Below are 72,089 nucleotides of genomic sequence, written 5' to 3' on the forward strand. Positions count from 1 at the left end.
AGTTTATAATTTTCCGTTTTTGTTTCCTGTGCAAGATGTGGTCAATAAGAACTTGATTGTAGCCATTGGCTGTGGCAATAAATTTTATTGTACCTAACTCTGCTTTAAAATCTTCTCTGGACATGGGGATGGATATGAGACGTTGTACCATTGAGTGGAAAGCTGCATGTTTGTGAGCTATGGGGTGTTGTGAGAAAGAAGGTATTACTGTGTGTATAGTTGCTGTTTTTCTGTAAATTTTGAAACAATGTGTGTATGTACTGATGTCAATGGTAAGATCTAAGAAGTTTATGGTTTTCTTGCCAATTTCCATAGTGAATTGGATATTTTTATGTTGACTGTTTTGGTTTTTTAAGAATTTGTTGTGTTATCTTGTAGTACCAGTCCACAAACACAGGACATCATCTACATATCTAAACCAGTATTTGATGTTTGCACTCAAACGTTCTGTTTTTAGAATATTTTGTTATAAAGTTAATGATTTCCTGAATACCACAGGCTGACAAGTCCTTCCTAAGGACCCTACTAAATTGTTCAAAGACGATGTTAAATATGCAATCACTTCATGCAAAAGCATATTCTCTGAATTTGAAGCAAGACTGTTAACTAATATGAACCCAGTGCCCCCTACAATGATTGGGCTTCCTAAACTGCATTAACAAGATGTTCCTATTCGTCCAGTTGTATCATCGTTCACTGCTCCATCTTACAAACTAGCCACTAAACTGGATGTCCTAAATAAGAGCACGAATAAATTCAAACCGAAGCATGGTATTTCAAACTCTCTGGACCCAGTAAACAAGTTAAAAGGTATATCTGTCTCACACAGTGATAAATTAGTATTCTTTGATGTCAGCAATTTGTTTTCTACCATACCAGTAGTACAATGCATTGATATTGTGACAGAGCTGATCCACTGCCTAAATTTTTATAAATAATAAGATTTGGCGGCCGAAAGGCTTCCGGCATAAGAAGTCAGCTTCATTCTGCCAACGCCCTTGTCAAAGAGGGCGGAGGAGCGGATAGAGGTTCAGGGCACTCGCTTGTCCTAGGGGTGGGAAATTGCCCCTAAAGGTGGAAGAATCAGCAATGATCAACGACATGAGGACGCAGAAGGCAATGGAAACCACTGCATTAAAGACACGTAACGTGCATCCACAGGACATGTGGCCTGTAGTTGAAGAAGTGTCATTGGCAAAAGATTCCGGAATAGTCCCCCAATCGGATCTCCGGGAGGGGACTGCCAAAGGGGAGGTTACCATGAGAAAAAGATTGAATAATGAACGAAAGGATAATGTTCTACGAGTCGGGGCGTGGAATGTCAGAAGCTTAAACATGGTAGGGAAACTAGAAAATCTGAAAAGGGAAATGGAAAGGCTCAATCTAGATATAGTAGAGGTCAGTGAAGTGAAGCGGAAGGAAGACAAGGATTTCTCGTCAGATGAGTATCGGGTAATATCAACAGCAGCAGAAAATGGTATAACAGGTGTAGGAATCGTTATGAATAGGAAGATAGGGCAGAGGGTGTGTTACTGTGAACAGTTCAGTGACCGGGTTGTTCTAATCAGAATCGACAGCAGACCAACGCCGACAACGATAGTTCAGGTATACATGTCGACGTCGCAAGCTGAAGATGAACAGATAGAGAAAGTGTATGAGGATATTGAAAGGGTAATGTGTATCTAAAGGGGGACGAAAATCTAATAGTCATGGGCGACTGGAATGCAGTTGTAGTGGATGGAGTAAAAGAAAAGGTTACAGGAGAAATTGGGCTTGGGACAAGGAATGAAAGAGGAGAAAGACTAATTGAGTTCTGTAACAAGTTTCAGCTAGTAATAGCGAATATCCTGATCAAGAGTCACAAGAGAAGGAGGTATACTTGGAAAAGGCCGGGAGATACAGGAAGATTTCAATTAGATTACATAATGGTCAGACAGAGATTCCGAAATCAGATACTGGATTGTAAGGCGTACCCAGGAGCAGGTATAGACTCAAATCACAATATAGTAGTGATGAAGAGTAGGCTGAAGTTCAAGACATTAGTCAGGAAGAATCAATACGCAAAGAAGTGGGATATGGAAGTTCTAAGGAATGACGAGATACGTTTGAAGTTCTCTAACGCTATAGATACAGCAATAAGGAATAGCGCAGTAGGCAGCACAGTTGAAGAGGAATGGACATCTCTAAAAAGGACCATCACAGAAGTTGGGAAGGAAAACATAGGTACAAAGAAGGTAGCTGCGAAGAAACCATGGGTAACAGAAGAAATACATCAGTTGATTGATGAAAGGAGGAAATACAAACATGTTCCGGGAAAATCAAGCATACAGAAATACAAGTCGCTGAGGAATGAAATAAATAGGAAGTGCAGGGAAGCTAAGACAAAATGGCTGTAGGAAAAATGTGAAGACATCGAAAAAGATATGATTGTCGGAAGGACAGATTCAGCATAAAGGAAAGTCAAAACAACCTTTGGTGACATTAAAAGCAATGGTGGTAACATTAAGAGTGCAACGGGAATTCCACTGTTAAATGCAGAGGAGAGAGCAGATAGGTGGAAAGAATACATTGAAAGCCTCTATGAGGGTGAAGACTTGTCTGATGTGATAGAAGAAGAAACAGGAATCGAGTTCGAAGAGATAGGGGTCCAGTATTAGAATCGGAATTTAAAAGAGCTTTGGAGGACTTACGGTCAAATAAGGCAGAAGGGATAGATAACATTCCATCAGAATTTCTAAAATCATTAGGGAAAGTGACAAAAAACTACTATTCACGTTGGTGTTTAGAATATATGAGTCTGGCCACATACCATCTGACTTTCGGAAAAGCATCATCCAATTCTAAAGACGGCAAGAGCTGACAAGTGCGAGAATTATCGCACAATCGGCTTAACAGCTCATGCATCGAAGCTCCTTACAAGAATAACATACAGAAGAACGGAAAAGAAAATTGAGAATGCGCTAGGTGACGATCAGTTTGGCTTTAGGAAAAGTAAAGGCACGAGAGAGGCAATTCTGACGTTACGGCTAATAATGGAAGCAAGGCTAAAGAAAAATCAAGACAAGTTCATAGGATTTGTCGACCTGGAAAAAGCGTTCGACAACATAATATGGTGCAAGCTGTTCGAGATCCTTAAAAGTAGGGGTAAGTTATAGGAAGAGACGGGTCTTATACAATATGTACAACAGCCAAGAAGGAATAATAAGAGTGGACGATCAAGAACAAAGTGCTCGTATTAAGAAGGGTATGAGACAAGGCTGTAGCCTTTCAGCCCTACTCATCAATCTGTACATCGAGGAAGCAATGATGGAAATAAAAGAAAGGTTCAGGAGTGGAATTAAAATACAAGGTGAAAGGATATCAATGATACGATTCGCTGATTACATTGCTAACCTGAGTGAAAGTGAAGAAGAATGAAATGATCTGCTGAACGGAATGAACAGTCTAATGAGTACACAGTATGGTTTGAGAGTAAATCGGAGAAAGACGAAGGTAATGAGAAGTAGTAGAAATGAGAACAGCGAGAAACTTAACATCAGGATTGATGGTCACGAAGTCAATGAAGTTAAGGAATTCTGCTACCTAGGCAGTAAAATAACCAATGACGGACGGAGCAAGGAGGACATCAAAAGTAGACTCGCTATGGCAAAAAAGGCATTTCTGGCCAAGAGAAGTCTACTAATATCATATACCAGCCTTAATTTGAGGAAGAAATTTCTGAGGATGTACGTCTTGAGTACAGCATTGTATGGCAGTGCAACATGGACTGTGGGAAAACCGGAACAGAAGAGAATGTGGTGCTATAGACGAATGTTGAAAATTAGGTGGACTGATAAGGTAAGGAATGAGGAGGTTCTACGCAGAATCGGAGAGGAATGGAATATGTGGAAAACACTGATAAGCAGAAGGGACAGGATGATAGGACATCTGCTAAGACATGAGGGAATGACTTCCATGGCACCAGAGGGAGCTGTAGAGGGCAAAAACTGTAGAGGAACACAGAGATTGGATTACATCCGTCAAATAATTGAGGACGTAGGTTGCAAGTGCTACTCTGAGTTGAAGAGGTTAGCACAGGAAAGGAATTCGTGGCGGGCCGCATCAAACCAGTCAGTAGACTGATGACTAAAGAAAAAAGAAAGGCTGGCTGAACAGGAATGCACATGGAGGTTGCAAATTCTGATTCTGCATTTGCTGAGCATGTACTGAGTGAGGTCACAACTACCAGCAAGTGTCCCATGTTCTTCACTTAGCAACCAAAGGCCATAAACTCCACCTGTTGGAAGCCCTGGAATTTAACAAACATCTTGCACACAGTCCAGATCTCATCCTAAATGACCAGACACAGCTTAACACTTCCGCTCTACTAAACTTCGTATAATCATCTTTGTTGTTCATTACTTATCACACTCTCTCTTCCTACGTATTCCCATATTCAAAAAAATGGTTCAAATGGCTCTGAGCACTATGGGACTCAGCTGCTGTGGTCATTAGTCCCCTAGAACTTAGAACTACTTAAACCTAACTAACCCTATGACATCACACACATCCATGCCCGAGGCAGGATTCGAACCTGCGACCGTAGCAGTCGCTATTCCCATTTTCCAGTATGCATTAAGTTGTTTTGTTTGTTGAAGTTGTCTTTGTATTCCGCATAGACTGTTGTTTCAATAGTTAAGGCTTTCTTTTTACTGGTACTTGTATTACTGTCCAAGTTTAACATCCCTTGCTCCTAAAATACTGTTTACATTTTACTTTGCTCATTTATTTAATGAAAACTGGTACACAGCCAATGCTTTATTTATAATGTTAATGTTAAAATGCAGGACCACCACACTCTCAAAATGTAGGTTCCCTCAAACACCTCCATTTTTCTGCATTTATTAATTTCTGTTTATCTTATTGATATTGCTTAAGTTTCTTATGTACTCGGTATTTACATTGATAAAGCCTCTTCTTTTAATTGGTTTGTATCACTCTCCATTTTTTATACCTCCTGATGCAGCCTTGTATAGTACTAATTTTATTCTATTTTATTAGTTTTGTTTGTTAATAGAAACTGTTCCATAGGTCTGCAACTCCTATTTTGTGCTAAAGGTTTTCCTGTCTACTCCATTGTTATTTATTTACTGTTCAGTTTTTACTTTTTCATTGCAAAGCTGTTATGGTACGTTTCTACTTCAGTCTAGATGTGTTACTTCTCTTCCAATGTTGTCTGCTAACATTTAACTTCTTTGGTGATAATACTCAGTAAATGTCTGAAGATGGCCTTGTAAGCCGAAAACTGGTTAACAATAAAAGTAATATTGTAGAACAAAAGCAAACTGGTGCTTTTCATTTATTAAAAGTGCTATTACTCCTCACGAGTTTAGACTTCACAGGAATAGCTGCCTTTATTGTTACTAAAAGATTTCATTGATATAGGAATGGGACCTTTGTTTTAGAATAGATAATAACTATTCCCTGTAATTGTATTTATTGGAATCACATTTGCACGTGTTGAGTCATTACAATGTACAAGAGCAATCTCAGGTATCGCCTGTGCAGAAAAGTGATCCTGGTATTCAATTTCTCACATAACATAAAATATAAACTACCAATATCATAAAATGCTAAAATTCTCTGGTTGAAGACTGTCGTAATGTAGAGCTGATCAATGTTACTGGCTCTAACAAATTTTATTTTTTCCCAACAAATGTCAACCAAACGTGGTGTTAAAACTGGCTTGTGACACGACATTTACATTTAATGGCGTGATGCATTTTTTACCTTGTGTTACACCACATCGTCGACTTGGTTACTACCGTGTGTCGTCGGGTATCAATATCCTATACTGAGCCTGGCTGATTCTATATCAGCAAACCTGCCCTTCGTTTTCGTGAAGTGAGAAATTTAACTTCACCCTTCACCCTTTTAATGGATAAGCACGTCGCAAAGCTGGCTCGCCGTGTGTTACTCTGCCCTCGCTGCTCTCGCAACAATTTAACTAGTTCTCTTCGGTCTCCTCTCAGGAGATTTACGAAAGGAATTCAGCCAGCTCTTGACTGAATTTTGGAGCCGGGTGAACAAGGTGTTCACACCAATATATCTCATTTCTCCTGTCGTCACGTCAGAGAGGGACACCCTCTGACCACTCTCGACGACTTCTCAAGGTAAAGTGCCTGACACGTAGCGCAATTGCGGATCTCCTCACCCTAGCTTCCCTTCCCTTTACAGTTGGGTTGAACACTGGGTGGAACAGCCAATGACAGTCGCTCTTTCATTTCTAGCAGCCACGGCTGCCGAATTATCAAATGGTTTAATAAGTACAGTGTTGTATAAATGGCTGGCTTTCAAGTGAACAGGCACGTCTGTTACGCCCTTTATTAACACTTCACTGTCCACGATAGTGGTAAATTACGTCCTCACGCACCGCTCACGTGATATACTGTTCTACCCCGCCCCTCCCCCTCCCCCCAATTCTCTCTATGCCTTTCACCTGCGCTTGACCTTGACTTGGCTGGGGCTTTGAAGGCCATTGTGCCACAGCGTGGCTAACTAAAACATGCTTCCCTCCAGGTATGCTTTCACCTAACTTGAACATGAAAATTTACGTAAGGGAGTAATTCTCGTCACTCTCGATTCCACGTGTATTAAATCTCAAAGAAGTGAAACATACACACAAAAACCCACCACATTTTTCAAAACCAGTCGTTATAAACGACACCTAAAACTGGGGCACCCAACATGTAAGGGTCCAAAATCCCGATGACTTACACACGCTATTAAAAATATGGACACAATTTTCGACTCATCGATGTGTAATGCGTAGATTTATAGTGCGAAAAACTAAGTTTAGCGAGCTTCAAGTACATAAAATGATCGCTGAGTTGTACCAGTGGTGCTTCAACTCCCGAAGAGAGTTGCTGGAGCTCACAGAAATTATCTCTGGGGAAATATATTCTTCAACCTTGTAAGCGGTCTGGAACACCGCTGCCGACAATCATTAGTTCAGGTACATCACTATTTTGGAACCGGTTTTGGCGGTTTAGTTGTGGGCAGCAGATTCCGGACCGGTGGCCGGTCTTTTCGGACTATCGCTGACGCTATCCCCGGTCAGGGCACCTGATGGCCGAGAACTGGTGAAGACCATCTCCTGGTTCGCCGCTTTTCGTTACACCTAGGTTTACGCACGTCGATGTGCTGCTACGACAGAAGGGTGGACTACCCAGCTGGGGTAACAATGTGAGATACAACATTCACATGGTCTTTTTCGCACCTTGTAGAAGGCGATGTGAAAAAAGAAGCATCAATAGATTCAGCTTCATTGTTATTTTCCTTTCTTTCTGGTATCTTTTTTGATACTAAAGTCTCTCATCATAATCAAGACAATAAACAGCCGGAGTAATTTCACTAAAGTGCTAGAGAAGCGGGACAGTTGAAATTTGAACTCACTTAGCTGGCAGTGCAATTGAAAAGATAAAATTTCCGATTGATTTATACCACCTAGGAACATAGTTGATGCTGAATTCAGCGGCGGCTCATATGCACGCAGTTGCAGTTACCTGGCAAATGTTGACTAAAACGGTTTTTCCTCTATTATTTGTATACTTCTACTCGTGCCAAAAAAAAAAATTGTTCAAATGGCTCTGAGCACTATGGGAGTTAACATCTGTGGTCATAAGTCCCCTAGAACTTAGAACTACTTAAACCTAACTAACCTAAGGACATCACACACATCCATGCCCGAGGCAAGATTCGAACCTGCGACCGCAGCAGTCGCGAGGTTTCTGACTGAGCGCCTAGAACCGCTAGACCACCGTGGCCGGCTACTCGTGTCAGTTTTGCCACTAATTCTGATACATCCTGTATGCAAATTTTGCGCTTGGACTGCGCTAGCGCCCTTCCCAGCTCGGTGCTCCAAGTGTCAACGTGTGTCACTTGGGCCTTCACCTGGACCTGAGTAAACCAACAATCCTATGAAAGCCTAGCCACGAGAAACAGTACTAAGAAAGGTGTAAGAATACGCTAAAGTGTCGTGTGCTTCGCCTCTGTAGGAACAGAAAGATAAGATTAGAGAAATTACGCAGTGTAGATAGACGTTTCAACAGTCGTACCTCCTGTGCACCATACAGGAATGGAACAGGAAGAAATTCTCTTACAGTGGGTGGTAAAATGGGTTGTACCATGCGTCAAGGATTCACTATATTTATCAGAGATTGTGTGCGTTTGTAGAATGTTCACAGAAAATACTCATATAACACAACAAAAAGCCAAAACAGAATAAAATAGTAACACAGTTGTTCAAAAACTTATAGTTATTGTTGCAAAGTTTCGTCAGAAATTTACTATAATATTATATCAAGGTGTACAGTGACAGCAATAAATAAAAAGTAACAAGAAAATGAAGGAGAAATACGGACACTAATGTAAAATTCATCCACAGTTTATACCAGATATAAAGCGAGATGTGTATGAAAAATATGAGTAGCTGCATTTGTGAAATATTAATGGTGAACCGACCACAGAATGTATAGAAGTCAATATTTCACTGGACAGAATGGATTTGTTCCAGTGGAGGAATGAACAGTTGACACAACACTTGGGAAAAATTATGGAGTTAGTTGGAATTAGATTTTAATTCACTACAATTATTTGTTTCGAAAGATAGATACATACGTGAGTAATAGATGGCAGACAAGTTCGGCGACACGCATGTTAGTTTGATGGACGGCGTAGTGTGGTGCTGTGCACTATGGCGCTAGCACCGGCAGGCAAGCATAGGTCGCAATGAGATTGCGTGCAGAGCCCTGGGCCCGACTAGCAGGCTGCAGGCCAGGCTGTGCTGGCTGGTGGGAAGTCCGGCAACACGATGTCAGCTGGCTACCACATGGCAATTGGTCTTTGCAGAAACAACATGACTCCCCATTTTACTCAGAATGAGTTATTTACGTCCAGGCCTTCTTTAAGCGTAACCAAAGCGTTCTATATAGTAACGACGTAATTTATAACTCCATGTATGTTTTTTGTGTCTGGAAAATCTGTATTAGTTTTGGACACTCGGTAACTCCTGAAGTGCTGGTGTTTCTAATCTTAATGTGGCAGACTTGTTGATTCTGTTGGCAGTGCTATGTGCTCTTTTTATTCTAGTTGAAGTGGTGTTTGTCTGTTAGACAGAACACAGTACTCTTAGTGTTGGTTATTTTATGTGATTTCAAGGTGCAGATTGATAGCTGTTTCATTTCAAAGTTCTGTGATGATGAAAAACTCCATAAAACGGAAGTCGGGTATGAGAAACAAAGCTGAATACAAGAGTGAGGTAGTTAAAAGAACACGTTTTGAAGGAAGTGCATACACAAACTATGCAGAAAAAAACAATTCCGGAATAAAAAAAAGTGATAAATGAAATTGTAAGAATGCATAATTTTCTGGCGTTGATATACGAGGTTTGTCCAGAAAGTAAGTTCCGATCAGTCGAGAAATGGACAACACAGTGAAAACCCAATGAAGCTTTCCACAGATGTCTTGGATAGTGTCTCTAGTCTGAGCGTCGATCGCATCAAGACTCTCTTTTCAGTTGTGAGCGCATTGTCAGCGAGTAAAGGTGCCTAGAACAACGATGTCTCTCGCCAAGTAGGAGGGCCCGGTCAGAGATTTCGCCTTAATGAATGCAGCCCACCAAACACAACTGCCACGCACTTCCTTCTTCATGGCAATTCTGAACCGCACTCTGCAGGGGCAGTGAATACGCTCCTGCAGCCTTTTCGATGAGAAGTGTCTGACCACCTACAACACAGCCCTAATTGGCTTATCCTGAGTATCACCTCTGTTCACATGAAACACTGCATACGAAGACAACACTTGGGTGCAGGCTACTTGCTATAGACTGGTGTAGAGAATTATCGGAAAGCACAGGCGCCTGCCTTCTATCACGATGGTGTAGGAAATTTTGCATAACGCTCCGACAAATGTCGAAGTCTGAGCGTCGACTATGTAGAGAAGTATCTGGAAAGTGTGGCTAACTCTTGCAAACAAAATGTTTCGGATTTTCACTGTGGTTTCCATTTAGCGACCGATCGGAACTTACTTTCTGAACAACCCTCGTATTTCATCAGATATCTTTATTGGACATATTTAATAATTTCAACAGAAAAAACGAAAAGGATATATACTTACAAGGTATAATCCCCTGAAGCAATACACAAAGACATCGTCCATCTAAAAATCTGTCATCCATTAAGTACAATCACAGTTTTAACTACTTCACCATACTCAGTGACGAAAGCAAGGAGGTCTGCGAGAAAGCGATCATAGTTTTCTATGCTCTTAACGGTGACAGTAGACTCGTTCATTTAAGAGCCGGTAAGGCTATCTGCAGTTCTCTTAAATGAACGAGTCTACTGTCACCGTTAAGAACATAGATAAGTATGATTGCTTTCCCGCAGACCTCCTTGCTTTCGTTACTGAGTATGGTGAAGTACTTAAAATTTCCGTTGATTAAACAGAAAAAAAACCAAACCAAATTCCAAGCCTGCGGAAATTAAGACGCTTAATCGTCAACATATTGAGTCTTTTGAAAGAAAACAATATTTCTCCACAGAGACAAATTAACTTGATTCCAAGTTAAATGCGAAAATCATGTTTCAGATGTTTAAGAAAAAACATCCTGACCTACATATTAGATACCAGTAGTATGGTAGTACTTCAAAGATCACTTTAGCTCCGATTTGGGAAGTTATGGAACGCAAATTGAAGTCCCCATTCCTCACCCAGAAGGCACAGGTGGTTCCTGAAGCGGTATTAATGAACCACAAAAGATGAGCTAAAAGATTTTACAATACTCGTCATGATTCAACTAGTCTTTGCAGAGACTCGGAGGATCTAGCTATTATAACATTTGACTGCATACAGAATATTTTAGTAGCAAATAATCTGGTGCAAGAGCTGTTTTATATTTGACAATAACCCTCAAAATCTTTGAAATTCATTATGCAAAATCAGGAGATCATTTTTACCCCTTTGATGAAACCCAGGGTAACAAAGGACCAAATGACGCAGCTCCTATTTTCTGTATTACATATATGATTGCATTCCAAAGGCTGTGAAGGAACTGCATCTCTTTAGTGCTGGCTGTGGTGGTCAAAACTGAAACCATAGTATAGTAGAAACAGAGCGGACACTTTTTTATCCCCAATGAGGGCGATTTTCGTGTTGTGTAGAAGCTTTTATCAAAGCAGCATCGAATTTATCTTCCTAAAGAAGTATGCGAGATAACAGTAAAGTCATAACTCCCTGGGATGTTCATGGTTACAGTAGTAGGCGTTGAAGACGTAATTAAGTTCAAGAATTGGTAGCTTCCTCCATTTGAGAGGACTGTAAAGCGAATATCTTTCAACAGACCAGCGTACAGCTTTTCAGATATCAACATTAAGGCTTGGCTTTTGAAGCACTCGCATTGACATCGAGGGCAGTAGTTGCATCACCATTCATCAACATAGCAGTGGAAAATACATCCGTCTTTCGGAGTACTGGGTAGTGAAATGTGCATTTATTCGCAAACAAGGGCTCCCAACAGACAGGTGTCAGTCGCTGAAGCTAATCATGCTCGCCTGTTGAAGATCTTGTAATATATTCCGGAAGAATATCAGAAGTTTTAGCTCGAGATTTTGGAAAATCATTAATAATTTGAAATATTTGTTTCCAGTCTTGCATTTTCATTGAAAAGTCATGAGAGTGTATGATTTTATCGTCGCGTAGTTAAAGTAAAAATGCTAGGTACCTCAGATTAATGTTAATGTTATACGAAATGTATTACCTACGCCACACATTTGTGTACGCTTGGAATATAAATCCATTTTATATGTTTCATTGCTTCTGAAAGTAAAAATATTAATAATCCGACTATAGCAGCGACAAATTTTCGCAAACATTGAAGGCAATTTAAAAAAACAACAACAAAAAAACAAAAAAAACATTAACTGAAATCACTTATATCACTGTTTTCACTGGGTCTACTAGGAGCTGGAGATTTACACGTTATGTAAAGTTATTCACCTAACTATACTCTTCAAAAAGTATGAAGCAGCTTTTCATATGTGTTGAAATTTCTTTTAAATATAATTACTGATTCATGAGTAGCAGATAGCCTGAACTGTTACTGCTAGTGGTTTTGCCCGAGCGGTTGCTGCTGGCCTATGCCTGGTGTGAGGGAACTCCCCTGGCGCAAACTCGGAGGCCATAAACTATTTCACATCTGATAATGAATGAGATCCATATTAATAACGTACAGAATAGGCAATGACACCACATGAAGGAGAGAAGCGAGGCAAGGAAGCACATCTTAACTCCCACTACGTATATATGTTAGTACTTTAGGTATCTTCCATGAAATACGACATGAATCTAAGCTAGCCTATAGTAACCAAACATACTCTAACTCTAACGAATTTAAAAATTAATAACGTATAATCGTCTTAAGCAAACATATCGAACTGAGTGGAATAGTAGCCCTTGAATGACACTATCGGATTCAGAATTTCTCTTAAGCCAGAACTCTTTGAGTTATAACCCAGAATGTTGATCTGAGGGCTAAAAAACGTATTTTAGTTCAAAATAATTTGCAAACGAAAAGTATGTCGACAGTATTAGGAAACAGACTGTAGTACCTATGTGTCATTCTCATCAGGTTTGTTATAAGTAACTCATACATACTATGAAAATGTATGTATGTGTGTGTGTATGTATATATGTTCAGCATCTCCTTCTAAGCCACTGGATGATTTCAACCAAGCTGTACAGATATTCCTCACTTTCAGGCGACAATCGCTGCTGGAGGAACAACCAAATACCACAGAGTTCCGGAGATATGACGTCATAAACAATGAGAAGCGTGATAAACTGCAGCATCATGCAAGACGTTTAAGGTTATTACTTCTTTTCTATTAAATTAAATCACAACATATTCCAACTACAAAGCTGAGTGTTCCTATATATTGTTCCTATATATTGTTCAAGAAATATGAAGTCACAAAACACTGAAATGCGTGGAAAAATTCTGCACCCTGCATGATGTTTCAATACATTTATTCCTTACTCTTAAGAAACTTCTATAGTCGAATCAGCTGAAGGTAATTTCTGAAATCTGACAGTGTTTTTGACGACTTTCAAATGTGAAGCGCAAACGGCTGTAGGCGAAAGTGATAGCTGTCGATGGAACTAGGAAGAAGCATTGCCAAATAAACGTTCACAAAATCGCGTTCTAGATACGCGAAGCATCTACGCCAAGCGCACAGAAAGTGTCCGGGCTGACGTTTCTAAATTTTTTGGACACTCATACATTTGTACATCATGCATATTTTTTTGTACGACCGTTTCATAATTTCGAAGGTGTTTCACTAAATGAATTTTTTTTATACTTCACTACAAATACATCCCATTGTTGTATTTGTTTCCATTGTTATTTTTGTTTCTAAACGAGAATTGTCAAAATGAATGCCCACAAATGCCGAGCTTGTCAATCAGTAGTAAATAACGCTAGGTCTGACTATGTCACTGATTAAGATTAAATAACTAAAAACTAAGAAACTTAAACTACCCTGGTGGAGTTCTAGTCTTAATTCACGTGTAATACTGTTGGTAGCGGTAGGTGTAAAGTAATTTCCATTCGTTGTAAGGTTCATGTACAATTAGTGAAAGACATTGTGATGGATTTTCATTGAAAAGAGAACGAAGGTTATAATTTTAACAACTCACAGTAATGCGCGTGTACCGTTTAAATTGTTTGTATTTGTTGTTGATATCGTAATATGTAAAATCTACGTAATCCTTAAGATTTTGCAACGACAGGTCGAGCAATGCTAGTTGCAATGCTAGTTGCGGGTCGACAAGTATGGACGTGTTCTGATGAGCGCCGTGTCAGGAGGGATTAACACGTTTAAAACTTTTTAGGTGACAAGTTTAGGGACCCGTAAAATTCCTTCGTGAGTTCGGGGAGTTAGAGAAGTTCCTGAGAGTTGCGCTCACGAACTCTGAGCAGCAGAGCAGTTAAAAACACGTGAAATTTCTTCCTAGCTTCGTGGTCTTAAGCAGCAAACTGCAGCGTCATCTTTTAAAAATTTTTTACGTTACTGAATGCCTTTGTGTACTTTTAAAAGCTGTCCACAACCGAACTGCGAACATAAACTTTGAATAGATATGTTATTTGTAGAAGTTAATGCATTCTTCCTCGAGCTAGTGATTCAATCTGTCGTGGTATTCATGGTGTTAAGCAAGGAAGGAATAAACCATTTCATTACTAAACGTTACGCAGCGAGTGTTAATAATACGTATTCATTTGACCATCCATTAAACTTTCCCCATTTAGCCAAGATATAGGAAGTTAACAGAACAATAACATGGTAAAGTGACAGTGTGTGGCCACCTGTAGACAAATAATAAGTTAACTAACTTTAGAAATCGGTCATATATTTATCCAATCTCTTTTATACAGAGACGATACGATGAAATACCTTTAGTACGTCGTAAGATGATAAGAACGAATATAGGTTTAAAAGTTACGGAAATTCTTGATGACAAATAAGACTATGTTGGAACTAAATATGTCATAATATTTGTCAGAATGAATGATGCATGATTTATTAAAATATGTTACTGACCAGGAAATAAGTTTGTGAGTGGATGATTTCTTAATGGAGAGGGGATTTGTATTTTGGGTTCAAAGCATGATTTATTCTTAGCAGGGGAAGAGAATAATGTGCTGAATTAAACGATGTAGAAGTGAGTCCTGTCCAAAATGTTGGACGGGGATTCATATCTGTTGTGTCTGAAGGGTTGGGTTCTGCACACGGAGACTTGTGTAGGGGCGTTGAAAACTCATTTGTTAATGATATAATGAAGACTTGCATAAAAATTGAGAAATGGAAAGGATTGAGAATCTCCAGGCTAAAATTTCGACGAATGTAGAAAAATCTTTATATGCTAATTTTTTTTAAAAAAATAGTTAGCATTTGTGTGAAGACTGTAGTTTCGTGATGTCTTGTGTAGAATTAAAAATGGTTCAAATGGCTCTGAGCACTATGGGACTTAACATCTATGGTCATCAGTCCCCTAGAACTTGAAACTACTTAAACCTAACTAACGTAAGGACATCACACAACACCTAGTCATCACGAGGCAGAGAAAATCCCTGACCCCGCCGGGAATCGAACCCGGGAACCCGGGCGTGGGTTGTGTAGAATTATCAAAGTAAATTTCAGTGAATTTGAGAACAGTTTATAAATGCACAAGATTCAGTTGAAGGTACTGCCAACATAGATAACAGTAATATACTGGTCTGTGATTACGTTTATGGAAAGAGTAACATTTCATGGTACAGGAAAAGCATATGCTTATATTGATTATACGTATACTGAGGAAGCTGAAAATAATTGGCTAAACTAAAATAGTAATGGTAACTCAAGCGAAATACGGATAATCCTTCCATTCATACCATAGACAAGGAGTGGTAATATAAAGTAAATGCAATTTGAGATTGAAGGGAGTAAATTCTGTATAATTTGGTTCCAAAAGTTAACAAAGCTAAGATTAAGTTCTTAAAAGAAAGTAAACTAAGAATTTTTAGGGGATTAATAAACTGTAAATCGTGACAAAAAGTGGTGAAGCTGTAGTCGATAATTCAGTTCCCAAAGATGAAGAGACAATTCACGAAATTAATGTAATATGCGATGAGAAACCTGAAATGTGGTATTTTCTGACATTATTTGGCAACCTAATAGTTCATTAAATTCTGTACTGAGTCCATAAACTATACAAGATTCCGCTTCACAATGAGGTACAGTGAATTAGTCATTCCTGGATTACTGTTTACATAAGTAAAAATTTTACTTGTATTTCTTGTTTTCTATTATTTCGATTTGAATGTTCTAATAATTCGTTATTTTGGAATAGTATACAACCAGGTGTCATTGATTTTAACGTCAGGTGACGATGCATCCACCTCTCATTGATCTTCTGATTCCGCAAGACTTTAATGGTGCCATACTTTCTCCAATGTGACCATCAGTTCCACTGTTGGATCTCGACACACCAATTTTTCAAAAGGCAAAAGCTGCTAGGATGATGTCCATATCATTCGGCACGAATTTCTGGATAAAATATCTGTGGAATAAGAATACCACTGAACTGGAGTTCCTGCCACAGGTCCAGTTACTCTCATCACCGCAAGTAAACCGACTTCTCAGCCTGCTGTGAGTCTGTGTATTTATCAAAAGAAAGAAGCCTTTGATGTAAGTGAAAGAACCAAGTTTCTCATAGGTCTGCAAGATTTATCCATCTGATGATATATCTGCATCAGTATGTTTCATTGAATGATGTACATTCGAAACAAATACTAGTGCCTTGTGCTTTTTTGTTATATAATGATGAAATTCAGAGAAGAGTTTCAGTTTGGGATGCTTTAATGATTTGTAAATTGGACATATATCAGCATTCAAACGCCCCATTGGCACGTATTCCTATTCCATTTCGCTAGATTAAGAAAACGAGAAAATTCTCTAGACCTACTGGTAAGATTGTCTGCAAATATGATAACTCCTTCTCTGGCTCGACTTTCAGTTCCAAATTTTCCAATATACTAATGAAGTGTAATGGACGCTGTAACTCTTACTACCACATAATTGAGTATAGCTGTACTAGTAAAGTTCACTTGGTGTTTAGTTTCTCAGATAATGATAACAGATAGTGCTGAAGTTGAGTTTAAAGTTTTTTAAAAGTTTATGAAGCCAAAACCAAACAATAACTCATATTCATTGTTGTTTTCTGTCAGACAGACATACAGTGTCAAAATTTTTATGAAGCAGTAGTGAACTCCTCCTTCTGATTCTGAGGGCAGAAGGGATGTCGACCGACCACTGTGTCATCCTTTGCCACGAGGCATCACACGGATGCGGTAAGGTGAAGCATGTGGTCAAAAAAACCGCTGTCCCGCAAGTTTTGTAGGCTTTCCAGCCCTTGGAGCCGCTAACTGTCAATCAAATAGTTCCTCAGTTGACGTCACGAACCTTTCTGCACCGGTATCATTCCTCCCACCAAGGAAAAATCCTTGGCAGTACTGAAAATTGAACATTGGTGTTCCACATGGCAGCCATTTACGCTGACAACAAAGCTACAAAGTCGTAGTTTATGAAGTAACATCTAATCGTATCTCTTTTGTGGAGTCGAAGCTATAGATTTCTTTAAAAGTTTCCCACCAAATTCTCCCAAAATTATGTGTACTGGAACATTGCTCAGTATTAATGAAACTAGAGTGTTGAGACAATATATCATGACAACTGGCTTAATAGAATGTTAGGCGATCTTCACAATGCAATACACCAGAGATTCTGTGCAGAATGGATTCGACAAGTATAGCACGTTTCCGTAAATATTTGGCACGAAGTGCTCACTCACAGCTCATACAAACATCAAAAAATGTTTTGCATCGCAACGGTTCCCAGAAGTCCTGAAGATAGACGTTGACTGTGGATAATGTGTGACAGAAACAGTCCCTTTCATTAAACCCGCCAAAAGGTGTAAACAACTTCGTATCAAAAGCGCCTACTACACGGACGGGGTCCGACAGAAGGTCGGTTCCAGTCATTCCGCCAGGAATGAGATACACGGCTCGTGTTGCCTGTAGTTCTACCATGCCTAAACGGTCAATCCCGCGGTCCGATCGCGTCTGCATTGTCACTTTGTTTCAGGAAGGGCTCTGAAAAAGGGAAGTGTCCAAGTGATGTTGTTCGGACATGGAGGAGAGACAGAGAGACAGGATTGACATCACGTTCTCTTCAGCGATGAGTGTCGCATATGCCTAGAGCTATACAGTAGTCGGAGACGTATTTGGAGGCAATGCGGTCAGGTTGGACGTTTTAGACACACTGTCCACCGAGTACAGCAAGATGGAAGTTCCCTGATGTTTTGGGATGGCATTATGTGGGGCCGACGTACGCCGCTGGGGCTCATGGAACGCTCCATAACGGCTGTAAGATACGTGACTGCCATCCTCCGACCGACAGTGCAACCGTATCGGCAGTATATTGGCGAGGCATTTGTTTCCTCATCATGCGCATCTTGTGAATGACTTCCTTCAAGAAAACGTCATCGCTAGACTAGAGCGGAGAGCATATTCTCCACACATGAACCCTATCGACAATGCCTGGGATAGATTGAAAAGGGCTGTTTATGGGCGACAATACTCACCAACCACTCTGATCTATACAGCATGGCCGTTGAGGAATGGGGCAATCTTGACCAACAGTGCCTTGATGAGCTTGTGAATGGTATGCCACGACGAATACAGGCACGCATCAGTGTAAGAGAACGTGCTATTGTGTATTAGAGGTACCGAGGTACCGGTGTGTACAGCAGTCTGGACTACAATCTCTGAAGAACTCGCTGGATGGTGGTACAATATGCAGTGGGTCTCATGAGCATTAAAAGGAGCGGAAATAATGTCTATGTTGACCTCTATTCCAGTTTTCTTTACAGGCTCTAGAGCTCTGATATGTGTACAATTACCGTTAATCAGTGTTCGGTGGTCGGAGGGCATAGCACTGGCGCCCAGTAGCGACTGGGTTGAGAACAGGTAAATTTGATGGTCAAGACCTCAACGAGAGTGGACCATTATTTTAGGGAAACCATTGTACCACGGTCTTATGCTTGTGACATGGACAAGTATCAAGCCGCACGCCATCGCCATAGGGGAACATATTTCTCATCAAGAAAAGAAGGTGTGGACATCATGGTGACTTCAATTGGCACCGGGGCGAATGTCTTCCATCTCATAATAGAACCCTCACGGGCCAGCGTCCGTGTTCATCTTGATGATGGCATAGCTGTATACAACTATCGACCTGATGTAACAAGGCACATGACTCAGTCGATTAGATGACAAGATTAATTGATCCTGCCCTGACTGCAAACCGCTGGGTAAACAAGAGAATATGTAGAAGTCGTCCGTTGCGGTATCCTTATGTGCACTCAAGAGTGTATTCGAACACACTTCTGTCTGTAGCAGCGATGGATTCGCTCATCGTATCTGGAAATTGCCGCTTATCCTGATTTACTTCTACCCTCCACCTCCTTTAATAAAGAGGCTCTCCAGTACCTAGTCGCTTAATGGTAATTTCACCGTTCTTTAGTGTCATTGAAGTTCACGAGAGCACTAAGCGAATATCCGGCCCGCTTAATCGTTCCTGAGATGTTCGAAGTCGCATATGTCAACGGATTTCCCATTTGTGGCCCCTACTGTTACTTCCCAATCGTTTGTGATACATGTACTTCCCTACCTGCGTCACGTGGTCACAACGTTACTAGCCGGAAATCAATTTCGCGTTGGAAATGGTCATGATCTTTTGGTTTATTAATGTATACAAGGTGTTAAAGAAACGTACGGCTAAACTTTCAGGAAACATTCCTCACACACAAATATAGAAAAGATGTTATGTGGACATGTGACCGGAAAGGCTTAATTTCCATGTCAGAGCTCATTTTAGTTTCGTCAGTATGTTCTTCAACGTACGCTCAATGGAGAACGTTATCATGATTTCATACGGGATACTCTACCTGTGTTGCTAGAACATGTGCCTTTACAAGTACGACACAACATGTGGTTCATGCACGATGGAGCTCCTGCACATTTCAGTCGGAGTCTTCGTACGCTTCTCAATAACAGATTCGGTGACCGATGGATTGGTAGAGGCGGACCAATGCCATGGCCTCCACGCTCTCCTGACCTCAACCCTCTTGACTTTCATTTATGGGGGCATTTGAAAGCTCTTGTCTACGCAACCCCGGTACCAAAGGTAGAGATTCTTCGTGCTCGTATTGTGGACGGCTGTGATACAATATGCCATTCTCCAGGGCTGCATCAGCGCATCAGGGATTCCATGCCACGGAGGATGGATGCAGGTATCCTCGCTAACGGAGGACATTTTGAATATTTCCTGTAACAAAGTGTTTGAAGTCACGCTGGTACTTTCTGTTGCTGTGTGTTTCCATTCCATGATTAATATGATTTGAAGAGAAGTAATGAAATGAGCTCTAACATGGAAAGTAAGCGTCTCCGGACACATGTCCACATAACATATATTCTTTCTTTGTGTGAGGAATGTTTCCTGAAAGTTTGGTCGTACCTTTTTGTAACACCCTGTATAACGTAATTATTTCTAACTCTTAGCAACAATGGTACAACAGTGCAATGTTCTTTTATTATTCATTTTGATCCAATGTAGCTATAAACAAATTGCTACACTGTTGGTTTTAACGTTCTCATTTTTAGGTAGACGTCTGTGTAGTGAATTCTAAAACTGTGATTTTGTTTACATAATTTTTGTTTGAAAGGTTACTGAGGTGCCCGTGTCGTGAAGGAACAGGCTACAGTGACTACAACCATTATATAATACATAAAATGTTCACGTAATTGTAAATATTAACAACCACCAGCTGTATAAGGAAATGACAAAAGAAAGTCTGTGCTGGACCCGGTTCGACCCTGATTTTTCCCTAGCTGAGGACACTTCACGGCCAGAACCAAACTTCCAAATGTCATCAGTCATATGTTTACAATCTGCTTATGTTTATACTTGTAGAGGGGAGACATTTTAATATTGAAAGTCGCTTGCCAATTGTCAGCAAATAAATATGATTTTGCATTGTGTGTGTTGTTCAGAAAGTACGATGTAATATTCCTTCATTTCGGTATACAGCTGGTGGTTGTCTACATTCACAACTGGAAATACATTTCACTTTTTTATCCATAAAACTTACAAGTGGTTTTATACTATCATGAATGATCCACTTATTCACTTGAAAATATGTATTCAGTAGCTTCCCTTCATCCAACGTTCGCTGCGTCTTCGGCAGGTTATAAGTGAAACAGCGCCAAAGACGAACTGCAGATTTTTATGAAGAAAGTGTACTACGTAAAATTACGTATAAACAATAGTGGTCAAAATGATTCATGGACGCCGCCCGAGGGTGTTTAGTATGCGCAGAAGACTTTGATATTGGTTTGGCGGTAGTGATGATTTGGGTAGATCTTTGCATGGAGCCCTGCAGGAGCGTGGGCCATCTGAGTGCTCTGCAAGTGACTGCAGTGTGTGTCGAGACCGCAAATACGTATCGTATAACTTTTAGAAAGTTTCCGAAGATTATCAGTTCAATTACACAATTGAATGAACACTATTCCATGGCTTCGTGGATGTCACGCGCTTGGTAACGACCATACGCATGCCATAAGCTTGCACCCACTTGCACGCACGCTGTGAATTGACAGTGTGCGTGATACACTTTTCTTACCGTCGATGTTTGGCAGAGCTTATTAGAATAACGAATACATATAGAAATCATTACCTGTTATTTGTGAACAAAAAATGAAGATCCGCATATCGGATAGTATAACAGTCGTGGTAGAATGGAGAAAAGTATTGCAGATTAACAGTTTTTATTGGCTTCGTTCTCTTCTTTGGTTGCCTACGTGGGAGGATGGAGGTGGGGGGGGGGGCGGTGAGCACCTACTGGCAACTGCAGTTGAATTGGTCCTTGTCTGTCTACGAAGCATTTTTATGTTGCATTTTTTACGCTTTAATGCTGGTAAAGCTGTACCGAATTTGAAGGTTGCTCTGAACACTGGAGGGAATTTCTAGGTATCGTGTGTCAGTGCCTTGCAACCATCTCTGAACCGACGACTTACACAGCCAGTTAGAGGGTGACCTCGGTTCAGCCAGAAAGCGTGGCGCCAAGTGCACGCAGCAGAGCAGAGATTCTGCGAAACAGCAGGGTCTGTGCGGTCAGCGCACACTGTATATAGCAGAGGCGGAGCTGAGATACGGCAGGGCGGTAGGACTTCTGCAGTTCAGTGCATAATAAAAGTTCTGCGATTCCGTTCCAGACTTCTCGATGTAGTTACATTCAGATTTTGAGATTGATTCGGAACTCAAGGCTTACACAATGACGGGTAAAAACCGCAACATTATAAAATAATGTATAAAGAGGAACGAAATTTCTGGAATACATTTGTCTAGGTAATATATTTAGATGATTAACATATCAAGTTCACAGTTTAGTGTAAGCGCGAGTTAAGCTATTGCAAATATGAAATGCTCGTGCATTAATGAGCGGTTTAACTGCGAGAATGTGGAATGAAAGCTTTCAAACATGCATACATTCTGTTATGCTGGTACCAGTTGACAGTTTGTTGGATACGATTTCATGCCTTTTGCACTTGTTTGTTCAATACAGGGGCAGTTAATGCTGTTTGTGAACGACGCTGGAATTGTCTTACGATGATGTCCCATATACACTCGATTGGAGACATATCTTGTGATCGAGCAAGCCAAGGAAACATATCAACATTTTTTTAGTAACACGGATATGTAGACGAGCGTTATACTTTTGGAAATCACCTCTCGGTATGCTGTACGTGAATGGCAGCACGGCATGTCCAATCACAATCAGTCTGACATACAAATATGCAATCACGATGCATGAGATACCCAAGAAAACGCTCCTGCTGTCGTACGAAATCGTACCCAGACCTTGAATCCAGGTGTAGGTGCAGTGTGTTAAGCCAACACCGACTCAAAGGAAGGCCTCGGTGCTTGGTGACGTCACGTTAGCTAGGCACGGCGAACGCCAGGTCTGTTGCAGGCAGAAACGTCTGGGCGTGCATATCACTATAAATCACTTATTTTTGGACAAAACGTTTGGTATTGTTTAGGATTCTGCAGTTTTATTTAGATGAAAGATTTTCTTACTAACTTAAAGCTAGTAATGGAGATCATAGTTCTGTATTACTGAATCCTGTCGAAACAAATGTAGATCAATAGAGAAGATGCTTTGCCCCATTGCAAGCTTCGGAAATTTTACATTCAAGTAACTATATTTACTTGATCCATTTTGCTATCGAAACTTACCCCAACCCCCTAACAATTAACTCGTTTCTTTTATTTATTTATTTATTTTCGTTTGATATCGTCACTGGAAATGTGAGCTAATATACATGTGTAAATGTCCAACTGTTGCCAGTCATTAGATTACAGTCGTTTTCAACGAAAGGAATTCTAAACAGGAAAAAATAGCTTCATGCATCGAAAATACTGCTGAGCTTAAACGTTTTTAAACATGCACATCAGAAAAGAAATATTCCCCTCTTGCAACTGAGAGGAGAAACTTTATAAGATAAATAAATTTTATTTCATAAAACAAGTATCTCTCTTTTGCCTCTTCTTCTGTCCCCCACCCCCTCCCCCAACGTGTACAATCAAGATATTTCATTAACATTCAGTGCTCCCCACCCCATAGCCAACCAAGATACCTAAAGAAGAGCACCAATATGTTCACAGTTTCTTGTAAAAGGAACCCAGTACAAACGTAACTACCTCAGATTTACAAATAAGGTAAAGAAGCATGAATTCTGTTGCTGCTGCACCATGAAGTTGTTTTTGTATGTCAGTCCTTAAAACAGGTGGAAATTTAAGTTCAGGAGTACACTATTTGTTAAGAAGTGTAATGAATTGCACATTTAATTGATTGCAGAAATTTCTCAGAACAATGTGTGTTGGTCAACTACCGCCAATCGTTTCACATTTTCCTGTGTCAGAGAGGGAGACACCACCATTATGAGTATGCCTGCAACAGACCTGGCGTTCGCCGTGCCTAGCTGACGACGTCACGCACGAGCACCGAGGCCTTCCTTTGAGTCGGTGTTGATTCAGCACGCAGACAGGTTGGCTGCAGGTCCTCAACCTGGTACCTTCTAACCAACACATGGTCTTCACTGGCACTGAGGAAAAACTAGCTTTCATCAGGAAACACAACAAACTTTCACCCAACCCTCCCGTGAGCTCTTGCTTGACATCACTGAAGCAAAAGGCACTGGTTATGAGTCAGTGGAATGCACGCTTCAGGACATCTGATGCGGACCTGCCGCTAAAGTAACCGGTATATACCAGTTCGCTGCGTCACTGTGATGCCAACTGTTGCTCAAATGCTTGTTGCAGATGCGGTGCGATGGGCCAGAGCCATACACTGAACACGATGGCCTTCCCTCTGGGTAGTGACATGTGGCCGCCTGCAGCCCGGTGTTCTTCCTATGATCACCGCTGCCAGAAATCGTGTAAATTGGCTACATTCCTGTCACGTATTCCTGCAGTATCGTTGAAGAAACAGTCAGGTTCTGTTACACAACCTCGTCATAGCTCAGTAAGATTTTGATAATGCCGTCTTTGTCGCCTTAAAGGAATTCTTGACTTACATGAATTCACCACGTCCAGGTGCCACCGGTATTTTTACGCCCACGACCGTTACGGCGTGTAATTAGAGCAAACCTGATTTGCCTCCTCACAGTGGCTCAAACACACATACTTACATCCGCTTACGTCCTTCTTGGTGCTGTGATTTCTTTAACGTCAGAGTATATACAACGTAAATAAATAAATAAAATAAAAAACAAGAAAACATTATTCGAATGGAACGAAAATTGGTGGACGTGATGTACTTGTACAGACAAACACATGGTTACAACCTCAGAAAAACTGAATGATGTGTTCATGAGAAAGAAATTCTCAAAATGACAAAATCTTTAGCGCATTCGCCCTTCTCGGGCATTTATGCAAGCAGTTGTTAGGCTTGTCACGGATTGATGGATTTGTTGGATATCCTTCTGAGAGGTATCGTGCGAAACTCTTTCCAATTGAAGCGCCCAGCTGTCAAAATACCGAGCTGGTTGGAGGGCCTTGCCCATAATTATGGAAACGTGTTCAATTGAGGAGAGATTCGACGACCTTGCTCGTTTGGGAGCGCGAAGACAAGCAGCAGATACTCAAGCCGTGTGTGAGCGGGCATTATCTTGCTGAAAATTAACCCCAGGACGTCTTTCCATGAGGGGAAACTGAAAGTGGTGTAGAATGTAGTTAGCTAGCCCACCTTGCTAGCCGCTCGGTCTAACGCGCTGCTTCCCGAGCGGGAGGGCGTGCCGATTCCCGGCACGATTCCGCTCGGCGGATTATTATCGAGTTCCGGTGTGCCGGCCAGCCTGTGGATGGTTATTAAAGCGGTTTTCCATCTGCCTCGGCGAATGCGGGCTGGTTGCCCATACTCCGCCTCAGTTGGACTATGTCGGCAATGGCTACACATACACTGCCTCCAAGTATGTGTAAACCATAATTACTCTACCAGCCAAACATTTGGGGTTACAGTCGTCTGGTGTGAGACGTTCCCGGTGGGGTCCACCTGGGGCCGAAACACACCATTACTCTGGGTTCGGTGTGGGGCGGCGGTGGGGTGTGTGGACTGCTGTGGCCTGTTGTGGTGTTGCGAACCACTGACGGGTATGGCGAGGACGAAGCCTCTCCGCCGTTTCTAGATCACCGGTTCAATACACACACACGAGACAAGTAGTCGTCTTACCGTTGTGCTGTAACCGTACTGCAGATGACAACCAAAGGCGTCCTGCTATGAAGAGACATACCAACAAAGACCATCACTGTCAGATGTAGGTCAGTATGGCAGGCGACAGCTAGGCTGGTATCCCACCACTGTCTGTGGTGTCTGCTGCCACGCCATCACTCGAAATTGATCTCAGTTTCAAGCGGAACTCACCATTAAATACAGTTCTACTAGAGTCAGTGATATTACAGGCCGAAATAAATAAATAGTAGAGCTTCCTTTCAGTGTCAGGTAAGCATTTAAGCAGTAAATTCCATTATAATTTTCCTGCACGTTGGGGCACTTTAAAGATATTTTTCAGTGATATAAACATGAGTCCTTTTCTTGGTGAGGAGCGATATGACGTGATCAACGTTCCCTAAACAGGATAATCGTAATAGAATGATTATGATTGTGATAACTGATGCGGTGTCATTATTTACAAAATATTTTCTGTGAAGATCGTATCTGAGACATTTTTTTCTTCACTGACATTTGATAGACTCTTGCCATATCCTTAACTGAAAGCTACATCGACATAAAAATTTTATGCAAATCTTCGTTTTTTGTTTAATTGCATTTGCACGCCAAGTATGACTTTCCTTATCTCTCTTTTCGCAGCTGTTTATGGACTCGAGAATCATGTTATTAGCGTCTGTTTTTTTTCTGCTTTGGCAACAGCTGTTTTGTATCGTCCAGTATTTCAATACTTTGTGTTCCTGTGACGTAATTGTATGTGTCATCATTTTTTATTCTCGTCGTATTGTCACCAGCTTCCATCATACGTGTTTCTGTGTGTCATATTTTCAATTAAAAACGTTTTCGTTAATCAATGGGCGGATTGAGGCTATCGCTTCCAGTAACTACTAGTTACAACTTCTGTGGACTCAGATCACAGTAGAGTAGTGATGAAGAGTAGGCTTCACTTTAACGCTTCTATCAGTAAGAATAAATACGCATTCCACAGCGGGATGTGGCAACAAAACGACTATTCACGTTGGTGTGTAGAATGTATGAGTTTGGCGACATACCGTCCGACTTTCGGAAAAATATCATCCACACAATTCCGAAGACTGCAAGAGCTGACAAGTGGGAGAATTATCGTACAATCAGATTAACAGTTCATGCATGCAAGTTGCTGACAAGAATAATACACAGAAGGATGGAAAAGTTTGGTTTTAGAAAAGGTAAAGGCACTGGAGAGGCAATTCTGAAGTTACAGCTGATGGTTGGAGCTAGACTAAAGAAAAACCAAGACACGTTCATAGAATTTGTATATCTGCAAAAAGCCTTCGAAAGTGTAAAATGGTGAAAGATGTTCGAAATTCTGAGTAAAATAGGCGTAAGCTATAGGGCGAGACGGGTAACATACAACACGAACAACAGGCAAAAAGGATTAATAAGAGTAGACGACCAGGAGCGAAGGGCTCAGGTTAAAAAGGATGTAAGACAGGGATGTCTTTCACCTTACTGTTCGATATGCACATCGAAGAAGAAATTATGGAAATGAAAGAACGGTTCAGGAGGGGAATTAAAATTAAAAGTGAAAGGATATCAGTGACAAGATTCGCTGGTGACATTCATTGCTATCCTGAGTGAAAGTGAAGAAGAATTACATGACCTGCCGATTGGAATGAACAATCGAATGAGTACAGAATATAAATTGACAGGAAATGTAAGAAAGGAAAAAGTAATTAGAAAGCGAGAAACTTGACATCAGGATCGATGGTCATGAAGTAGATGAAGTTAAGGAATTCTGCTAGCTAGGCAGTAAAGTAACCAGTGACGGACGGAGCAAGGAGGACATCAAAAGCACACTATCAACGGCAAAAAGAGCATTCCTGGCCAAGAGAAGTCTACTAGTGTCAAAGATGGGCCTTAATTTGAGGAAGAAATTTCTGAGTATGTACGTCTGGAATAAAGTATTGTATGGTAGTGAAACACGGGCTGTGGGAAAACCGGAAAAGAAAAAAATGAAAATAAAAATAACACACTAGCTGTTACCCGCTGCTTCGTTCTCATATCAGTAGTTTTGTTATTATGAGTGATGGTGAGTAAGTAAGCCAGTAATTTTACTAGACGTCTGTGTATATACTGGAGTAGAAACGTATGTATAAGAAATGTATGCAAAGACGGTTTGTAGGTACATAATTAATGTGTTTCTATTATTTTGCTGTAGTAGAATTTGAAAGGAAGCATTACATTTTCTGATTATATTTAAAATATGCCTCGAGTCATTACAATCGTGCAGAAGTAGAGCTTTTAGAAGATTCTCTTTTTCACTGAGTACCGAATGTGAGATTTTACCACCAGAGCGAGACATTCCAACCGTTTCTCCCTCCCATTTTAATGGGTTATGGTGCCTGCATTTTTTATCCGTCCCCATATGAGGGCTAATTTATGGTTAACATAGTCAGTTAACAGATCCTAATCAAATGCAGCCTCATCAAAAGCCTCACACGCTCCGCATGTAAATATACGACCCTGTCTATGTCGTACAGCCTTTACATAACGCTGTCGTTCTTAGTGTTTTAGCGTCCGTGTGAGACGCATGACGCTCAGTATCTAAAATGTTCTGATGTTGGTAACTCTCAAGGTCACCTGTAGCTCAGCTTTCAAGTTCAGGCTGATATATGAATTCTCTGAGGTTAGTTGGATTCGAGTAACTTTCAATGCTTGAGCCCTCTTCGAGCTATGCGATAAATGAGACGTTTGCGGTGTTTATAGTAATAGTTTTAAATATACTTCTCGGCTTACCATCCGATTTTATTGAGGTATCTCCATCAAAACTCTCCAGCTACATCAAGTGTTGCAAGAACTCAAAATGGCTCTAAGCACTATGGGACTTAACATCTGAAGTCATCAGTCCCCTAGAACTTAGAACTACTTAAACCTAACTAACCTAAGAACATCACACACATCCATGCCCGAGGCAGGATTCGAACCTGCGACCGTAACAGTCGCGTGGTTCCGGACTGTAGCAGCTAGAACCGCTTGGCCACTGCGGCCGGCTGCAAGAACTGAATTTCATGGACCACGCGAACAGTTAACAATGTATTTGCACCGTCACAGAATAATCCACAGACAATGAGTCGCCAACCATCGCACCAGCACCGACTGCAAGCCTCTCACGTATACCATATTTAAAAATGTTAATAATACTCAAAAACATTTAACTTTCTCAGTAGCCTGTGGTTTTTCTCAGGATTCACCCTATCCCCCTACCAAATTCCATCGGAATCATTTCAGCGGTAGAGTCGTGAAAACGTGAAAGAGTGAGTTACCTTCATAATTAATAGTATTAGCATGAAAGTGTGGATTAAACACGTCTAGAATTGAATGAGCATTGCACTGATTACGTTTAATCGTATTACGTGGTACATATTAACCAAGCAAAGCTTTTTTACAAATATGATCAAGTCCAAAAGTGAAAGAGTAAATATTTATTTGATACAGAAAATATTTTTCCTTCATTTGGGCTGCATTCTTCACATCAATAAATACACTCCTGGAAATGGAAAAAAGAACACACTGACACCGGTGTGTCAGAACCACCATACTTGCCCCGGACACTGCGAGAGGGATGTACAAGCAATGATCACACGCACGGCACAGCGGACACACCAGGAACCGCGGTGTTGGCCGTCGAATGGCGCTAGCTGCGCAGCATTTGAGCACCGCCGCCGTCAGTGTCTGCCAGTTTGCCGTGGCATACGGAGCTCCATCACAGTCTTTAACACTGGTAGCATGCCGCGACAGCGTGGACGTGAACCGTATGTGCAGTTGACGGTTTGAGCGAGGGCGTATAGTGGGCATGCGGGAGGCCGGGTGGACGTACCGCCGAATTGCTCAACACGTGGGGCGTGAGGTCTCCACAGTACATCGATGTTGTCGCCAGTGGTCGGCGGAAGGTGCACGTGCCCGTTGACCTGGGACCGGACCGCAGCGACGCACGGATCCACGCCAAGACCGTAGGATCCTACGCAGTGCCGTAGGGGCCCGCACCACCACTTTCCAGCAAATTAGGGACACTGTTGCTCCTGGGGTATCGGCGAGGACCATTCGCAACCGTCTCCATGAAGCTGGGCTACGGTCCCGCACACCGTTAGGCCGTCTTCCGCTCACGCGCCAACATCGTACAGCCCGCCTCCAGTGGTGTCGCGACAGGCGTGAATGGAGGGACGAATGGAGACGTGTCGTCTTCAGTGATGAGAGTCGCTTCTGCCTTGGTGCCAATGATGTTCGTATGCGTGTTTGGCGCCGTGCAGGTGAGCGCCACAATCAGGACTGCATACGACCGAGGCACACAGGGCCAACACCCGGCATCATGGTGTGGGGAGCGACCTCCTACACTGGCCGTACACCTCTGGTGATCGTCGAGGGGACACTGAATAGTGCACGGTACATCCAAACCGTCATCGAACCCATCGTTCTACCATTCCTAGACCGGCAAGGGAACTTGCTGTTCCAACAGGACAATGCACGTCCGCGTGTATCCCGTGCCACCCAACGTGCTCTAGAAGGTGTATGTCAACTACCCTGACCAGCAAGATCTCCGGATCTGTCCCCCATTGAGCAAGTTTGGGACTGGATGAAGCGTCCTCTCACGCGGTCTGCACGTCCAGCACGAACGCTGGTCCAACTGAGGCGCCAGGTGGAAATGGCATGGCAAGCCGTTCCACAGGACTACATCCAGCATCTCTACGATCGTCTCCATGGGAGAATAGCAGCCTGCATTGCTGCGAAAGGTGGATATACACTGTAGTAGTGCCGACATTGTGCATGCTCTGTTGCCTGTGTCTATGTGCCTGTGGTTCTGTCAGTGTGATCATGTGATGTATGTGACTCCAGGAATGTGTCAATAAAGTTTCCCCTTCCTGGGACAATGAATTCACGGTGTTCTTATTTCAATTTCCAGGAGTGTATATTGTACTACACACTTTGTGAAGTAGCCTGTCATCTTCATTAGGGTTAAGCCATCTCACGCCAAATTTCATGGGTAAGTGATTTAGTTATGGAAGAGCAACACACATAGTCAGTTTCACATTCACCAGATGAGTAAGGAAGTATGGACTGACATGTATGAAACACGTTGAGGATTGTACAAGCATTGTATTCTATCTGTTACCCATGGCCTGACTCGGGTATCAGTAAAGTGAGATGAAATGTGCTTTGTGGCTTTATTGGTCGGGAGATCCTGGTTGGGAAGTTCGGAAGCTTGGTGTAAGTCTTTTTATTTGACGACGGTTCGGTGATTTGCATGTCGATGGTGACAAAATGATGATGAGGACGCCGCACACATTCAGATGACGTTTCCTACTCGCTTCCACTCATGACCACGAGCTGTTCACACAAACTTGAATGCAACCAAGATACATATGACGCTCATCGGCAAAAATGTCACTGGTTTGTGACTCATATTAGTATGGATTAAACGTGTAGAGAATTGTATAAACATTGTATTCATTACGTTGAGCCGTATTACATAGAAGATACTGAACAATAAAGCTTTTTCGGAAACATGGCAAAGTTCAAAAACCAAAGAGTTGAGGGGAATCGCCGTCACCAGATTGGGCACACAGTGCACATTTTATGTTTCGTTAAAGAAAACAGAGACGGTGATTTATTCTCTGTTGTATCTGAGTTCCTTTGGTTTTTCAAGAAAATTTCGCTCGTTGTGTAGGACTGATTCAGCCGTTTGGGAATGAAGCTATTCCTTTCCTGAAACAGTATTTGTAGAAATTAATTACATGTTTATTGAGGAGTGCTACGAAATGATGACCCCACAGACAAGCAAAAATAAGCACGTGAAAATGCAAAATCGATCGATATCGTCGTGTTCGAGGACGACGCGAACGTATATGCAAGAACAGTTAGTAGGTATTCAAGATGAGTTGAAAGTACAAATCCGGGAGTTGCAATCGGCAATAGAAGAGCAAAATAGTGCAGTGATGAGTCCACGGACGGTAGTTAGCAGCAGATGTGCAGGACGAGCAAGTTGCAGATTTAAGTATGGAAGCCGCAGTTCCCAGTGGAAAACCCGGAACTTTGGTTTACGGTGCTTATGCTGGCATTCAAGCAACGTGAAATAACTAAAGAACACACGAGGTTTTGCGGTAGCAGTAAGCGTATTAGACGCCAAAGCTGCAACTATAACCGTGGACATAATACTTCGGTCCACGACAAAACGGCCAAATATATTTTTATAGAAGTTATTGATCGACAGAATGTCTAAACCACTTGAACAACGCATACAGTATGTGTTGAAAAATTAACAGCTGGCTGACAGGACTTCTCCGAGAAGAAGACTTAAAAGACACGACACTACGGCACGTTTGGCTGGCACAAATGTCCGGTGCAGTCAAAGCGGCCGTTGTTACCTCCGGAAAAGACGATGTCCAAACATTGATAACCATAGCAGGCAAAGTTCACGCGACAATGTATGGCACTGGTTGCTCCACAAGAGACCACACCTATACGGAAGAGCACGTATGGGGATTTGGCCACGCAGCTGCAGGTACTTATGAGCTAAAGAGCTAAAGGGTCAAGTTGACGCGCCACAACGACAAGAGTCGTAGTAGTTACAGTACAGAAAGAGCTCAACTGGTCAAAAGAACGATAACAACGGAACCAATAGCGGCAGCCAGCAGGAGAGGATGTATTGGTGGTACGTTCCTATGGGACCAAACTGCTGAGGCCTTCGATCCCTAGGCTTACACACTACTTAACCTAATTTAAAGTAACTTACGCTAAGGATAATACACACACCCATGCCCAGGGAGGGCTTGAACATCCGAGGGGGGAGCCACGCGAACCGTGGCAAGGCGCCCAAGAACGTGCGGCGGCCCCGAGCGATGTATTGGTACCACCGACGGTTCGGCGACAGAGCAACGAGAGGTACAAGACCATGTGCGACCCAAACTGCAACTGCGGCTGGCAGTACATGGGCGCTCCGGGAGAAACAACAGAAGCGCCTTCAGCCGGGAGGGGAGCCCTATTAAGCACTCAGCTGGGAGGTGAGTAATTTGTTAGTTATTCATCCCTTCACAGAGGCTACATGTTAAAGACTTGGGCCAGATCGTTATTCGCTGACTGAGTGTCAGATGTCAGTGTTCCTCCATTCAAATATTATCAGAGTACCACCACAACCTCACAGGTGCAGCTCACGGCGGCAAATGCGTTAGCGATAACGTCTTAAGGGTACCTACGAAATTGGCGTGGATTCATTATTTAGTCAGAGTTTCCATTGGAACATTGTCATAGCAGAGGTGTCAGAGGCCACATTAGACGCCAAATTCTGGTTAATATGAGAATCGAGATAAATATCGGTACTGCACTGGTTAAAAGACATAACGAAGTAGTCATTGGTACGTTTGGACGAGACATACGTCGCACCACACGCTGCATGCACGAAGAGGGGCACGGACCGCAACTGATAGAACCTGACCGATAACACAGCGCAGGCCGGAGTGGCCGTGCGGTTCTAGGCGCTTCAGCTTGGAACCGCGTGCCGCTGCGGTCGCAGGTTCGAATCCTGACTCGGGCATGGATGTGTGTGATGTCCTTAAGTTTGTTAGGTTTAAGTAGTTCTAAGTTCTAGGGGACTTATGGCCATAGATCTTAAGTCCCATAGTGCTCAGAGCCATTTCAACCATTTTTGATAACATAGCCATTGTCGAAGAAATACCTCGACCAACCGATTACTAAGAACTTAGATGATTGATAGGGGCAGTCGAGATCTAGGAAATCGGTGCATGAAGTGGACATGAAAAAGGTATTTCACTAAGTGAATGCAGATCTGAAGAAAGTGGTTATCTTGACATACCCGGTACTACATGCACCGTTGGCTATAGTGGTCGATGCTAGTCAACAGGCAACAGGAGCAGCTCTCCATCAATTTCGAGAAAACCACTGGCAGCCTCTAGGTTTCTTTTCAAGCAAACTCTCAGCAGTGCAGTTCAAATGGAGTGCGTGCAATAGAGAACTTCGGCAATGCCCGAAGCTGTAAGGCATTTTCTACACTAAATTGACGCCAGAGTATTCCCATGTATACGGACCACAAACCTATTACATTCGCATTAAGCAAACGTTATGACTTAGAGAAAGCTTTTGACAATGTTGACTGGAATACTCTCTTTCAAATTCTAAAGGTGGCAGGGGTAAAATACAGGGAGCGAAAGGCTGTTTACAATTTGTATAGAAACCAGATGGCAGTTATTAGAGTTGAGCGGCATGAAAGGGCATGAAAGGGAAGCATTGGTTGGGAAGGGAGTAAGATAGGGTTGTAGCCTGTCCCCGATGTTATTCAATCTATATATTGATCAAGCAGTGAAGAAAACAAAACAAAAATTCCGAGTAGGTATTAAAATCCATGGAGAAGAAATAAAATCTTTGAGGTTCGTGGATGACATTGTAATTCTGTCAGAGACAGCAAAGGACTTGGAAGAGAAGTTGAAAGGAATGGATAGTGTCTTGAAAGGCGGATATAAGATGAACATCAACAAAAGCAAAAGGAGGATAATGAAATGTAGTCGAATTAACTCGGGTGATGCTGAGGGTATTAGATTGGGAAATAGACACTTAAAGTAGTAATGGAGTTTTGCTATTTGCGGAGAAAAATAACTGATGATGGTCGAAGTAGAGAGGATATAAAATGTAGACTGGCAACAGCAAGGAAAGCGTTTCTCAAGAAGAGAAATTTGTAAGAATCGAGTATAGATTTAAGTGTCAGGAAGCCGTTTCTGAAAGTATTTGTATGGAGTGTAGCCATGTATGGATGTGAAACGTGGATGGTAAGTAGCTTAGACAAGAAGAGCATAGAAGTTTACGAAATGTGGTGCTAGAGAAGAATGCTGAAGATTACATAGATAGATCACATAACTAATGAGGAGTTATTGAATAGAATTGGGGAGAAGAGAAGTTTGTGGCACAACTTGACTTGAGGAAGGGATCGATTGGTAGGACACGTTCTGAGGCATCAACGGATCACAAATTTAGCATTGGATGGCAGAGTGGAGGGTAAAAATCGTAGAGGGTGACCAAGAGATGAATACACCAAGCAGATTCAGAATGATGTAGGCTGCAGTAGGTACTGGGAAATGAAGAAGCTTGCACAGGATAGAGTAGCATGGAGAGCTGCATCAAACCAGTCTCAGGACTGAAGACCACAACAACAACAACAACAACAACAACGACAACAATGACGACTGCTCTCCACGACAAACTCGACAACAAGCGTTCATTGGCCAGTTCACAACACATTTACTTCATATTAAGGAAGTGCGCAGATTTCTAGTCAAGGACCAATAACATCTCACAGACAAGCCGATATGAACATTTGGCAGCTGCACAGGCCACTGACCCCCAACTACGATAGAGCCAGCAAGACGTCACTGATGGACTGAAACATCAGCAAGTGAGGCCGGCTGGGAAGGAGATTAGCATTTGGGGCGACATGTCGCGACACAAAGCTGGACTTTTGTTCTTGAGAAACTTTGGTCGTCGACCTTCGACAGCATCCACGGGTTGGTTCACCCAAGTGCGAACAGTACTGTAAGAATGCTGAGGAATCGTTTTGTGTGGCCTAGTTTTAAGAAAGTCTGTCGTAGGTGGTTAAATGTAAGGTCGGATGACATGTGCACAAGCTAATAGGAGAGTTTCCACCATCTACATAGCGGTTCTCACGCATTCATCTAGACATCGTAGGACCGCTACCGCCTACAGAAGGATACCATTATTTGTCTACAGCTGTAGACAGGTTCACGCGATGGGCGGAAGCTGTGGCATTGGCTAACGTATCATCAGGCACAGACTTTGACTGTTCGTTTCGGTTGCCCCCTACATGTGACCACAGACCATGGCCTCGAGTTAAAATCGACCTAGCTTTTAGAGCTAGGAAACATCTATGGATTCCGGCACCACCACACGATAGCTTACCACCATGATATTAATGGCACGGTTGAGTGTTGGCACAGGACTTTGAATGCTGCCTTGATGGGCCTTGACGAGAGCTGGACCTCAGTCTTTCTGAGCCGTAGTAAAAATTGCTGTTTTGAAAATCACGCCGCAGCGCGTAGTGTAAAGTAGTCTCCCTCCGTTGTTGGCGGTGGCGCTGCTGTGGCAATCGCCACTTTGGTGTGTCTCTCTGGTGGGTAAGCCGAAAGGTTGCCTGTTGACGTCATTTAAGGGGTGCTATGAACTCGGTAGGGGTGAGTCGGTCAGTCGAGGCAAGTTTAGTCAGTTGGTCAGCCGGCTAAGTGTGGGGCAGTCAGTGTCTGTCTGTCGTCGAAGTGCGAGTATGTCTGTCGTTTGGATTCAACATTAAGCCGGAAAATGAGAGACTTGACACTACGCCAGTAAATGAACTCAGCTAGTGGCCGCCCGGTCGGGCCTGAGTCTGCGCGTTAGGCCGCCAGTCTGCTCGAGTTGCTCGGGCAACGGTCATTGGTGGTTGGATTGGTCGGTTGATTGGTCGCCCACTGAGACACGAGATGACTTGTCCGCCTTGAGCGTCGGCGCATGTGAGGTCCCCACTTGAGTCCCGTGGGCAACGCCGTATAGAAAGGGGTAGTGGCTTTGCGGTTCACAAGACAGCAGCAGGAGCGGAACCAGGACATCGGGCTGGCCGGTGCGAGCTGCGACGCCGTGCGACGGGAGATCGGCGCCCCTTCCTGCGTCCGTTGAAGCGGCTGGCAGCGGACGGTTCGGGAGAGCGTTGTGGGTGCTGCGCCAGGTTTCGCCAGAAATTGCTGCTTATTAGAAGTTAAGTGATTAGAGTTACGTTGTTTCATTTACTTGTTAAATTCTTCTAGTTTTCTTGGTGAGGTCACTTGCCGGTATTTTTTTTTTTTTTTTTTTTTTTAAGGGTCTTCCCACCATTCTTCTTCGTTTGCCCACCCGCAGGAAGATGGTTATTGTGAATTGGGTGGTTGTTTGGTACTCCCCCCCCCCCCCTGTCACCAATCGGATTCGGTGTTAACGAATTTATTGCTTAAAGGCCGAATTCTTGAAATATGTTTCTATCTTGTTTATCATTTTGCGAGGTGGTATATGTGTAATGTAGAGCATGTTGTACATTTTATGTAAGTCTGCGTTTTATGGGTTTTATTTAAATAGTTATTTTAGGTTATGAGCTTGCCACCCTTCCACCGCCAGAGTCCCTAAAAAAAAATTGCACTTTCGGTGCCAAATAATTTGAGGGTTGTATCATTTCCATTCCTATTTCCGGGTGCATAGTTTACATGTTTTTGTGAGTTCTTAAAAATTTATTGTTTATAGTAATCTGGTGTTGTAGATTTGAACCAGTATACTCTGTTGTGAGCGCTCATTACTAAGGCCGTGTTGAAAGGGAGCACGCAAGCTTCTCAGCCCTAAGGCTTCTACTGTAAATGTTGTTCTTTGCCTCTAAATAAAACTGTAACTTGATATTTCGAGGGCACTTTTCTGCTTATAATTTTAAATCTGTTTTGATAAGGCTTTTAGCAACAAAATTGACATTTGTTAATTTGTGACAATATTTCGAGTGTGCTTTCTGCATATAATTTTAAATCTGTTTTGAAAAAGCTTTTAGGAATAAATTCACATTTGTTAAAAGTAATTTTCCATCAGTTACTTCCTGGCAACTACTTCCACGCTCACCTAGTGTGATTAAATGTGTCAATATTTTTGATGAATCGTCAGTAAATAAAGTAAATTCTTTTAAGAAAAATTTTAAACTTAATTCACGGTTCAGTTACGAGTGGTGTTGTTGGGATTACGAACCACTTGCAATCCATAAGCTGTGACGGTAGAGTTGTTTATATGCAATACGACCACCCCTGCAACTGCCTCAAGCTGGACCGAACATAGTATTAGCAAGAGACAGCCTGACATAGAGGACAGCGTTTCACAGAAAGCAGCAAACTGTCTCCATAGCCCAACTGAATACTGCCCAAATGCTGTTGCCCGCGGGAGACGTAGGACAGCAGTGACAGGTAGAGACAGTCCCTGTAACAATGGAGCGGCAGGAAGAAGAGACAACGCGGGTAGGGAGTCCGCTACGCTAAACGAACCCGACAGCCTTGGAGGAGGAGCCTCAGATGACTCTGAGACGTTCTAAGGCCAGCAGATGCATGACATACATGTAGCCTTACGTCGCTGGAGCTCCGCTCTACCGCGGTGAGCTGTCTGGGAATCGCCGCCACGAGATTGAGCGCAATGTGCTCGTTGTTGTTTATTCCCTGAAAGAAAACAGAGACTTCTTTATCCTTTCTTATATTCAGTTTCTTTGATTTGAAAAAGAAAAACAAGAACTTCGCTCGTTGTATGCAATTGATTCAGCCTTTTGTGAATAGAATCATAGATTTCCTGAAACAGTATTTGTAGAAATTAGTTACATGGACACTGAGAAGCGCTATAAGTAAATAGCTTTTTCAAAGAGTAATTATTGCTCCATATTTCGCTTTACAGTCTTCAAATCCAAAAATATGATGTACTACACCCTTTTTGTATGGAGTTAGCTTCAACGCTGAAGAAGAACGTAGACTAGTTTATCGAGCTAGATTCGGCTATTTTGTCATGAAAGCGTAACAGTCAGAGTTACTTTCGCATTTATAATATTACTATGGAAATGGATTATCGCACAATCTGCAGCTCCTCCTTAAAGGATAGCCAGTTTCGCGATAAGCTTCACGAGAGAGCATTTCGCATTCAGTTTCATGCCTTCAGATTCCATCAGTTCTCATCGCCCCGTTAGACCAGTATGATTCTACATGCATTATCTAAGAGTGGATACCTAGCTGCACATCTTGCACGGTTTATAACTCTCAAGGAGTATACCTCCGATCTTGTTGGTGCAAACCTCTGTGGTAACTGTACCACGCCATTTTTCATTTGGTGTTTATTCAGAATATTTCTTGAATGTCAACGAGGCCCATTTTGTAAATTGTGATACATATATTGCGTAGAAGGTTAATATCTGAAGCTCGTTTCCTATCGCCTCTTGATACACATGGTGAAACATTAGCAGCTAATATTATTCCTTTCATAATTGTTGAGATAACACTTTCAAATGAGCGTTAGAAAGGATTCAACTTGTGACCTTTCACTGAAGTGGTTCCTTGTGAGCCACCGATATACATTTCTATTCGAACCATTAATAAGTTATACATCATACAGATCATTGGTTACCAGCCTTGGGGTAATTAACCCCTGAGGGGTAAAATGAAATTTGCTGAGGGGTAAAAACCAAAGTTTTCGGTTCTGTTTCTGTCACTAAACTAAATTATTGTCGAAACACCATTGGCATTCTCACAATTTTGTAAGACACATATTGATTGTATAAGTTATCAACAAATTATTTTTTCTCATTTAGTAGCATAAATCCGAGAAGGTTACAGGTATCTTATATAATCCACCCAATACACACATTGATATGGTCCTACTCAAGTCTGGATTTATCATTAAGTAGGAGTGGGAACGGGAGGGCTAGGCAAAGTTCCGGGAGATCAAGCAATACAGGCTCCGACAGAGACAGCGAGGGGCGCGCCTCAGAATAGGCAACTCTCTCAACCCAAATACGCGACCAAAGTACAGAGTACGGGATCACGGTTGGGTGCGGAACATCGGGAACCAATGTCGGCCCTCAATTATCATAAAGACGTTTCTTGCCTTCCCAAACCTTAAGTCAGAAGAATGTATATGAAAGGATATACCACAATTATGGTCATTACGCAATCAAACCAACAACCAGGGCACAGTGATATGTTAATTCTCAGACCTGTTGTAACCAAACGCACACACACACACATTATATATATATATATATATATATATATATATATATATATATATATATATATATATATATACAAAACTAGAAAAATGTAATCAACCAAGCAACAAGCCCAGAATACTAAAGCTGATGGTCGTAAGGTACCAGGCAAACCTGCTGCGGGTGAGACTGTTAAACGCTCAGAATTATTGTACCTTTTAAATATCAACAGACATAGATAAAGGACTACAACAAGATAATCGTTGAAGCAACAAGTAGCAATACTTATTCGCGAGACCTGCTGCGACCCAGCATATACATGCATTAAAACTAAGGTAAATAGTAATACATAAATAAAACTAGAACTATGTTAGCTTGCTGACAACGCTAACAATCAGTCGCCAGACCTGCTGTGACCCAACATACACATACATAAAAGGGGCTTAAACAGACACTATGTAATAAACCAAGACACAAACGCAGAGTACAACTGCTAGTGGCTGTAAAACATTTGGAAATAAGTATTTTCAGCTGTACGCTGATTGAGCACTCAACGGCGCTCTGTCGAATGGTAGTAATGTTGGCAAGTTATTAATAATCATAGAGCAACGACGTATTTGTTTATAACAGTAATTTCAACTGTACAACTGTACACTCATTGAATACTCAATGGGTTTCTGTCGCAAGGCTCTTACTTTTGTTTGCCGTTAAACGAATTGTCATTCAACGGTGCACGTTAACAACAACAGGAATGTCAACTTCTCTCTGTCGAAAGGCTCCTCTTGCCGCTTGCCGTCAAAAAAATTGTCATTCAACGGTTCACATTAACAACAGGAAAATTCGGAGAACACTACAAGAAAGCCACGACACGATTCCGCAGGATGCAAACTTGCAGATGAATTTGACACTCTACCATTTAACGGTGAACACACACACGCGACCACAGGCAGAATCAAACTGTCAAACAGTGAGCGTCGCTCTACCAGGAGGCAAACTCGCCGGTGCAACCTTGCGGGCAGCAAAATAAATAGCAAACAACCGGCACATGCTGTCAACCAAGAGCCTAGTCTGAGTGAGGCAGCTTCTAATACCAATGACAACAATTTCACAGACCAACGGCCACAATTTAAACAACCACGTTCTCACTAAAGGGAGGGGGTACAATGCATAAGGAAAGAGCAATCTTACCACAAGAAGCCGGAAACTCGATAATACAAACGGCAGAACATCATGCCTCCAGACAACATCGCCTCACCGCCCTTCTGGATGAGTCGCAACACAAACCGCAATGAGGCGTGGCTTCCCACCTCAGAACAGCTCACCGTACGATACAATCCCGCTCGCGAAACGCGGCCGTCCACAAAACTGCCCGTAGCTGGTACGTCCTCCCTCTCCGAAAGTCGCCAGCGATCGCACGCCAATCACCGTGCCCGCTCTGGCGATGCACCAGAGGAAGGAGAGCACGGCTCACACATATGTTGCGCTTCCTACTGTACATTTCAAATGATAAAAGTTGTAAATAGTATCTGTCTAACATTCTGTGTGGTGTTCGTTTGTTCTAAGTCGTGTCTCCCCACTACTTTCGGGCAACGACGCTCTGAGCGTGTTTTTTTTAGGGAATTGACTAGTTTGAACCTGGGACCTGTTGCTGGTAACGAGACGCCAGACCACACATGACATGTAGAGTTCAGAAGAATTCGATGAGACTAGCGATGATATAATCAAATACTTATTGATTTCAGCGTCAGCTCCACTGCACTCCCTGTAAAAGAATCTTAATACTAACTAAATTTAGTGGAAGGGTTTCAAGGCTTTGCTGTTTTTAGTTAGCTGGTGAAATAACGTCGAAAACGCTGTTAAGTTTGCCATTGGTAATTATATTCCACTCACAAAACATTGTTTATAAATTGCACTATTGATAAAAGGAAGTGTTTTAATACAGGATGGTAAAAACCAACTCCGTTCAACGAAAATGTGAACGAATATTCCCTGAATGGGTTAAGAAGTTCTACAATAGATCGAAGGATGACCTATGCCATATCACATCTATAATCTAGATTTAAATTAAGTTTCATAAAAGAGAAAACTATCAAAAAGTCTACAGAGGCTCTCAATTATCTTTAATTACTTATTTAACTTGTCGTAAATTACAGTGGCTGATGTGGCTTCTCAATCATGGCCTTTCAGATTTTAACTTCTAGTAGCCAATGTGATTACCACGAGCTTCAATTGACGATCGACATTAGTATTATGCAAAAAGGGGGTGTAACAGATGAAACTTCTGCAGTTTTGAGTGAAGCCTTAGACGGCATCGCGTGCGTTCATTACCTTGTCGTTAGTTAGGCAGCGTCAGGGGGCGGCGGGCGGCGCAGCTCCATACAGCTCGCCATCTCGGAAGCAACTCCTCTCTAACCTCTCCTTACTACAATTTACCGAAGCTGGTTTAAGAAAAGCTATCTGGCTGTGTTTTAAACTGACCAATCAGGATCTCAATGTTAACCTTAAGCTCCGCCTAAAATAATTCTGTCTGTCCAATGAGAAACGTTATACTTTTCTTGGTGGAGCAATGTTTTTAACGTTTGCAATGTAACAGAGACGCGTATAGTCTCATGCTAAAACTTGCAGCCGGTGTGGCCCTTCTAGTGTTATCGTAAGATCTATACTGTTCTTCTGGAGAGCTCTATCTTTTAAGATGGGTTAGGGGGTGGTCTTGGAAGTCGGCCGGAATGTGGGTGTCCTTCCCTTATCGTAGGGCCTCCTAGTCTACACGATTCTGTTCTCGGCTTCTGTTGTCGTTTCTCCCCTCGGAACTGCGACTGTTTCACGGTGGGAAGGTGTGACATGCATTTCGGCGTTCTTGTGTTAGTCTGTGGTACTCCATTTGCTCACTTGTTGATCGTGTTACTTTGGTTAATTTAATGTCAGGATTTATTCGGAATTATGTGACATACTGCCGGATTTGCTATTATGTCAGGGATTTCATGGTGGGAATGTGGGAAGGTGTGACATGCATTTCGGCGTTCTTGTGTTAGTCTGTGGTATTCCATTTGCTCACTTGTTGATCGTATTACTTTGGTTAATTTAATGTCAGGATTTATTCGGAATAATGTGACATACTGCCGGATTTGCTATTATGTCAGGTATTTCATGGAAGCTGTTGAATTTGTCTGACACCTTACACCTATATTCGGACAGAAACTTCTTCATCACTCTCTTGGAAACAGATAAATGAATTAAGTGGCAGCACTACAAAGCAGTAGCTACAAAAGACTGTGCACAGTATTATTATGCTTATTATTGGACTTGTCAGCCACAAAGAATTAACATCCCGAAGTCGTCCAGTTGGTTCCACTTCAGAAGTAAGGAGTCCAGCAATTAAGCGATTCAAAAACAGTAGGTATAGTGCACACATCTGAGCTTGTTTGATTGCAAATGGGGCTACACGAACTGTCGCGATACCAACAGGTGAGCAGCCGTCGTTGGCACGCCGTTGCACGTTATGGACGACACACACAAAAGGATAGGGAGAAAAATAAGAACAACTTAAAAAGTCAGTATGATGATGAAAAATGACGCTACAAATTACTAGACATCAAAGAGTTGAATTTCAAGAAATTAATTAAATGGAAAGACTAACGAAAGTCTTTGGGTTGGATTTAGAAATAACAAAAGTATTTCGTTGTACCTGACGTTAAGTTAATGAGCTAATTGTTGGCACAATAGTGCAAAATGTTGTTACATTTATGACCTTGTGATTCAGAGGTGCCGGCCTGGGTGGCCGTGCGGTTCTAGGCGCTACAGTCTGGAGCCGAGCGGCCGCTAGGGTCGCAGGTTCGAATCCTGCCTCGGGCATGGATGTGTGTGATGTCAGGTTAGTTAGGTTTAATTAGTTCTAAGTTCTAGCTGACTGATGATCTCAGAAGTTAGGTCGCATAGTGCTCAGAGCCATTTTTGATTCAGAAGCAACTATGAAATGCAGCCTTAAAAATGCGGCTTCACTTCACACAACGCCGTGTGAAAGTTACCAAATGTGTGATATTGAAAGTTACTCGAGGTATCTGAGGTAGCTGTACAACTGCTGATGTGATTGTGATAAATGTAAATGTGACGCTGTATCGCGTCCTATGCAGAATTATCCAGTAGTGTTTTGTTAGTGCTGTGTACGATATTGGCGCACTTCACTAGTATCGCTGTGTGTGTGTGTGTGTGTGTGTGTGTGTGTGTGTGTGTGTGTGTGTGTGTGTGTGTGTGTGTGTGTTTGAATGTGTCGTTGTTGTTGTTTTTACTGTGGTCATTGTGATAATATGGGAAATATAAGTGCCCGGGATCCTAACACGTCAAGAAAGTATGCCGGACAAGGAACTGGAAGGTAACTGAGCAATTGTTGCGGCAGTTTGCCAATGGTGAACGGTTCAAGCGTCTACGTTTGAAGAGTCAACTATCTAATGATCTTAATGGGACCATAGCTACAGAATCCTTTACGAGTCTAAACAAAGGAAATGGGATTCAAATGGCTCAAAGCACTATGGGACTTAACATCTGAGATCATCAGTCCCTCAGACTTAGAACTACTAAAACCTAAGAACGTCATACAAATCCATGCCCAAGGCAGGATTCGAACCTGCGACCGTAGCAGCAGCGCCTTTCCAGACTGAAGCGCCTGGAGCCGCTCGGCCACAGCAACCGGCGAAATGGGACTGCATGCTATGTTAATCGTTATTCAAGTTATATAACACATAATTATTTGTATCTGCAGAGAGAAACAATTCGTTCACCTTGATATTTTATTAGCTAATAGATTTATTTCAATGATGTACTTAGATGAATAACCATACAGTCAGAAATTTATTCGAATAATGTCCATCACTGCTTACCACTACACCTTACTCTTTCTTCCTCTTTCCAGTTAGTGAAGATGCTATTATATATTGTAACGTTACCAGTTAGTTCACTTGCTCTATGTGCACACAGAGCTCATTTCCGGATTGAAGTTTTTCATTAATTGCATAAAAAGTTTGCAGTTATAATCAGTCGTTACGCTCCTCAACGGAAATCTGTTTCATTTGTTTTGTAGAAAATTCGTTTAGGTCAGTGCGAATTTAACTGCAGACGAAATGCGGACATCAGGGACTTATCTCCTCAGCTATTCATTCACGTACATCTGCAGTTGTACAGCTACCTCAGATACCTCGAGTAACTTTCAATATGCGATTGTCGATTTAATTTTCGTTATAAATTATCATACTCAGTGGCAGATTGATTCAGATGAAGATAGTTCTGCCTAAACAGTAAACTGAAATTAATGAAACGTTTTGTAGAAACTTTCTCAAGAAATAACAAATGTTCTAAACATAAATTTTAAAACTTTTCAGTAGTGGCAAAAGCAAAACGAAGATGCTCATCCCGGCTGATATTTAGAATTTTAAGAGATATAGCATATCACTCCTTTAGGATGTTATAGTTTTTTTTTATATATCTAAATACTCATTTCTTGTTTTCGATAGTTTCACTTAACTGGAATTCTCTTTACATGTCACTAATTATTGTATCTCTTATAAATCTTTCCAGTCCCTACTGCTGAACGCCTTTTTCCAAGATATTTAAAATGTAGCTACTTCCACACACATCAAAGAGACTTTTGCGTCACCTCGGTTCCGAGATTTCCGGAATCTGTAGAGAAAATTGGGATACAGATCAACATAAACATCATTTCCGCCGTTTTTATTGCTCATCAAAGCTACATATTGCTTGCTGTACAATCATTCAGCGAGACCTTTAAAGGTTGTGGTCCAGACTGCTGCACACGCCAGTATCTTCAATAACGAGCAGCATGTCCTCTTGGATTGATGCATGCCTGTGTGTCTAAGGCATTCAGCCTGACATCGTTGCCTCCAAACACGTCTCCGACGATTGTCTGGTTGAAAGCATATGCGCCACTCATCGGTGAAGAGAACGTGATGCCAATCCTGAGCGGTCCCTTCGGCGTGTTGTTGGGCCCATCTATACCTTGCTTCATGGTGTCGTGGTTGTAAGGATGGACCTCGCCATGGGCATTGGGAGGGAAATTGCGCATCATGAAGCCTATTGCGCACAGTTTGAGTCATAACACGACGTCCTGTGGCTGCACAAAAAGCATTATTCACCCATGATGGAGTTGCTATCAGGGTTCGCCCGAGCCATAATCCGTAGGTAGCGGTCATTCACTGCAGTAGTAGCCCTTGGGCGGCCAGAGAGAGGCATGTCATCGACAGTTCCTGTCTCTCTGTATCTCCTCCATGTGCGAACAACATCGCTTTTGTTCACTCCGAGACCCCTGGACACTTGAGAGAGCTCTTCCTGGCACAAAGAAACCATGCGGACGCGATCTAACCGCGGTACTGACCGTCTAGGCATGGTTGGACTACGGACGAGCCGTGTACCTCCTGCCTGGTGGAATGACTGGAAATGATCGGCTGTCGGACCCCCTCCGTCTAATTGGCGCTGTTTATGCATTGTTGTCTATATCTTTGGGTGGGTTCAGTGACATCTCTGAACAGTCGAAGGGACTGTGTCTGTGATCCAATATCCACAGTCATCGTCTATCTCCAGGAGTTCTGGGAACCGGTGTGAGGCAAAACCTTTTTTTCTTCATGTGTGTATTTTTGTCTATTGTGTTTCTATTAAGTTCGATATTCTTTTCTACTTTTAGATCAAACACATTGTTTCAGCCTAAATTCTGAGCCCAGTTCCATTTACTATACTTGCCATAAGACTCATCGGGCTAGCTGCTTATGCTTTTTCCGAAAGTACTGCATATCTGCACGTAATACTATTGCTCCCGGCTGCAATTTCTCTTTTTATACGAAGGCTAACCTCAGCAATAACTATAGGAGCTCTGATACGGATTTCACTAATATATAAATTGATTTAAGGTGACAGCTTATGTATATAATATATGATTATAAGAGTTATGAATGAGGAATATACCTTTTGCTGTATGCTATCTGGTGTTTGACGTGACATTTCATGGCGTGATGGGAGCTACAAACTGCCGAGCTGCAGAAGTGGCGGTATTTGGCGGTAAAAGCAATACACAGACATTGCAAATGCAGAGAGCATCGAAGCTTGACCAGAATCTATACCTGTTACGAATTAGTCACCCACCACGTTTTTCTGTCTGCATGTAAAGGCTATTTTCAGGAACTGCTATATGGAATTTGTTATGGTCTTCATTGATAGATAGACAAAGTCACAAGTAAAGCTTGTGTATTGTTGTGTACAGAGTTCCGCGTAGTCAGCGCGTACACAACTTTCCCACTATAGCGCGCCCTGCTAAGCACAACAGCGCAGGCGCAGCGCTCGTCCATCTCCGCACTACGAGATGGCGCTGCCATAGATTCGGACCAAATTCTGCTTCCGCCGATCCGCGTATTAATATGTAACACAGCCAATGAGATTGTTGCTAATGTAGAACCTTTTCTCCTCGCGAATCACATTCGGGCAGTGATACATGAGCCCGTGAGGTATTATAACGAGTGTACAGACCTCCAGTTAGTCAGTCTGCATTAGTCTGCACCAGTCTGTACCAGTCTACATTAGTCTGTACCAGTCTGTACGAGTTGTACATTTGTCTGTACCAGTCTATAATCAAGTTTCAGTCTGCGCCTAATAAGACTACCATATTCCTGCATATAGCCATGAAGATAAATGTATAAATGCTTTTGTCAAGTTTCAGAGATATATGTGAGAATAAGATTAACGTACCCATACCAAAGGATCTTCAGATTGTCAATTGTAAATAGCACCCAGAACCAAGTTAAGTAATTTTTATGCTTCTTATTATTTTAATAAATGTGTGCGAAAATTAATCAAGTTCTGTTTAAAGTTGGTCACCGTCAATCTGCTACTCTAAGCGTGCAAGTGGCATTTCTATCGTCTGAAATAATGGCAGAAGATAAACACGCCACGATAAGACCACGAGACATATTGCTGACACTCGCCTACTTCGTTAGAGCGACCAGTCAAATAATATGATGGTGTGTGTACTGAAGGTCTTACAGTACGCACACCACATGTATTATTTCTGCTACGCCAGGCAAGTCTTCCAGCTGCAGGAACCGAGCGCGGTGGCGCAATGGTTAGCACACTGGGCTCGTATACGGGAGGACGACGGTTCACTCCCATCTCCGGCCATCCTCATTTATGTTTACCGTGATTTCCCGAAATCGTTTCAGGCAAATGCCGGGATGGTTCCTTTGAAAGGACACAGCCGACTACCTTCCCTGTCCTTCCCTAATCCGATGAGACTGATGACCTCGCTGTCTGGTCCCTTCCCCAAACAACCCAACACCAATCAGCTGCAGGTATTCAGTGCTGCTCTTGAGATACCCCAGTGAGAAAGCAAAGCAATTTAATACTATTAGATTTCTTCCTTGCGATTAATTACTGAAGCTTTTGACTTTTTAGTTGCCAGTTCTGATTCCTTGCACTTCTTTCCTGAAACATAGTTAAAGACGTAAATTGACGATCCATCAATTTGTGTTACACCCGTTTTTACTTTAAGTGTCAGTGGATAACAGTAATACGTTGCTGTCGTTGAAGACTTCTGTCTGGAGTTTTGTTTGATGTAGCTCTTGAAGCTAGTCTATCCAGTGGAAGCCACTTTATCTCTGATCTCTGGATATTTAAGGTTAGTTTCATGCATTTCAAACTTCTTAGTGTAGTGAAAGCCTTAAAAATAATAAAATGATAATATTATATGATGTCTAAAGCTTTCCTGGCGTACTGATTGTTCCATAAAAACACGGGAGAACTGCCGGATGTCAGTAACGTCCTGCTACGATATTTCGGCGCCGAAATATCGTGGCACTCCCGTGTTTCTATGGAACAACAACATTATAACTTTTATCTTCATCTGCATCCAAATGAGTGCTCTGCAGTTAGCACTTAATTGTTCGGCAGTCTTCGAATAACATTCAGAATATTTCTCCCCCGTAGCAGTCTCTAATACCAGAGGAGAAAACAAACACTTAAATCTACAGTGTGAACCATGATTTCCCTTATTTTATAATATCCATTTAATTACAATGATCATTTCTCTCTATGTTCGTGGGAGTCAACAAAATATTTTCACTTTCGCAGGAGAGAGATGGCTACTCTCGCCGCAGCAGAAAACGGCTTGTACGATTGCAGTCTTTCTCGGTGTATTCCAATGATGAATTCTTCTCGGGTTATCAGCCGAGTGGTGGCGCCGTCTTGTCGCAACGTTTCAGTGAGTTTCGTACCCATCATCTTCTGGCCAGGAGATGATGGGTGTGAAACTCATTGAAACGTTACGACAAGACGACGCCGCCACTCGGCTGATAACCCGAGAAGAATTCATGAGAAAATGATTTTTTCTTTTAAAGACTGCTACTCCAACTCCCGCATCATATCAAAGACAGTGCCTTCCTGATAAAACAAAACGGGCTGTCCTCCTGTAAACTATCGTATACCGTAACGATCTCAGACCGCCCAGCAGCACTCCTGTAGTTAAAGAACTGTAGAAGTGCTGGCAGCCTCTGAAACACAGCTTTTGAGTATTGTAAGTATTCTGGCAATAAAACTTAGTCTTTGGTTCGCGTTCCCCACAAAATTTTCATCTCAGTTTAAACTGTCCATAGTTGTAATTCCTATGTATGTAGTTGAACTGACAGCACTTAATTTGCGTGATTTATGCCATTACTGATATTTAACGAATTCATTTTAGTACTCATGTGGATGACCACACACTTCTTTCTGTTAAGAATGAACTTCCACGTCTCACACCACACAGATATCTTGCCTAAATCATTCTGCGACTGATGTCTTCACCAGACGGTCAACAACAGCATCATCTGCAAGAAAGAAGGCTGCTCCGATTGTGTCCTAAATCGTTGATATGCGTAAGGAACAGCAAATAGTCTCTAACAGTTCTGTGGGGAGTGTAAGATATCACTTTAATCGATAACTTTCCGTTACTTACTAAGAACTGTGACTTTCTGTCAGAGAGGCCACAAATCGTAGTAACTAACGGTAAGTTACAGGGTGCACCAAAACAAACGCGATTTGATTAGAAGCTATTTGTGAGGATCAGCCTTCAGGAAATCTCTAAGGCCTTCTGGAAATCGCAAAGTATGGAAACCTTTTGAGTTCCCCTATCGACAACAGTCAATACTAAGCGTGAATAAAAAAACTATAAGTGTTTCACAAGAACGGTGTTTTCTGGTTCCTCGCTTGTTATGTTTCAGTAGGTCGTTTTCTTCGAGGTGGACTACAATGTTCGAACACAATATATGTTCGAAAATCATACTACAGATCGACAATTACTTAACTACATGAAATAAAATCGTTATAGCTTCTGAACTGTTTGTGTTCGGACGTCCAAGCTGCATGTTTGGCCGTGGAGCATGACGGGAATTAGTATTTTCATGCGTACGTGCCTACTTGTTGTGGGCGATTTGCACGTGAAAATGTTAGGCCCGAGCGTACAGCGCTTATGAAGGCCTCCTTGGCGAACAATAACAGCCGAACTGCTGCTCAAAGGAAGTTTGGCACCGAGTTCAAGATGAAGACAACCGGTCTAAGTGTGCTAACGATCAAGAATTTGATTCGCAAGTTTGAGGAAACGGGTAATGTTCGTGATGTCGGTCTTCCAATAAGGCTGAAAACGCCTGAAAACATCGAGAAGACACGAGCTGTGTTTCAAACCAACCCCAGGTAATCGATCAGACGAGCTGCACAGCAGGTGGAATCAACCGGGAGAGACTGTGGCAAACTGTTGTTGAAGACCTGCATCTGTTCCCATACAAAATTCAAACCTAAGAGCCGTTAAACCGTAGGGCCATTGAACAGTCGGTGCGTTTCGCCAACACTATTGTCCACAGAAATGACGAACACGACTTTGATATGACTGTGGTTTGGTTTAGCGACTAATCCCACATTCATTGGTGTGGGTTAGTCAAGACGCAAAATTGGCGCATTCAAGGTACTGAATATCCGCATTTTGCTGTCGGGAAGTCTCTTCATCCTCAGCAGGTGACTGTGTGATGTGCAATGTCCAATCACGGAATAATCGGTGCTATATTCTGGATGACACGTTGGCTACCGAACTATACGTGAAGGTTTTGGAAGATGATTTCGTCCCCATTATCCAAACTGACCCTGGTTTCGACAAGATGTGACTTATGCAAGACGGAGCTCGACCCCATCGAAGCAGGAGAGTGTTTGATGTCCTGGAGAAGCGCTTTGGGGACCGCATTCTGGCTCTGGACTAACCAGAGGGCACTGGCAGGAGCCTCGATTGGCCGCCATATTCTCCGGATCTGATCACATGCGACTCCTTTTTGTGGGGCCATATTAAAGACAATGTGTACAAGAATAAGCCCAAAATCATTTCTGAGCTGAAAACAGCCATTCAGCAGGTCACCGACACCATCGATCCGACACTTCAGCGGGTCATGCAGATCTGCGCTGTTCGTCTGCCCCACATTATCGGGAAGGATTGCAAGCATATCGAACATGTTATAATGTAACTCCGAATATCTATAGTGACGTTTACAAGTTGAAGAAAGTGTGTGCACGCCGTAGTTTGTGGCTAATTTACGTTTCTTTCATACAATTCACCCTATATGTGGATTATTTCTGTTACAGCTCTTGAATATTGGTGTGATCTGTACAGCTTTCCAGCCTTCAAGCATTATTCTTCTGTCAGGTAAACGGTTGTATATGACTGCTAAGTATTCAATTATTGCATCAGCACACCCTGACAGGAACCTAATTGTTATTTAGTCTGAACAGGAAGAGTTGCCGTTATTAAGTGACTTAAATTGCTTCGCTAGACCGAGGGCAGTTATTTTTAATTAGAATTCGGGAATATTTACTTTGGCTTCTTTGCTGCATGAATTTAGGACAACCGTGTTTCGTTGCTCCGCTTCACTCTAACTGTCGTCGGTAACATTGGCATTGACATCACACAGTGAAGATATTGGTTGTGTCATGTTCTTGCTTTATTTTGACATTTGACTAGCATCTCTTGGTATTTATTGCTATATTGTGAGAGGTAGTTTAGTTGTGGAAACTATTAACACCATATGACATTGAAATTCGCTCTACATTTCTAGCTTGTGTGTTATTGTCATTTAGGAGACAGAAACAAAGGTGAAACAAAACGTTAGAAAACTGTGTTGTTGTTGGTTGCAAAACAGAAGGATCTCAGTGTAGCTTTTCTTGTATGGATATGTAGAACCTAATGGTATATGTCTGTTTTGTTTCATGGCACCATGATAATTGTGGTCATAAATCTCTAAGCGAAATCCAATGTGAACAAAATGCTAATTATAACAAGAAATGTTTTTGGTCTTATTACATTAAACAAACTCAAAAGCAAAAGGGCGCCTTCCAGCGTAACAAAGAGCTGTTTCACTACTATCTATGAGCATTGTAAAATAGAAATAAAAAGTAAAATGAAAAAAATTATAATGTATGGAATTTTGTTCCATCTCTGTTAGCGCGTAGTGTCGCCATATGACACAAAATTATTGCATTGTCTGGTACTGGTACGTTCAACTCACAGTTGCTTACGAGTAGGTATCAGACACATACTTACTTGTGATGAACATAGAATAGCTGTGAAAAAGATGTCACCACCACTGAGTAATAACTAACAAGGGAAAGATTGTGAATGTAATGAGGTTGCTGTGAATCTGGAGACAATGCCTTAACGTTTATCGCAACATCGTCCGGCAACCGTATCTCGTCAGCCGTTTGCGGCGTCAGATGGGAGGGTTTGGGGTGCGGCTGGCGAGGATAAGGAACAAAGTGAGGCGTTTCGAGCAATTTGAGCAGGAGCAGTGTTTGCGGCAGGGAGAAGGTAGGGGTTGATGAGAGCTGCCGGAAGGTGACTCTGACGCCGGTTATCTGGTTCCAGGCCGCGAGGCGGGAGGCCACTCGGAATAATTACGCGTGAACGCCGATAAGGTGGCAGGTGGCGAAGTCAGCGCGGCTCAGAAGTTGCCCTTCACCCTCCTGCAAGTTGCGGAGGCGCGCGCGCAGCCTGCCTGACTCTGTCGGCGCCTTAGGAGGTGAGTCCCGTATCCGGCGACACGCACAGGCTCATACAAGTCAACGGCCTAGCCTGGACGTTCTCCCTGATGGTGAAATCTTCTGAGTCGTTAGACGACATCATATTCCTCTTTAGAGTTCTTCAGAGGTCGACGTTTCCATCCCTCTGATGGGATATTACTCAGAATTTCACTGGTGTCATTGGCGGCTGGATGCAATGTTCATCCATCCAAGGACACCAGTGAAATTCTGAAGAATATCTCATCATGAAGATCGAAAAGTCGAACACTGAAGAACTTTGAAACGGGAGTATGATGTGGCTTCATGACTCAGAAGATTTTACCACCGATGTACAAGACTGGGACATTTTCAGTGAAAAAAAAATTTCATAACGGCATTAAATCATGACTCTAACCAGTATCTGTGGTAGGCGAGTGCAATTGTTCGAGGAAACGAAACTATTTTTTGTACAATATCTTCTTTGGTTCAAATGGCTCTGAGCACTACGGGGCTTTTCTGACGTCATCAGTCCCCTAGAACGTAGAACTACATAAACCTAAGGACATCACGCACATTCATGCCTGAGGCAGGATTCTAACCTACGGCCGTAGCAGTCGCGCGGTTCCAGACTGTAGCGCCTAGAACCGCTCGGCCACTCCGGCTGGCAATATCTTCTTTCTGTGCAATAAGGTGTGTAAACGAACGACTGATGTGGATAGATTTGAGAGTGTCTAGCAAGAAAATTAGGATTGTGTCAGTATATTCGCATTGTGAAGGGACAGATCAAGATAAGATGGATAGTTTTTATGAGGCACTCAGTGATGTAGTTGTTAGAGTAAATGACAAGGACAGTGTTCTGCTCATGGGTGATTTGAACGCCAGGATTGGAAATCGAACGGAAGGGTATGAAAAGGTTATGGGTAAATTTGGAGAGGATATGGAGGCCAACAGGAACGGGAAACAACTCTTGGATTTCTGTGCCAGTATTGACTTAGTAATCACAAACTCCTTTTCTAAACATAAGAACATTCACTGGTATACTTGGGAAGGCAGGGGAACTAGATCTGTCATTGACTATATAATAACAGATCAGGACTTCAGGAAGGCTGTGAGGGACACACGTGTATTCAGGGGATTCTTTGATGACACTGATCATTATTTAATCTGCAGTGAAATTGGGATTGTGAGGCCGAAAGTGCAGGAGGTCAGGTCCATATGTAGGAGGATAAGAGTGGAGAAGTTTCAGGATAAGGAAATCAGGCACAAGTACATAACAGCGATCTCAGAAAGGTACCAGTTAGTTGAATGTAGTCAATTACAGTCACTGGAAGAGGAATGGACAATGTACATGGACCCAGTACTAGAAGTGGCTAAAGAATGTCTTGGAACAATAGTGTGTAAAAGTAGAGTGAAGTAAACAGCTTGGTGGAATGACACAGTCAAAGCAGCCTGTAAAAGGAAAAATAAGGCGTTTCAAAAATGGCTACATACTAGAACTCAGGTAGACAGAGAAAGTTATGTCGAAGAAAGAAACAAAGCCAAACAGATAATTGCAGCATCCAAGAAGAAATCTTGGGAAGACTTTGGAAACAGGTCAAGCTGCTGGAAAACCATTCTGGAGTGTAATTAGCAGTCTTCGAAACGGAGGTAAGAAGGAAATGACAAGTATTTTGGACAGGTCAGGAAAACTGCTGGTGAATCCTGTGGATGCCTTGGACAGATGGAGGGAATATTTTGAAGAGTTGCTCAATGTAGGTGAAAACACGATCAGTAATGTCTCATATTTCGAGGTAAAATGGGATAGGAATGATGATGGAAATAGGATCACATTTGAGGAAGTGGAGAAAATGGTCAATAGATTGCAGTGCAATAAAGCAGCTGGGGTGGATGAAATTAAGTCAGAACTCATCAAATACAGTGGAATGTCAGGTCTTAAATGGCTACACAGGATAATTGAAATGGCCTGGGAGTCGGGACAGATTCCATCAGACTGGACAAAAGCAGTAATCACACCAATCTTTAAACATGGAAACAGAAAAGATTGTAACAACTACAGAGGTATCTCTTTAATCAGTGTTGTGGGTAAAATCTTCTCATGTATTGTTGAAAGGAATGTGCGAGTATTAGTTGAGGACCAATTGGATGAAAATCAGTGTGGGTTTAGGCCTCTTAGAGGTTGTCAGGACCAGATCTTTAGCTTACGGCAAATAATGGAGAAGTGTTATGAGTGGAACAGGGAATTGTATCTATGCTTTATAGATCTAGAAAAGGCATATGACTGGGTTCCTAGGAGGAAGTTATTGTCTGTTCTACGAGATTATGGAATAGAAGGCAAACTTTTGCAAGCAATTAAAGGTCTTTACATGGATGGTCAGGCAGCAGTTAGAGTTGACGGTAAATTGAGTTCATGGTTCAGAGTAGTTTCAGGGGTAAGACAAGGTTGCAACCTGTCTCCACTGTTGTTCATATTATTTATGGATCATATGTTGAAAACAATAGACTGGCTGGGTGAGATTAAGATATGTGAACACAAAATAAGCAGTCTTGCATATGCGGATGACTTAGTTGTGATGGCAGATACGAGTGAAAGTTTGCAAAGTAATCTTTCAGAGATAGATCAGAAATGTAAGGACTATGAAGATTAGCATCTCGAAAACGAAAGTAATGTCAGTGGAAAAGAAATATAAACGGATTGAGTGCCAAATAGGAGGAACAAAGTTAGTACAGGTGGACGGTTTCAAGTACTTAGGATGCATATTCTCACAGAATGGCAACATAGTGAAAGAACTGGAAGGGAGGTGTAGCAAAGCTAATGCAGCGAGTGCTCAGATAGGATGTACTCTCTTCTGCAAGAAGGACGTCAGTACCAAGACTAAGTTATCTGTGCACCGCTCAATCTTTCGACCAACTTTGTTGTATGGGAGCGAAAGCTGGGTGGATTCAGGTTACCTTATCAACAAGGTTGAGGTTACGGATATGAAAGTAGCTAGGATAATTGCAGGTACTAGTAGATGGGAACAATGGCAGGAGAGTATCCACAATGAGGAAATCAAAGAAAAACTGGGCATGGACTCGATAGATGTAGCAGTCAGGGCGAACAGGCTTAGGTGGTGGAGTCATGTTACACACATGGGAGAAGCAAGATTACCCAAGAGACGCATGGGTTCAGCAGTAGAGGGTAGGAGGAGTCGAGGCAGACCAAGAAGAAGGTATAGGGGATGATGGATTAATTTTATAAGGGGGCTATGCTCCAGACTGAACGCTGAAAGGCATAATCAGTCTTAAATGATGACGATGATGATGATGTGAGCTCTCACAGCTGTTGCCACAACCCACATATCTGTCGCCAAAGGTTTCTATCTTCCAACATTTCCTCGGCTTCTTCTGTTTCTTTCTCTTTTCCTGGACTTTACCCCACCTAATCAGGCAACTTACGGTCTACCTCTTATTTTTCGCCCCTTATAATGGTACAACAAGGTCTTCTTTCGTCGTCTGACATCTGTAATTCGCATTATACGACGATATAAGACAAGCTGTTTTTCTTTTTTTCTATCAGTGATGCTTTCTTGAGTCTGGGTCATTTTCCTCTTCGTCTCACGTCTTACCCGGCCTCGCTGAGATATTTTGTGCTATAGTCTGAGAAAATCATGACAGAGGTTTCAGCTGCTGGATTGCTCTTTTCCATAGGCCTACTCGTTGTTTTATTTCTCATTTAACTGTTCCATTTCCGATGCTAGTTAAAAATTAAAATCTCTACATGCTGGAGATCTCCTATTATGCTTTCTAAATTTCCTTCATTGCATAACTATTCTTCCCTTTTAAAATCCCTGCTGATCATATTCTTCCAGCAATTTTCTTGGCATAAAGCAGATATAATTTTCTTAAATAGACACCACTACCAGATTACCTACAAAGCAGATGGTGTTCATATATTGCTATTTTGCTACCTGAATACCCATTTCTGCACAATTCATACTCCACAAGTCAACTGCCTTCTGAATGTTTTGTTTCAAACAATGCATAGGACAAGCAGCATCTGTACTTGAGTCCTTTTGTAATTTTTAAGGCCTGGGATGAATTTCTTTTCCCCTCTGCAATCTTCAATCTTCTGTAGGTCCTACACACAAGTGTTGACCACCATGAGTCACATGTTAAAGAATGACTAATATATACATTCATCTTTTGAGAATGATTCATCGTACAACAAATAACAACAACCTTGTGACCAGCATGGGCAGTAGCAGAGCGTGCACTGCTGTCCGTAGTGGTCACACACCCTGTTATGAACCATGTTGCACTGTTTCGCAATGTACATGGTGCTGTCATAAATCCCGGTGATGTCATTGCAATTATTTTCCTTGAAGAAAAATTTCGGTTTCGTCAAACTCATTGAGTGTTTCTTTCAGTTATCTCGTGTAGTATACTGTAAAAGTTCTTTATGTGTACACAGTCCAAGTTTCAACGATTTATGTTACTTGTAGGTAACACATCACCCAAAAGCTACTTCCATAGTTAATTTTTGCACACCAGTGTAATTCCAATATTGCTGTTAATATCTACAGCCATTTATCCTCCGTCTCTGCTTCAGTTAAGATTCATGATGTAGGTAAGAAAAAATTCCGTCTTCTGCAACTGTATGTTTTATTTGAATGAACTAAACATGTTTAACCTATTCATGCGAGTCATCATCAGTGGTCTATAGTATTAAAAATAGTATTTAGTTAGACATATTCTGATACGAGATCCGGAGTAATTCTTGATATCTCATTCATATTATCTAACTATTTGCTAACCTACTGTTGTACTTTTTAAACTTACATCCATTTTCGGTCCATTTGATGTAGCTCATCCATGTGTTTATGAGTTGTTTTTTATGTTGTAGATACACATAATACAGGTTTCTAACTGACAGTTCACATTGAAACATTTCATTTCATATGACGTATTCTGCAGCACACTACATCTTATTGCCCACATGATGTGGTAGTGATTGAAGAATAATGGGAGCTATTTGAAAAAGAATGGGGCACTGGGATGTGATTGGAGGGTGTGTGGTGGGGCTGTGTGCGTGTGTGTGGGGGTTTTTTTATTTTAAGTTAAGAATTAGTAAGTTTATTGTCCTCCAGCTATGTATTCTCAATTGTATTTATTATCTTCTGTACGGAGTGAACTTCCCAAAAAGTGAGCATTCTCTATCTTCTGTTGTTATGGCATAATATTCCTGTGAACATCGTTGTTTCGATGTGGTGGTGATGTCCTTTTATCAGATTTTTGTATCTGTGTAGCGCGTGCATTTACTCTTCGATGTCTTCATACGTTATTTGTATCTGGTACTACAATTTCTTGCAGTCGGCCCAATATATTAGTTGTTGCAGCCATTTCATGTTAATTCATGTATTCTTGAATCGTTGCCTTTATCTTTCACATCTCTCACTATTTTTAACTTTAGAGGACATCCTAATTTTATGCTTCTTTTGAACATGCTACAATCTTGAGAGCGAACTCATTATTGTATATTGTGGCGTGCCACTTTGTGTTTATGTTGAGATTTGTAGTGTGAGTATGAATTGTGTGCTATTTTTTTGTGTTAGTATATCACTTTTTTAATTTTGCGGTGTCCTATTTGTATCTTCCTTTAAATTATGTGTATAGATTTCTCCCTAGGCGCGACCGTGCAAACGATAGTTTGCCACTCTGTCACGAAGTGGCTGTTGTGTATAAGCAGCAGGTTACGAGTCTCGTCTGGTTGATTTATTGTAAGATACACTGCGTTTGCACGAGGTAAACCATAATACAAGAGAATGTATCCCAAAGGAAAAGTAATTTATTGTATGGAATGGGCTTCGGCTTGTTTCTCCTGTAGCTGAAGATGACAATGCACAATGGACCAACTTTAGGAAGTCAACGTTTATAGCCAAACAGTTAACAGGATATGAAGGTTGCAGAATCCAAGCGACACCGTCAAACTAAGATTTTCCAAACAACAGTTTTATCTATTCTGTGTTCCTAGTAGCGAGGGAAAGAAGATTTCTGCTGCCACCATGACAAAAGCCACAAACAAATGACAAGGTGTGCAATGTACAGCACTCTCTCGAGGTTAGGTCGTCGACCACACACCACCTGGTAGGGCAACGAACTTCATCATTCCAACAATAGTCAGATAGCCGGATTTTCATTGGCGTCACAGTAGTAACGAGGACAGTGGAATGTGACGCTGAGATTATGTTAATGAAACGGGGATAATATTATTTTCTTTTTAGTCGACGCTTTCGATGGAAACGTGTTTGCAGTTTCAGAATTAATTCCGTGAGGGATGAGTATAATGAATCCACCTGTGATCCACATTACATACGTTTTGCAAAATTAAAAGTAATATGCAATGTTCAGTAATTATGTCCTTACATCTAGTGCACCGTATCACTTTAATTGTTATTGTCTGACAATACTGCAATCAAATGCATTCCGCACGATAAACAACTTGGTATAATGGATCCATCACCAAGAAGTTGTTTTCAAATTCTTGGGTCTTAAAAAGTAGTCCTTCTACACGTGGTGGTCAGAAACAGAATGAAAAGCTTACGAAGGTACTGCAGGATAGGCTGTGCCGACATATACTTGTTAAGAAAAAAATCGATACTTATCACCATTTACGACTCAATTAATGTCCTTTGCTTCATAGCGTAGATAACAGCGCAGTAGACTGATGAGCCTTTGGATCGGTTTCGATCCTTACTACCGTCCCGTATCCAGTTCTTGTAGCGTTCTTTTGTTGAGTGTTGACAAACCAAACGAAGCACACGTTTCGCGACACTGTCTCTTGCGAACCTCTTGAATTTCCCCGAGCAACGACCTTATTGGCTAACTTCAGGGCTAATTAACAATTATTTCTCAGCATATACTACTCTGCAACATCCTTATAAGTTTTTCAGACTGTTTCCGACTTCCTTCTATAAAATAGATTCCCTGAGTAAATGTCACGTCTAATTATTTAGTAAATGGTTTTTCATAACTCAGTTCTTCGGTCTTCCGTGAATGATAATTTTTTTGTTACATTGAATTAATATGAATTTCGTAGCAGGCTATAAATTTACGGGTATCCAATTTGGATTAGTTCACACATATCATATTCTTAAAAATGTAGCTTTCTTTTGAGTTAGTCGAACTGCTTAAAGGTTTGTCCATATTTCCCTGAGTCAAAATACAGATATTATTTTTGGAAAATCATTTCCTAATTGTTCCCAATAGGTATTTGTTTCTTTAGACCAGAATCCCATTTTTTTAAATGTGTTATTGGAATTGTAAAATACATATTCCCCATTTCATGAATACAGGGACGAAGGGCTGTCTTTCCCCAAGGTTAAATTCATAGAATTTTTTCACATGAAATATCTAAATATAATTCACAACATAGTCCTCAGTGTAATTATTGTAGAAAGGAGGTCTGCATTCCTTGGACGACATACTACTCATAAATAACAATAGGGAACTAACTACATGCATAGTTCTGTAAATTATTCATATATGAGTAACACTGTTTTGTTTCGTTAAAAACTTGTGTGTGTGTTCTAACATTCATGGTGATGTCTGTTTGTTCTATATCGTCTCTCCCTACCACTTTCGCGCAACGACGCTCTAAGCGTGTTTTTTAGGGAATTGACTAGTTTGAACCTGGCACCTGTTGCTGGAAAGGAGACGCCAGACCACACATGACATGTAGAATTCATAAGAGTTCAGTGAGACTAGCGATGATATAACCAAATACTTAATGATCTCAGCGTCAGCTCCGCTGCACACCCTGTAAAAGAATCTTAATACCAACTAAATTTAGTGGAAGGGGTTCAAGACTTTCCTATTTTTAGTTAGCTGGTAAAATAACGTCAAAAAAGCAGTTAAGTTTGCCATTGGAAATTTTATTCTACTCACAAAACATTGTTTATAAATTGCACTATTGATAAAAGAAAGTGTTTTAATACAGGATGGTAAAAACCAACTGCGTTCAACAAAAATGTGAACGAATATTCTCTGAATGGGTTTCCAAGTTCTACAATGGATCGAAGGATGACCTATGGCATATCACATCTATAATCTAGGTTTAAATTAAGTTTCACAAAAGAGAAAACTATCAAAATGGTCTACAGTTACCCTCAATTATCTTTAATTACTTATCTAACTTGTCGTAAATTACAGTGGCTGATGTGGTTCCTCAATAATTATATAACAGAGGAATCATCGCGTTTCAGATTTCTACTTCAAGTGGCAAATATGAACAACATGATCTTTAATTTACGATCGACACTAGTATTACGCATAAAGGGGGTGTAACAGATGAGACTTCTTCAGTTCTGAGTGAAGCTTTATGCGCTGTAATGCGGCATCGTGTGCGTTCATTACCTTGTCGTTGGTTAGGCAGCTTCAGGGGGCAGCGGCCGGTGCAGCAGCCATCCAGCTCGCTGTCTCGGATCTAACTAATTTCTCCTAACTTCTCCTTAGTACCATTTACCGAACTTGGTTAAAAAAAAACTATCTGGTTGTGTTTTCATCTGACCCATCAGGGTCTCAATGTTAGCCTTAAGCTCCGCCTACAAAAATTCTGTCTATCCAATGAGATACGTTATACTTTTTGTGATGGGGCAATGTTTTTAAAGTTTGCAACGTAACAGAGACGCGAAAAAGTGTCATGCTAAAACTTGCGGGTGGTGTGGTCCTTTTATCGTTATCGTAAGATCTTTACTGTTCTTCTGGAGGGCTCTATCTTTTAACATGAGCTGGGGGGGGGGGGGGGGGGGGGTTGGTCCTAACGTAACAGAGTCGTGACAAAGTCTCACGTTAAAACTTGCGGGTGGTGTGGCCCTTTTTGTGTTATTGTAAGATCTATACTGTTTTTCTGGAGGGCTCTAGCTTTTGATTTGGGCTGGGGGGGGGGGGGGGTGGTCCTTGACATAACTAAGACGCGAAAAAGTCTCACGCTAAAACTTGCAGCTGGCGTTGTCCTAGTGGTTAGCTCGTGACGTAGGTGTCCAGTCCGTCCCTTATCGTAGGGTCTTCTAGCTTAACACAGTTATGCTCTCGGCTTCTGTTCTCGTTTCTCCACTCGGATTGTCTGTCTCACGGTGGGAAGGTATGACATGCATGTAGGCATTCTTGTGTTAGTCTTTGGTATTCCATTTGCTCAATCTTTACTCGTATTACTTTGGTTAATTTAATGTCACGATTTATTCGGAGCTATGTGACATACTACTGGATTTGCTTGTCATGTCAGGGTTTTCATAGAAGGTGTTGGATTTGCCTGACACCTTACAGTGTGTGTGTGTGTGTGTGTGTGTGTGTGTGTGTGTGTGTGTGTGTGTGTCAGAGAGAGAGAGAGAGAGAGAGAGAGAGAGAGAGAGAGAGAGAGAGAGTGTTAAAGAAGAAGACCATGAGAGAGAGAGTTGGGGGGGGGGGGAGAAAGTGGGAACAGAGAGAGAAGGAGGGAGATAGGAAGAGGGAGAGGGGGAGGGACCTTTCAAGGTGTGGTCTGAAGAGCTACAGAGAGAACAACAGGAGACACTGATTTGAGATGGAAAGCAAAAGCCCATGATGGAAATGATCTAGATGAGCAAATAAATCCAAAACTGAAGGCGTTTTTCAACAAAAACTTCTCAAAAGTAGCTCCAGATTTTACGAGTGTACATATTCACAGTCAGTACTTTATTCATGGAAGGCTAATATTATTCTGCAGATGGGCGTATATCTCTTGAGTCGAGAACTCCTGTCGCCAAATGGCGCCTCATTTGCATTCCTCTTCAGAAAATTCCTTCCTGCACGAAAGCTGCAGTCTTTTCCTCCCAAGAAATCAGCAATCATGTCCGTCTGAATAATACATATTTTTTATTCACCTTCTGCATACAGGATGGATGAAGACCTTAGGTATAGGTGGGTAATGGTGGAAACAGATGATTTCATCCACAATAGGACTGCTAGAATTAAATTAGTTCTCAGTGCTCCCAGTGGTTAATAATAGCTAGGTACGGGAAATGGTTATTTTACGCGGGTAAATAAATAACATAAAGCAGTGTGTATAACAATTACAGTTTACCGACAGGTGAAGGTATGTGAGTGAGAAACGCTGTTGGACAATGAATTGCGCACAAACGTCGAGTCTTCTATACAGTTTCAGTAACGTACAGTGTGTACTGGGCATTAATGGGAGGCAGTAAGAGAGAACGAAGGGCTATAGTCTATCTCCAATGTTATTCAATCCGTGTATTGATATATATCGTAGTTTGGCAAGAGAAATAGAAAGCTTTACTTATAGTCGTTTATACGCCTTCGGCAATTGTAAGTATATTTGTTGATAGTAATCAGCAACCAGCTCTACAAAATAAGTTTCATTTCTTTACTGGTTTCTGATATCTAGTGCATTCCTTCATGTGGCTCTAATGAAAAGTACACCACAGTAGTGGTTTCTGAGATACTTGGTGCAATTCTGATGTCAAATTGATGTGAAAATTAATTAAATTCTCCAATTAATCACACCGTACCTCGCCCACACACGACCCCGACCACGCCCACCATTGACCCTGGATGATGTCATGTGATTTTCTCAGCTGCACGAGTGCCCCGGCCACTTTCTCCCTCACCCCTCACGCACACCGCCTCCACGCACCTACCCTATTGGCCGGAATAACGAATTTACACTACTGGCCATTAAAATTGCTACACTACGAAGATGACGTGCTACAGACGCGAAATTTAACCGATAGGAAGAGGATGATGTGATATGCAAATCATCAGCTATTCAGACCATTCACACATGGTTGGCGCCGGTGGCTGACATGAGGAAAGTTTCTAACCGATTTCTCATACACAAACAGCAGTTGGCCGGCGGTGCCTGGTGAAACGTTGTTGTGATGCCTCGTGTAAGGAGGAGAAATGCCTAGCATCACGTTTCCGACTTTCATAAAGGTCGGATTGTAGCCTATCGTGATTGCGGTTTATCGTATCTTGACATTGCTGCTCGAGTTGGTCGAGATCCAATGACTATTAGCAGAATATGGAATCGGTGGGTTCAGAAGGGTAATACGAAACGCCGTGCTGGATCCCAACGGCCTCGTATCACTAGCAGTCGAGATGACAGGCATCTTATCCGCATGGCTGTAACGGATCGCGCAGACACGTCTCGATCCCTGAGTCAACAGATGGGGACGTTTGGAAGACAACAACCATTGCACGAATATTTCGACGACGTTTGCAGCAGAATGGACTATCAGCTATGAGACCATGGGTGTGGTTACCATTGACGCTGCATCACAGGCAAGAGCGCCTGCGATGGTGTACCCAACGACGAACCTGGGTGCACGAATGGTAAAAAAGTCATTTTTTCGGATGAATCCAGGTTCTGTTTACAGCATTATGATGGTCGCATCCGTGTTGGGCGACATCGCGATGAGCGCACATTAGAAGCGTGGATTCGTCATCGGTATACTAGCGTATCACCCGGCGTGATTGTGTGGGGTGCCGTTGGTTAGATGTCTCGGTCACTTCTTGCTAACATTGACTGCACTTTGAACAATGTACGTTACATTTCAGATGTATTACGACCCGTGGCTCTATCCTTCATTCGATCCCTGCGAAACCCTTCATTTCAGCAGGATAATGCACGATCGCAAGTTGCAGGTCCTGTACGGGCTTTTTTGGATACAGAAAATGTTCGACTGCTGCCCTGGCCATCACATTCTCCAGATCTCTCACCAATTGAAAACGTCTGGTCAATGCTGGCCGAGCAACTATCTCGTCACAATACGTGTCGTTACTCTTGATGAACTGTGGTATCGTGATGAAACTGCATGGGCAGCTGTACCTGTACGCGCCATCTAAGCTCTGTTTGACTCAATGCCCAGGCGTATCAAGGCCGTTATTACGGTCAGAGGTGGTTGTTCTGGGTACTGTTTTTTCAGGATCTATGAACCCAAAATGAGTGACATGTCAGTTCTAGTGTAATATATTTTTCCAATGAGTACCCGTTTAATATCCGCATTACTTCTTGGTGGGCAGAATGCAGTTCGTTCTTGCACGGTGTATGCCGCAAGATATGCCATAGACGACAACCATGTCGGCAGTTACTTCTCAACCATACACGAGAAAGCGGTCGTGTAAAAGACTTAGACAACATAACAGAAGGAAACAATTGCCGATCGAAGAGAGAGAAATTGATGTTCTTGCATGTGGTAGCACAAATAAAAAGAGGTACTATTATCTTACTGGTGCAAAAAAAAAAAAAAAAAAAAACATGTGCAGGATATCGTAGCATATGTAAATTTGACGAATCTATAGCAGTGAGGAATGCTTCCAGACAACAGCATTAAGATGATGACCTCCACATTTAATCTCATATTCCACAGTGACAAGTAGCAGACATCCAGTGTTCTGTCAAGGTTCCCTCCATCTCAATGGAGTGGTGCCATTCAATCACTATACGGTAATCAACAGCGTACCAAGTGGACGGTAGGGATTGGAAATACGATTTTGATATGGAGGATGTACTGTAATACACACCACAGTTGACAGTGAGATCCATTTGCGCAATTTTACCCAGAAGTCGGAGAGAGAAATATCCACCACATCCTGCAAGACAACAACCATCTGCACAAACAGTTCGACGACGGTTGCAACATGATGGGCTATCAGCTCGGAGACCATGGCTGCAGTTACCCTTCACGCTTCATTAGACAGGGGCGCCTGCGATGCTGTACTCAACGACGAACCTGGGTGCACGAATGGCAAAACGTCATTTCCTTGGTTGAATCTACACTCCTGGAAATTGAAATAAGAACACCGTGAATTCATTGTCCCAGGAAGGGGAAACTTTATTGACACATTCCTGGGGTCAGATACATCACATGATCACACTGACAGAACCACAGGCACATAGACACAAGCAACAGAGCATGCACAATGTCGGCCCTAGTACAGTGTATATCCACCTTTCGCAGCAATGCAGGCTGCTATTCTCCCATGGAGACGATCGTAGAGATGCTCGATGTAGTCCTGTGGAACGGCTTGCCATGCCATTTCCACCAGGCGCCTCAGTTGGACCAGCGTTCGTGCTGGACGTGCAGACCGCGTGAGACGACGTTTCATCCAGTCCCAAACATGCTCAATGAGGGACAGATCCGGAGATCTTGCTGGCCAGGGTAGTTGACTTACACCTTCTAGAGCACGTTGGGTGGCACAGGATACATGCGGACGTGCATTGTCCTGTTGGAACAGCAAGTTCCCTTGCCGGTCTAGGAATGGTAGAACAATGGGTTCGATGACGGTTTGGATGTACCGTGCACTATTCAGTGTCCCCTCGACGAACACCAGAGGTGTACGGCCAGTGTAGGAGATCGCTCCCCACACCATGATGCCGGGTGTTGGCCCTGTGTGCCTCGATCGTATGCAGTCCTGATTGTGGCGCTCACCTGCACGGCGCCAAACACGCATACGACCATCATTGGCACCAAGGCAGAAGCGACTCTCATCGCTGAAGACGACACGTCTCCATTCGTCCCTCCATTCACGCCTGTCGCGACACCAATGGAGGCGGGCTGCACGATGTTGGGGCGTGAGCGGAAGACGGCCTAACGGTGTGCGGAACCGTAGCCCAGCTTCATGGAGACGGTTGCGAATGGTCCTCGCCGATACCCCAGGAGCAACAGTGTCCCTAATTTGCTGGGAAGTGGCGGTGTGGTCCCCTACGGCACTGCGTAGGATCCTACGGTCTTGGCGTGCATCCGTGCGTCGCTGCGGTCCGGTCCCAGGTCGACGGGCACGTGCACCTTCCGCCGACAACTGGCGACAACATCGATGTACTGTGGAGACCTCACGCCCCACGTGTTGAGCAATTCGGCGGTACGTCCACCCGGCCTCCCGCATGCCCACTATACGCCCTCGCTCAAAGTCCGTCAACTAGACATACGGTTCACGTCCATGCCGTCGCGGCATGCTACCAGTGTTAAAGACTGCGATGGAGCTCCGTATGCCACGGCAAAGTGGCTGGCACTGACGGCGGCGGTGCACAAATGCTGCGCAGCTAGCGCCATTCGTCGGCCAACACCGCTGTTCCTGGTGTGTCCGCTGTGCCATGCGTGTGATCGTTGCTTGTACAGCCCTCTCGCAGTGTCCGGAGCAAGTATGGTGGGTCTGACACACCGGTGTCAATGTGTTCTTTTCTCCATTTCCAGGAGTGTAGATTCTGTTTACAGCATCGTGATGGTCGTATACGTATTTGGCGACATCTCGGTGAACGCACATTTGAAGCGTGTATTCGTCATTGCCATACTGGCGTATCACCCGGCGTGATGGTATGGTGTACCACACCATTTTTGCATTGACGGCACTTTGAACAATAGACGTTACATTTCAGATGTGTTACGACCTGTGGCCCTACCCTGCATTCGATCCCTGCGAAACCCTTCATTTCAGCAAGGTAATGCACGACCACATGTTGCAGGTTCTGTATGGGCCTTTCTGGATACAGAAAAGGATCGACTGCTGCCCTGGCCATCACATTCTCCAGATCTCTCACCAACTGAAAACGTCTGGTCAATGGTGGCCGAGCAACTGGCTCGTCACAATACGTGTCGCTACACTTGATGAACTGTGGTGTCGTGATGAAGCTTCATGGGCACCTGTACCTGTACGCGCCATCCAAGCTCTGTTTGACTCAATGCCCAGGCGTATCAATGCTGTTATTACGGCCAGAGGTGGTTGTTCTGGGTACTGTTTTTCCAGGATCTACGCACCCAAATTGCGTGACATGTCAGTTCTAGTATAATATATTTTTCCAATGAGAACCCGTTTAATATCCGCATTACTTCTTGGTTGGGCAGAATGCAGTTCGTTCTTGCACGGTGTATGCCGCAAGATATGCCATAGACGATAACCATGTCGGCAGTTACTTATCAACCATACACGAGAAAGCTGGTCGTGTAAAAGACTTAGACAACATAACAGAAGGAAACAATTGCCGATCGAAGAGAGAGAAATTGATGTTCTTGCTGCAGTTGCAGTGACCCAGACATTAGCTCTCGAACATGAAACAGGCAAGTGTCCTACGTTTTCTCCATCGACGTAGCTTCCACCACTATCACATCTCAATCCATCAAGAGCTGCATGGAAACCATTATGAGAATCGTGTTACATTCTGCTCAGGAATATTAAGACAGGGTATTACAGTTGTGTCATGTATCTGGTTTAGAGATGCTTCTCATTTGCCAATTATAGAATGGTAAGCCGCCGAAACATCCACTGTTGTTTGTTGACAATCCCCGTTGTCTTCATCAGGTGGAAAGTTAGCGTCCATTGAGTTTAAGTGTGTGGTGCGGGGTAGTGAACCATCAGCTCATAAGCTTGTTTTTCATAAACGGAAGACTAAACGCTCGCAAGTATTACATCCTCCTAACAGAACATCCTACACCGATGGTTGACAACGTTGCTCTACAAAGTAGGAGGAATCTGTAGCACCGACGTGATGAATTATGTGCCCGAAGTGCACGAATTACACCATGTGTTCACGAATTGTTTTCAAATCACTGTATTGGACGCAGAGGAAGTGTACCTCGGGACCCGTTCCCCGGATTTTACGCCTGTACACTTTTGTCTGTGGGGAAAGGTAAAGGACGTTGTTTACAAGCAGACAGCCTACACATCCGATGATAAGCAACGACATATTGCTACAGCCTGCTCGGACATTTGCGCTGAAATGCTAGCATTCGTTCCATATCAGACTGAAAGCGTGCGTTTCCGCTGCCAGTGGTAACTTTGAACAACATGTGGTGGACAGTTGTCTCGTTATCAGTCAGAATCCACGTAACAAATGTATTCACTTACAATTATTCTTTAGTGTGTGCCACCGCAGGTATTGTAAAAGTACTGATGTGGAGACTTTTCAAAATGTAATACCTCGTAGACGATTCGCAGTAGAATCCTGCAAGAAACGTCACTGACATTCTGTTTAACCCTACATTCAGTTTGTTAGTGTTATTAGGCATTGTTCTATTTATAAAGTGCATGTCTACACAAAAATATGCACTTTCTAAGTATTATTACATTCTGTTGACTGGCTGACAATGCGAGCCCCTGACTACCAACCCATTCTGTGGGAACCGCACATCAATAGCACTTTACGTTTCCCCAGTACTTGGGTGCTACTTTTAGGTGATTCACCATGTATAGAGGAGTAAGCAGTGGCCTGTATTGTGTCACCAGAAAGGTCAGTCCATTTATTTTCCTATGAATGTGTACGTTGTTGTCACAAACATTTTGAAGGTGCTAGCTAGTTCTCATTTTCCACTGTTACAGCTATGTTATTTATAGTTGTTTTAGATTCATCAAGAAAAATGTAATAAAATGGTTGCACTGAAGTGGACTGATACCACTAAAGTGAGACAGGAAATAAAAGTTACGCTGGGAAATGTGGCAAGAAAGATAGTTTTCAACTTCAAAAAGAACGCATTGCTAATCAGCGTTCAGACAGCAGACAGTCACTAAACGAAGTGAGAGGGTAAATGCAAGGGCAATGTGCCTCGCCAGTAGAAAAAGCCCCAATTTAAGTATGTGGGTGAGCTCAGTGATTGGTATCCCTCAGTCCCATATATTTTTTATCTTCTGCCTGTCTGTTTGGAAACTTAATTTTTAGTGTCAACTGGTTTGTATCTAACTGTATATAGTGCGTTTTGTTTATTGTTATTAAGGCTGACTATAATAAATACCGGAGTCCAGGACAAAATTGGCTGTATAATTCGTTTTTCATCCAACTACGATGGTACCTATTTGCAGGAAGAGGACAACCTGTCTTCAGAGGAGAAAACAGTGTTAAAGATTTAGAATTTTGTGAAAAGAGCACAATGAAGATCATGTGTTTATTATTTTAATGAAAGGTTCCGGATTTAAAAGTAGATTTGTGGGAAAAAGAAAATGTTAATTATTACCTACTATTTGAGTAATTTAAAGTGAAATATAAAATAACAGTTAAGTGAGTGTAATAACTTAGATGAAATGCAGCGGGGATGTTAACCATCATAGTCATCTGCGGATGCGCGTCGTAAAACTGAGAAATAATCGACAACTCGCCAATGTAAATGAAAATGTGCCAAAACTGTAGAATTAACATTCCAAGAAAATAATAAATCTAAATCGCGTACGTAATGATGTGTGGGTCTCAGTTACTGGTATACTTACTGAAATGTTAATATAAAAATAAAATGTGTAAAATTAACGTAATGCTTTAGAAAACGGTAGGCTTACTCTCTATATTAATTAAGACATCTATATTTACGAACATTTTAAGCAATTTGCTTCATTTGGTTGCAGCAAAATGGTTCTTATGTCATACAGTAAAAGACCCAAAGATGAGGCGTTATAAAACACAGAAGCTTGTGACATGATCAGCATTATTTCACTTTTATCGATGTAGGTACATACCTTCCTATAGAGCACACTTAACCATTTACATCCGTCGTACGACGTAACAACGACAGCAGCCCTCACTGTAAGGGCTGTCGTATGATAATCCAACGAAAGCATACGTTCACTATAAGACCTGTCATATAAAGGACCTATGAATGTATGCCTTCAGTAAGGTTCCCGTCATATGATGGACCAGTGGAAACTTACCATCATTATATGGTCCTTTGTATGGGCTGCCAATGAAAGTTTGCCTACATTATGAGCCCCGTCATCAAAGAAAGCGTGGCGTCACTATGAGGCCCATAATATGAAGGACCAGTGAAAGCGTGCGCTCACTTCTTGGCCCATCACATGACCAACTAATGGAAGTGTGCCCTCATTACGCACCCGATCATACGATGGACTAATAAAAATCATGTCCATACTATGCATCTCATTGTATCATCAATCAATCAAAACTTAGACTTACTGCAAGCCGCATGAGATGATGGATCTTAGTATGATTTTGCTATGAGCCCCGCCAGATACGGATGAGTGACAGCTTGCCCCAGCTGTGGGGACTGTCATATGACAGACCAATAAAGGTGTGCCCTCACTATGAAGCCTATCATAATAGAGACTAATTAAAGCGCACCCTCTCTCGGAGCTCCGTCATATGACGGAGCAATGGAAGCGTGTTCTCACAAGCAAGTACACGATTTGATGGACCAACGAAACCGTGCTCTCACTGCGAGATGGAACAGACTTCTTAAACTAGTGTAATAATTTACAACCCACCCAGTCGAAGATTCATTGCCTTATTTTTCTTCATTTGCTGACCGCACGTTTTCAGTGGAATAATACGAGTACATACATGCACCATTACTGAAATGATTAATTTTTGTAATATTTCACCGATTTTTTCTTATCTTTTCTTCGTATCGACTGATAACGAAATGAGAAAGTAGAAGCCTTAGTAGATCAAACAATAGCCTAATGAGAGACATGCGAAATGAAAATCAGTATTATCAACAACACTGAAACAATGTGACTCAGCAGTCACGTAACATAGAAAAAAGTTTATTACTGTTAAGCCTAACTGCCTGTTCTTTTCCAGAACAGAGATCTAGTAACATGTGCTGAACTGTGTTACTTACATGACATTTCTACTAGTTTATGTGAAGAGCAACTCACCAAAGAAACATTCTTGCAATGCAGCAACACCAGCCCAAAGTCCGAATTCACTGACACATTATTTCTGTCTACAGAAGACCCTGTCCGTGCTGACTGTAACACGACACGTGGGGCCACGTCATTAGGCTATTGTGAGCCTGAACTACTTGTTCACCTCCGATAAGGTTTGTAGACACTGTTGCGGCTTCACTTTCGGTGCAATCTTCAGCATCCACCTCTGCATTACCACATGCTGCGAATAACATGATTTTGAAAATATCATATTCAGTTATGAGCACCTACACCGACAAATATAAATAATTGGTGCTTCGTATCTGCGAGAATTTCAGTTTCTTGCAAAAGGTTTAAGAGGCTGTTGCTCAGCTGAAAAGATTTAGGTTTTCATCTATTTATGATATTGATGTTTTTGGACTAAAATATTAAGGTGACCTTAGCGTTATCCACCTCTCAGTGGAATCGGGTTTTGTGGTGAAAGACTAAGACAAAAGGTCCAGAATAGTTTGAGAGGGCATAAACTGGTTGTGAATTGACGAAGCCAAAGAATATTGGAGCGGTATAAATACTGTTGTAGACTGATCTGTAGAGTAGCCTGTTATCTACGTCAGCGCTATATTAAATGCATGTTGCCATATTTACGCACTTTCTGATGTAGAAAGTAAAACTACAAGAGCTGTTACTGAAAATGTCGTCGTTTTACATTAATGTATGGCAATTGTGGCATGTGCATAACGCTCTCAAAGTAACTAGGTGTTTTACCAACAAAGGCGGCAGATTCAACGAAAAGGAAGACCAGTTCTTCCTAAGAATCTATGTGTCTCGTACATGAAGTGCTTTAACCTCTCCACAAAAAGAAATACAAAAAGTGTAGTCAGTGAGAACGTGGCGGCCACGATACTGACCCCCCACTGTCAGTCCAGGCATTGGGAAAGACGTTACCTAAATGTTCTCGAATGTCAACGGCAAAGTGTGGTGGGCATCGTCATGCTGCAAACATAATCGTTGGCTGAGTGCTAGCGGGACTTTCTCCAACATTTCCGGTTGTACTTCAGCGAGTATGTGAGGCACAAGATATGGCGCAATCAGACGGTGACAAACGATACCGACCAACACATTTACGGCAAATCTCTGTTGATAGTGGAACACATGAGTAGCCTTAGGATATCGCATCTTTCAGACATGGTAATTATGGCTGTTAATTATTCCTTCCATTCTGAAGGCAGCCTTATGAGTAAAC

The sequence above is a fragment of the Schistocerca gregaria genome, chromosome 8, assembly GCF_023897955.1.
Source record: "Schistocerca gregaria isolate iqSchGreg1 chromosome 8, iqSchGreg1.2, whole genome shotgun sequence".
Classification (NCBI taxonomy): Eukaryota; Metazoa; Arthropoda; class Insecta; order Orthoptera; family Acrididae; genus Schistocerca; species Schistocerca gregaria.